This window comes from Glycine soja, chromosome 18, assembly GCF_004193775.1.
Source record: "Glycine soja cultivar W05 chromosome 18, ASM419377v2, whole genome shotgun sequence".
Classification (NCBI taxonomy): domain Eukaryota; kingdom Viridiplantae; phylum Streptophyta; class Magnoliopsida; order Fabales; family Fabaceae; genus Glycine; species Glycine soja.
In genome coordinates, this window is record NC_041019.1 from 37335231 (window position 1) to 37407319 (window position 72089).

Here is a 72089-nt window from a genome sequence, read left to right on the forward strand (position 1 = left end):
TAGCAAGTTTTCTAAATGCTTGGAATGCATCACTTTTATGTGTAATAAATAATGTCCAAGTATATCTAGAGAAATCATCAACTATAACTAGGGCATAGTAATTTCCTCCAAAACTCATGGTTCTAGATGGACCAAATAAATCCATATGCAATAACTGTAAGGGTTGAGTGGTTGAAACAACATTTTTAGGTTTGAATGAGACCCTTGTTTGTTTGCCCTTTTGACATGCATCACATAGTTTATCTTTTTCAAATTTCAATTTAGGCAAACCAACTACTAAATCTTTTGAAATTAATTTATTTAAGTGATCCATGTTTATGTGAGCAATTCTTTTATGCCATAACCATGGATCATCATCTTTGCTAAGAAAGCAATGATTGTTTTCTAGTTTTATGCTTAAGTCTATCATGTAAACATTATTGACTCTATGTCCTACATGCTTTATATTAATGTCATGCTTATGTTCTATAAGACATTTTTGAGAATCAAATGATACTAGATAGCCTTTGTCGCATAATTGACTAACGCTAAGCAGGCAGTGCTTAAGGCCTTCAATAAGTAGAACATTTTCAATGGAGTTTGAAGAATTTGTACCTATTTTACCAACTCCAAGGATTCTACCTTTGTTTTTGTCACCATATGTTACATGCCCGCTTTTCTTTGGAGAGATATGTGTAAAATTTGATGCATCTCCAGTCATATGTTTTGAGCATCCGCTATCTATGTACCACTTCTTCCTCAAAGACACCTACATAATCAAGTTTTTGACTTAGGTACCCAAACTTTATTGGGTCCTTGCATGTTAGTATAAACTGAGGATCCTTTTGGGACCCATATCATTTTAATGTTGCTGTAATTTTTCTTGAAGTAGCAAGTTGATATGCCATGTCCTCTTCTTCCACAGTAAAAACAAGTGATATAATTACATTTTTGTGTGGAAGTAGAAAATTTTTTATGAAAATTTTGTTGTTTTTCAGATTTATACCCTAGTCCATTCTTATTGGAAACATATCTTTGTTTACTTAATATGACATCTAAATTATTTTTACTATAAGAAAATTTAGCAAGTGAATTTTTCAACTCTTTAATTTCTTTTTCATATTTTTCACAACAACTACAAGGATCTGATATTTTCTTGTCAGAAATAGTGGAGATATTAACTTTTTCATTTGTTTTAGAAATTGAGACTTCATTTCTAAGATGATCTAATTCTTTGTTTAATTTTGAGATTTCATTTTCTAAATTTGAAATTGTTTTCTTTGAACATGAAACTAATTTTGCAAGTTTAATTGACTCTTTATGCAGATCAGCAAATGCTTCTTGCAATTCATCAAAAGAAATAGATAAGTTATTTGAAGATGTTACCTCTTCATCACTTTCGTAACTTTTAGCCATAAGGCAGAGATTTATCTTTTCATTTTCTGAATCTTCAGAAGATTCCATATCATTTTCATCCCATGTGATGTATGCTTTCTTCAGTTTCTTTTCACTAAGATTTTTCTTTTCAGATTTCTCCATCTTTTTCTTGAAGATGGGACAATCAACCCTCAGATGTCCAGGTTGATTACATTCAAAGCATTTTAAAGTAGAGGATGAAGTTTATGTCCTTCTCTTTGATTTAAAATTGGGTCGCCTCTGATTTCCTCTTACTTTAAGAAACTTGTTGAATCTTTTTACAAAAAGACTTAGATCATCATCATCATCTAGATCATTTTCCTGATCACTTTCTTCTTGAATTGAGGATGATGCTTTAAGAGCAATTCCTTTCTTTTTCTTGTCATTTTCTTCATGTTGGTGTAATCTCAATAATTCCATCTCGTGTTCCTGCAACTTTCCAAATAAAGTGGCAAGGGACATGTTAGACAAATCTCTTGATTCAGTAATGGCCGTTACTTTGGGTTGCCATTCTCTACTTAAACATCTTAACACCTTGTTTATGAGATCCTCATTTTGAAATTCTTTACCTAAGGCTGCTAGATGATTTACTATATGTGTAAATATCTTTTGCATGCTTTGAATATTTTCATTTGCATTCATTCTAAATAATTCATACTCATGAGTTAGTGCATTTATCCTAGATCTTTTAACATCTGTAGTTCCTTCATGTGTTAATCGAAGAGTGTCCCACATTTCCTTAGCACTCTTACAATTTGAAATCCTGAAATATTCATCCATTCCCAGGGCAGATGTTATTATGTTTTTGGCTTTTAAATTGTATTGTACTCGTTTTCTATCCTCTTCAGACCATCTATCTCTAGGTTTTTCTATAGTTATACTTTCACTTGATGAACTGCCATCTATTGTAATTCTTTCTACTGTGGTGGGTATATAAGGCCCTATTTCTATGGCTTCCCAAATATTTAGGTCTATTGCCTGAATAAAAATTTGCATTCGGGTTTTCCAGTAATGGTAACCCTCTCCATTAAAGATTGGAGGTCTATTGATAGAATTCCCTTCTGGAAATAAGGAGTTTGTTGAGGCCATCATTTTTCTTGAAGCTTCTAAACTTTATACAAGAATGAAGCTCTGATACCACTTGTTAGACAAGTGGCCACAGATATCTTAAGAAGGGGGGGTTGAATTAAGATATTCCAAACTACTTCCCCAATTAAAAATCTATTTCACTTTCTATTCAAGTTATAAATTCCCTTAACAATGAACTTCTTAAATATTAATTCAAATAAAAACAATTTGAATATGAATATAAAGCAATAATAAACAAAGGAGTTTAAGGGAAGAGAAAGTGCAAACTCAGATTTATACTGGTTCGGCCACACCCTTGTGCCTACGTCCAGTCCCCAAGCAACCCGCTTGAGAGTTCCACTATCTTGTAAATTCCTTTTACAAGTTCTAAACACACAAGGACAACCCTTCCTTTGTGTTTAGAATTCCTTTACAACAAGAGACTCTTGGTCTCTTAATCCCTTAACGAATTAGAAGGAGAAGAAGAATGAATCTCTCTAGAAAGAGATAGATTTTACAGATTTAGCACTCAAATAATTCCTTAATGAATTGCAATTGAATTGGCCAAGGAATTCTTAAGAGGAAAAAATGATTTTGCTCTTTGAGAGGATAAACATTTTTGTTCTGAAAAACTCTCTGCAAATTCGTGTTATAAGTCACATATATATAGACCATTGGTGGTCATGAAAAAGCCCTTTGAGAAGTTGTGACTCTTAGAAAGATTTTTCTGAAAATCTTGTCTGGTAATCGATTACAGGAATTGTGTAATCGATTACAGCTTTTAAAATTTGAATTAGAACGTTTATTAACTGCTGGTAATCGATTACCAAAATTGTGTAATCGATTACACAGTCTAAAATTTAAATTCAAATTTTAGTAGCTGTTGTAAAACATATTTGGCCACTGGTAATCGATTACGTCCTCTGGTAATCGATTACCAGAGAGTAAATCCTTTTAAAAACACATTTTAATTTAAATTACTTGGCCAAACCTTTTGCTAATTCAATTAGGAATTCCCTTCCTAATATACTAGTGATCATCTTGATGTTGTGACTTGTAATCTTGAAGTATTGTCTTGAATTTAATCTTGAAAAGCCCATTTGCATCAATTGCATCATATCATCATGATCATCATCAAAACACCAAAGGCAATTGCATCTACACATACAACAAAGGCGTACATGACCTTTAGGTTATATGCATGACAGTGTTTAAAAGGCACGCAGCGTGTTCGCTTCGTGCCCCTATTTTAGGGACCTATAGGATAATATCTAGGGGTCTCTAATAACTACTCCCAGCGATCCATATCTCACATGGCTGTTTTCTAGAGGTATCATCACTCGAGATAATAATATTGCGGCGGTATGGAATACCAGCGACAACACATTATAAAGAGAGAAAGCTCTAGACGAGGTTTTACTATTATCAAGCAAGTCGGAGACCTAGCATGACCATAGATTCACCTCCACTCCTTAAATTCCCATGAACCCGGGTATAGGGCCCCTTTTTTACTCAAACCCGTGGGTGCTTAGAATGCAGTGTAAAAATGTGGAAAAGACAGCATTTATTATATTTCCACAGTTCAAAAAAATGCACACACAAAGTTTCACAATTCCACACTTTCCTAAAATAGGCCTAACTCACAAAAACATTCCCCAGTGGAGTCGCCAACTGTCGCAACCTAACCTTTGCAGGCGAGCAAGGCGGGGCTCACGAGTGCGTCTTCCAAAGGAGGAAAATGCGCGGAGTCGCCACCAGCGTTTATTTGTGGAAAACGTCAGAAAAACCGAAGGAAACCGATCATGAAGAATATTCTAGATTCGGGAGTTATATTTACGTTTGAGGAAGGTATTAGCACCTCTCACGTTTGTCCCAAAGGACAACAGCCTTAAATTAGGATTGTTTGAAATTGTGTACCTAAACTTTTATTTCTTTTTTATTTTTGAGGTCGACAAAATCGGGGCTCTTGCTCCTACGTACCCTCCATCGAAGAGGAAATCAGACCTACGTAGTTCTTTCTTAAGGGTGTATCAAGCGATTCTTTTTACTTGGAAGGTGGTCATTTGAAGGCGTTGGACCTTAAAAAAGATCCTTTTTACTTGGTAAGAAAAACTGAGGTATTGAATCTAAAAAATTCCTTTTTAGTGATTTTTCGCGGACGAGCTTGACTTTGCGAGTTGATTTTAGCCTTAGTTTCACTTTAGTTATTAGTCAATTCAATTAAGAAAGAGAAATCCCAAAGAGAAACGTCCAATTTCTTTTTTGGTTTATTTTACTAAAAGATATTTTTTTATTATTATATTATTATTTTACCTCTTTTTGGTTTCCAACGTGGTTACGGCATTTCACGGATTGCGTAACGATGCTTCCTTTTGATTTCCGGCATGTATCGGAACTTCACGTATTGTGAAACAAAGGGTGCTAAGTACCTCGAAGCGATCAAACAAAGGTTACATGCCATGAAACAATGGTCCCCGGAAGAAATTAGGGTATGACAATTGGCTCATATAAATTCCTTCTTCTAATTCACCATTTAAAAAAGCAGTTTTTACATCCATTTGATGAATTTCTAAATTAAAAACATAAGCAAGTGCAATTAAAACTCTAATAGTAGTAACTTTAGAAACAGGAGAATGCGTATCAAAGAAATCTACACCTTCTACTTGGTTACAACCAATCACAACAAGTCTTGCCTCAAATATTTCTATAGATCCATTAGTTCTTAGTTTCTTTCGGAATACTTATAATTGTGAAATTTAAGTTAAATTGATAGTCAATTTTGTCTAAGAATGAGTACAATTTCTTCACTTTACTGTTGTTTTTAATGAAATAATAAAGAAATTAATATCATTGCAATTTTTTATCAGCAAAAGTCAAAAGAAGAAAATTTAAAGTGCCTTGGAGGAAAATTGATACAAAACTGGAAGAAAAAACCTTGAAGAAAAGTTGGAAATTTGGATAGCTTGCTTAGCGCACAAGACCGGCTCAACGTGCATACTCGCAGAGTGGCCAGCTCATGCTTAGTGTGAAGAAGGTCCATGAGAAAGCCCAAGGTCACGCTTAGTGCGAACTTTGCACCAAGCGCGTGATTAAACTGCCATTCTCGCTAAGCCCAGGAGTGTGGGCTCAGCATGAAGTCAGCGTGGAAAGTAAGCTACCTTGGGCCTATAAAAGGAGTAGGCCGCAGAAAGGAAAGACACACCGAGACTCAGAGCTTTCTAATGAATACATCTTAAGCCTCGGTATCTCAAATAGGGGAAACCCTCTTTCTATAGTCATTATTCCCATCCCTTCTTTTATCCATCCAGTCCCTTCTTCCATCCATATTAGCCCCTGAAGTGTAAAGCCTCTTATGGCAATAAGAGGCTAAAGCCCCATTGTTGGTAGTCTGGTAGGCCCATGAGAGGCTAAAGCCCCATTGATGGTAGTCTGGTAGGCCAACTCTTGTAATGTAACTCTTTCTTATTATATATTTAATACAATCTTGTTTCTATTACTCTTCTTTGTGCTTCTCTATTTATTTTGGTCTGATAATCCATATAGTGTTTAGGGGATAATACATTGAAAATTGGTTATTTTCTAAAGAACTGGGGAAGAGTATCTAAATGAAATCATTGCTAGAAATAAAATGATATGTGTTTATCCTATTTCATGCATCTCTAATCTTAATGTGATTTATTATTTTTATCTTTGCAAAGAAATTTGGGAGAAAAGAATAAATAAATTAGGCTTTTCATGCGGGAAACCAAAGATAGAGTATCTTAGTATATGTGGGTGGAAACAGAATCTCATTAGATAGAGAAAATCATTAACATTGCATCACAAGTAGTTTTGGCATGCTAGGCCCCAACATATTTGCATTCTGAATTCATCTTTCTGCATTTAAACTATTGTTTATTTTTCTTGCTTTCTTTTCTTTTCCTTTTACCCTCAAATTTCACACTTACAATTCGTTATCTCTTCTACTTCTTTTAATCGCTTAAAAATTGGGTTTGCATCACTTTAAGTACAACCAAAGTCCATGTGGATTCAACACTTTTACTTCCGAGTATTTTACTACTTAAGACGAATTGATACATTTGTCAACGAATTAATAAATACCAACTTACAACTAGGGGGGAGATCACTTAGAAACCAAGTCTTATTAGTTTTAAGAGAACTTATTTCATCATTAATAGCTTATTTCCAAAAAGGTGCATCAATAGACCTTATGACCTCACCATAAGTTTTAGAATCATTTTCAAGTAGAAAATAACAAAATTTAAAACCAAAATCCTTAACTTTTTTAGATCATTTACTCCTCGTAGGTTCAAAACCAACGTTCTTATTAGCATTACTACAAGATGATAAATTAGAACAAGAAGTATCACAAATAGGTTTAGACAATTTATTTTTCAAAGGAAAAACATTTTCAAAGAAAGTGGCATCTCTAGATTCCATAATAGTATCATTAGAAATTTCAGACACTTTTGAATTAATAACCAAGAATCTTTAAGTATTACTATACAAAGAATATCCAACAAAAACACAATCAACAATTTTTGGTCCAATTTTTCTTTTCTTATTAACAAAGATGCTAACCTTTGCAAGACACCCCCACATTTTAAGATATTTCATATTTGCTTCTCTATTCCTCCATAGCTGATAAGGGGTTTTTCCAAAAAATTTATAAGGTACCCTATTAAGAATATGATATGCAAAATATAAAGCTTCACCCCACATATTTTTTGGCAAACCAGAACTTACAAGCATAGCATTCACCATATCAAGCAAGGTACGATCCTTTCTTTCCATAATACCATTAGATTGAGGAGCGTACGGAGGTTTCATTTCATGAATAATATCATGCATTTCACAAAAATTACTCATGTCTAAAGATGTGTATTCTCCACCTCAGTCATAATGTAGAATCTTAATTTTTCTTTCTAATTGATTTTCTACTTTTGTTTTATACTTTGAACTTATCAAACAACTCACTTTTGTGATTAACTAAATACACTTAGCAATATTTGGAGAAATCATTACTATCACATATATCACTATGAACCAATTCAAGCAAGTCAGTTTCTCTTTCAATACATGTATTAAAACCCTTTCTAGGTTGCTTTTCTTGAATGAATGTTTCACATGTTTGTTTTAAATCAATAGAAAATTTATGAATAAGATTAAGAGAGATCATTATTTTGATAGAATTAAAATTCACATGTTCAAGTCTAGCATGCCACATATCAAAACATTCAACATTTGCAACAAAAGAAGAAATACTAATTTCATTAATAGAAAGAGGCCATCACAAATGTAGCCTTTACCAATAAAAACAACATGTTTAGTAATAACAACTCTATTGGACTCAAAAACAACTCTAACAAAGGAGTACTTATTAAATTTTTTTCTAATATAAAAAATGTGATAGACTCCATTTAAAACAAGAAAATTCCTTGAAAATAACTCTAGCTTCACTTGATCTTCTCCTAACACATGTGTCATACTCCCAAATTATATTTTAAATAATAGGATAATTTTGTAAATAGATAGGTAAAATATCTATTGTTTGAGTTGTGTTTATTTTATTGCTTTGTGTTTCGTACTTTCACGTGTTTTTTTTTAGCAAGGAGCTACATATATAGAGGCAACTAGTCACTAACATGTAGCATCAAAATACTTACAGCAATAACGTTAGAAAAACAAAAAATAAAAATCGAACAACAAACTTCTAAATGTCAAAGACTTGTAATGTTCACAAAGGAAATTGATCAACTAAAAGATAGCATCATAACATATAAGAATAGAAGTAGTGTTTTTCCCAGAAACTAATTCTAAAAGCATTTTATCTTTAAAAAACATAACTAATGAAGAAAATATATTTTAATTTTAAATTTTAAATTATAAGAAAATATTTTCCAACATATTCCACTAATTTAAAATTTAAAGAAATGAAATAATATAATAAAAACATTTTTAATGGAGCATAATACTTTGCATTTTCACCCATAAATTTTTCAGGCTTACTAGAAAGGAACTTAATCATATACATGATGGACATTTTGATAAAACATAATGCTACTGCAAAAAAGACTATGCAAGAAGAAAATGAATGTTCTCTCTAAGACACTTAGAAAATAACACAAAGAATTCAAAGTAAAACTACTAATGATAGACACGAACATGCAAAACAAAACAAAAAATCAAACATAACAAAGCAAATTAACCCATTAAAAAAATCTTAAAAAAATAAAAATTCTAATTTTATGTAACATATTTTAAAATAAATATTTTATTTTATAAAAATAAAATTAACATAAATAATATATTTTTATAAATTTTAAATTATAAAACAAATATTTATTAACTTTATTCACATAGATACCTTCAAGAATGATTGGGAAGTGGAGTATTTGAGGAGACTTTACGATGTTTCTCGCATTTCTCCCCAAGTCGTCATCGATGTCATTGTCAAAAGAAGTGTACGAATCATCATCAGAGTCATTCTTAGACTCACAATATGAAGAAAATTGATGAGTTGCCATAGCATACTCTTCAACAAAATTTCCGGAGACTTTATTTGCACCAATAGCACTTAAGCCGACTTGACCTTTTTGAAAAATTTCCTGACAGCATTATTTTTTTGCTTCTTTCCCTTCTTTCCATTGGATGATCACTAAAAGATAGGGGCTGGATGTATTCGAGAAAATCCATGGAACCATGAGCTGCCTTTAGGATTTCTTCTTTTGAAGGATACATCTTGATATCCACTAATTGGTCCTTAATAAACCGAATGAGATCCTCAGGAACCTCTCTTTCTAAGGATCTTGCGACATCATGAAGCAAATGGCCACCAAAGTATCATTTGCCTCTTTTGTCCTTCCTTCAACCTTGAACTACCCTTGGTATAAACCTTCTTGGAGCCTCAGGGTCGAACCGACAACATTGTAGAACCATCTATATTGTCAAAGATCCTCATCCCGAAGCGAAGTGTTCGTTGTGGGAGGTCGGGGAACTACCAGCGACTACTTCCCGGCAGCATCTCAGTACCACTGACATTAGCAGCGATGGAGGGCCCATGACCATTGTGCATTGACCTTTCTGTAGTCCTTTTAAAATGAACCATCGCCAATAATCTAAAAATGCAGAAAGCAAAACAAAATGAAAAGCTTTAAAAAGTATAAGGGATGAAAGGAAACGACTTTGGGTGAAGGAAATTGTTTGGAAAGGCTAGGGTTGTTAGATAGCACACAGTAGGCGCAAAAAAAATCACGAAGAAGAAGCAAAAAAGGGGAGAGGGTATTTATACCCGGTCCAAGTCAGCAGACAAGATTTGAATTTTTAAATCATGAGTAACTACCTCAAGCCTCATGTAATCATTGGTTGGTTAAGCATTGAGAAACAAAATGTCGCGGTAATGACTTGACACGTATACTAAGGGCAACCCAATTGCCTCATGAGATGTTAAACATAGTCGGGAAGACCACTTCTCGGGAAGTATCTCGGGAAAGGAACGACAACGACTAAAGTTATTTACAACAAGAAGTTAAAGTCATTTAACTAACTGAGAAACATAATGTTATTCCTTTGCAGGGTGTGACACCCTCTACCCGACATATATATAAATAAATATAATATATTGGTAAACAAAATCACATGGGTAAAAGGTTCACATTCACTTCAATTACCAAATAAAACTCATTAAAAACATATTCAGCTCAAAATAAGGCCGTCAAAATTTACAAAAATATTTTGTTAAATCAGTGAGGTGAAATAAAATATACTAACATCATAAAATTAACATAAAAACTTATATCCCAATGTCACATCTTATCATAGCGTTGTGTCCCGACGTCCTTCAACACAATATTCCATAAAGCAGTTGACCTAGTCGTATGCTCTCCCGAACACAAAGTTCAAGATCATCACAGGATCCAAACACAAACAGCAAACCGGGAGTGAGTTATCACATTCCTAACTAATAGATAAACAAGACAACTAGATATATACATCATATAACCAAATAAAACTTACTTACACGTAATTCACGTAATTCCACCACTTTGTCATTCAAAGTTCACTTTTCATCCATCAATCACATTACACAAGAATCACACGCTCTAATCAAGACATAATGACACCTCAATTTCATAATAAATAATTAGCAAGCGCATGAGACAGTTATGCTAAGACTGAAGCCTATATGCAATGTGGTACCATGTCAGTGAAAAACCACCCTGGGGCACTTAGGAGTACATAACACGACACACCACACAATGGGTTTGTCAGGTCACTTTCATTAAGTAAGATCATAGGGAGACCAGTCAGGGTCACGATGTTTTGCGAGAATGCTCCAATCATATGGGATCAGCATAGGCTTAAAGGAGCACTCAAACCCAGTGACCCCCAAGGCCTACACTCCGAAGAGTTTGTCAGGGCCTCTCCCTCCTGATTCAGGTCCAACCCCTAAAATCATTTTAGCATACAGACACTGCTTGTGAATTATACAATACCCACGACCTCACACTCGTGTTTTAAACACGTACAACATATTGTGCTACAATTTAACACTGGTTCCTAGATAGGAAACCTACACTTTCTCTTTAACACTGGTTCCTAAATAGGAAACCTACATTTTTCTCTTTAACACTGCACATTTCACTTTTCTCAAGATAACACTGGTCGAGTTATTGTACAATTCACAGCTTACAACACAAATAATGTCACATCAAGAGTTAATCACACACTTATTCACAACCAAAAACTCATTCACAATTTTACATCTCGTAATGTCACAATCCACCATCACATGTTTTCATGTATCTCACAATTCAACATTGTTCTACTTTACACTTTTACTCAATCTCAATAACAATATTATAATCTCAAGACAACATATTATTCCACAATTCATCACATATTTCATTTATTATAAGCACTGCTCATGAATTATACAATACACACGACCTCACACTCGTGTTTCGAACACGTTTAACACATTGCGCTACAATTTAACGCTGGTTCCTGAATAGGAAACCTATATTTTCTCTTAAACACTGCGCATCAAGGCTTTTCTCAAGATAACACTAGTCAGGTTATTGTATAATTCATAGCTCACAATATAATTATTGTCACATCAAGTGTCAAATACACACACTTATTCACAATCAAATATCATGCACACATTTTAACATCTCATAATATCACATCAACCATCTCATTTTTACATGTATATCACAAATTAACACATTCAACTTTGTACTACTCAATCTTCACTACAATATTATAATACCATTATAATAACTTATTACACCTTATAAATCATGTACGCATCACACAATAATAATATTTGCATGATACAAAACATATATATGTATATGTATATAGTACATTAAACTACATTATTTTTAATCAAAGGATTTCTATAACAATTAATTTAATATTACATCAAAAGATATTACCACTAGACATTAACCTTACAATTTTCTTTAATTTATTATTCTAGTATTACAATAATTATATACACATAACATGTTGATCATCGTCGTAGAAAAATTAGAACAAGATAATAATTTATATAAAATAAGTCATTGAATAATATTATTTAAATATAATTTACGTTAATAAAAAGAGCTTAATTTTTCTAAGGGATTCACACTCAACACAAAAACACATCAATTTCATAGCAATTTCTCGTTGGGATATCAACTGATTCATCAAACATATATAATTCACTGTAATAATTAAAAGGATAAAATGAAAAATTGCAAAAATACCCCAAAACTCATTCCAATTGATATCTCTAAGGATCCATACACATGTTCTCACTAATCACCAATTGTGAATAACTCATCCCTTACCTCTAAGCGGACTCACGTGTCTTCAGCCAGCGATAGCAGCATCTCTAGTGGTTCCCTGAGATTCCTCTCATTTTTTTCTCTAATTATTCCGATAGAGTTCCTAAACGTCAGAGAGACAAAGGAGGGATTGAAGCCTCCGCTTGTACTATCTTGGTGCGATTCCTTTTTCTCTCTACGTGTTTATTATCTCACACTCTAATTATTCCGATAGAGTTCCTAAACGTCAGAGAGACAAAGGAGGGATTGAAGCCTCCGCTTGTACTATCTTGGTGCGATTCCTTTTTCTCTCTACGTGTTTATTATCTCACAAATCCCAACGGTGGAGGTGTTCGTAACTGAACCAAGAACCACATATCAAAATTTCATGAAAATCCAACGGTTAACGAAATCGGGATCTTAGTTTTACTGAAACCGTTTTGGGTTTTTGCGGGAAAGAAAAAAGCTATAATGCGAAAGGTATTTCTCTCAGCTAAAACATGATATTGAAATTTCAAACGGTGAAAATTTTCGAAATCAGATTAGGAACGTGGTGCTCAAATTTCCCGACGATCCAACGGTGTGCGAGTCCAAGATCATCGTTTTTGTAAAATAGATTTGGTGGACTGCGGGGAAAAGAAAGGATTTTGAGTGGAGAAAAAAGAAAAACGAAAATCAGAGAAAGAGGAAGCACCTGATTTAACATAGTTATTTATGCTTAGGGTACTTAGTCTATTATTTGTTCTATATTTATTTATTTATTTATTTATTTACTAAAAAACTTTTTAAATTTATTTACGAAAAATTGGGATATTATATAGGTATCTGCAATTAATAAGAATACTAACAACTTTCCTCTGAGAACGTATTGGCTTGGACAACTGTTCTGGAATAATATCTTGGTGTAGTCTAGACCGGGATGTTTTACTTAGCTCGGTTCGTATAGGCCAACAATTAGAGATCTACAACACTCCGACAAGAGGACAAAAGTGTCATGTCTTTCGTGTCCCTTTCAGCAAAATTGAAAAAGACGTCTTGCTTTTACTTTGTTGGTTGCGTGTGGAATATGCATAGCAGTCACATTCATATAGGTTCAATCATATGATTTTTTCCCTCATTGGCTTCCATTTGGATCTAATTATATAATCCCACGCTCTGCTTTAATACAAAAATTTGTGTTCGAGGTAGCCATTGATATTCTGCTAATGACTATGGTGTTCAAAAACACAAACCAGTTAGAGGAAAGTATGGATTCCACTTATGACAGGAAGGCTGAAGTGAAAGCCTTTGATGATTCAAAAGCTGGTGTTAAAGGTCTTGTAGAGTCTGGATTGACAAAGATCCCTCGCATGTTCCATTCTGGCAGGTTGGATATCATTGAAACCTCAGTCAGTGACTCTAAGTTCGGTATCCCCATCATAGACCTCCAAAATATCCACTCCTATCCTGCTCTGCATTCAGAAGTAATTGGCAAGGTTCGAAGTGCATGCCATGACTGGGGATTTTTCCAGGTGATTAATCATGGAATTCCTATCAGTGTGTTGGATGAGATGATTGATGGAATTCGTAGATTTCATGAACAAGACACTAAGGTAAGGAAAGAGTTCTACTCTCGGGATATAAAGAAAAAAGTTTCGTATTATTCTAACTATAACTTGTACCATGACAATCCTGCTAATTGGAGAGATACATTTGGTTTTGTTGTTGCTCCTGATCCACCCAAACCTGAAGAAATATCATCTGTGTGTAGGTAAGAGTTTAATTTTGATAAATTATCTATTTCAAGATTTGTACAATGTTATCTAATTAAAAATCATCTTAACTTTTAATTTTTAAAGTAATTATGATAAAATTTAATTTTTTTAAAGCACCAAATAATTAGTTTTCATTTATATAATAATTTATGATTGAATGATAACGGTAGTATATTTCAATTAATTTTTTATCTTTTATTATATGTAATTTATGCTGTGAATTTAGCCAGTATTTGTCAGAGAGAGAGAGAATGACCTTGAAACTTATGTTACTTTTTTATTATATGTTACTAGCAAAATATTTGTAACAGAAATTTAGTCATTAGTCACACTTGTTACATTACATGATATTTAATCATGAAACAAGTACATCTAATCAGAGGATGACATTTTTTCAGGGATATTGTGATTGAATATTCAAAGAAAATAAGGGATTTGGGTTTTACAATCTTTGAGTTGTTGTCTGAAGCTTTGGGACTTAATCCTTCTTACCTTAAAGAATTTAACTGTGGTGAAGGACTCTTTATTTTGGGTCACTACTATCCAACATGCCCTGAACCTGGATTAACTATGGGCACTACCAAGCACACAGATAGTAACTTCATGACTTTACTTCTACAAGACCAAATTGGTGGTCTTCAAGTTCTTCATCAAAATCAATGGGTCAATGTTCCTCCGTTACATGGAGCTCTTGTTGTAAACATAGGAGATCTTCTACAGGTAAAATACTCTGGAATAATTTTTGTCAAATTTTAGAGTATGCATTTTCTCTGTTATTTGCATTAAACATTAAGAATTCAGATACAATCGAAAAACAAAATAAATTTTAACAACCGGTTTTGTCATTTAATTTAGACAAATTATATAAATTTTAAATAAGGCGTAGAAAAGAAAATTCCAGTGGGGAAAGGTTGAAAACTTGAAATTATCAAACGTGAAATATGGAATTATAAAAAGTTGGTGTGGTACCTTTTGGTGTGTTATCTATCAAAGAAAAGATTACAGAAAATTAAGGTAGTTTGAATGTGCAAAGGTAATTGGAGGCATTGGGACCTGTAAAACTAAGTAGAGGATGTCCAAGAAGAACAATAGAGAAAATTATTAAAAAAAAATCTTATGATAAATAATATCCAGGAGTATTTTATTTTTTATTGAAGCCAATAGTGTCATGTGATTTTATGTTTATTTTTTTAAGAAAAAAGACTTATATCATTCCATTCAAAAGTATTGATTCAATAATGTTATGTGATCTATGCCGTGCATCTCTCTTCATGAGATAAGACTATTGTTAGAGTTGTCATAGTTGAAAATATAGCATGATATTTTCCCAGATATGACTAGCAATGGTTCAATTCAAAGTATCTAATTAAAATCAACCACTCGGTCGTTTCTGACTTTTGCAGTTTAATTTGAACCCCTTTGATGTTTAACGTTCAACGCTAATTAATATAATGGACTTTTTTGATTTGGGAATAGCTATAGCTGAACATTTTAACCAATTTGCTTCTATTTTCTCGTAGAAAAAATGGTAACATAATTTCTATGAAATTTATTTTCTTTGATTTTTTCCCTTACAAAATCAACTTTAAGATTGTCTCCCCTTTTTATATTTTTTTTTCAATACACCATCTGAGGATGGGATACTTTTTAGATTTAGTGTATGAGTATTATGATAGGTAACCTATTTAATAAATTTAGAATAAATTTTGATAATTTGAGTTTGTGTTCAATCTTACAAAACCACTTGTAAGATGAAAATTACTCTCTACTATATAAAATATCTTAATCATATGAGAATTACTCTCTATTTATATACAATATCTTAATTATATATTTAATCAATGTTAGATCAACACTCCTTTTATTAAATGGATCTTTGATGTTTTTGGCATCTATCCATGCTAAACTTTTGTGACCATATACACGGACAGATCCAAAGAGGACAAGCAGGGCCTTAGTCTCCCACTCTTAGGATCCTTTGTGTGTATATAAAAAAATATATTAAAGAAAAATCTATATAAAAAATATATTTTTGAGATAATATTTGCTTAAAAAAATTAGTAATAGATATATCTCTAATTTTATTCATAAAATTAATAATCAATATTTTTAAAATTATTATTTATTAAAACATAAATATTATATAATTATGTAAAAATATTGCCCCCTCTCTCCTTCTATACACTCCTTGACCTGTCCGTGACCATATATATATATAGTTAAACCTTATGATTGATAAACCGTTTTCTCTAAATGTGTTTCTTTAGCTCCATAAACGCCTTTGGTTAATTAAATACCTGAATTCAGAAAAAGCAAAATCAGTTGATTAATCAATTTGTTTCATACTGGTGCAGCTTATCACAAATGACAAGTTTGTCAGTGTGTATCACCGTGTCTTATCACAGAACACAGGCCCAAGAATATCTGTAGCAAGCTTCTTTGTAAATTCGCATGATCCAGCTGAGGGTACATCAAAGGTGTATGGTCCAATTAAGGAACTGCTTTCAGAAGAAAACCCACCAATCTATCGAGACACTACCTTAAAAGAGTTTTTGTCATATTATTATGCAAAGGGCCTTGATGGGAACTCTTCCTTGGGCCCCTTCAGGTTGTGAATCGAACAAGGGAATATACTCTTCATTCTCATCGATCGTATCTGGATATAATTTATCCAAACAACAAGCCTCTACTTTTATTGAGAATGTTTAACAATTTGTTTGTTAAAAAGACATTACCGCCTATAAGAAATATGAAACACTTACATTATTATTTATATATTTGTTACTATATCCAATTAATTTTTAAATAAAAAAGATTAGATCTAGCTAGATAAAGATTATGCATGGGGCCATACATACATCTATAAGACCTTTTAATGTATAAAAGCATGTAAAATAAAGTATACATCTACGTTAAAAAATAGATGCAAAGATTTTAAACAAAGTACTTAATTATTTAGTTCTATGCTTGTTATATGAAATAATTTGATGACACATAGGATTGGTGCATTGGTGTTTTTTAAGGCCTTTAGTGGTTAATTTGTTAGTTTTTGATAGTTTTGTGTGTATTGGCGTAAGATTTTATTGGATTTACATCTAAAAGAACAATCTATTTAACATAAAATCTTTAGAAGTTCGAAAACACCATGGTATCTAACTAAGGAAAAAATATGAAATAATTCCATTATCATATAAAAAGAATCAATGAAGTGATCATTATTATTCATTCTATTTCTACCATTTTCATTCTTATTTTTTTCATTTCCCATTTAATAACTAATTTGTGATAATTTCAAAAATAACAAAATTAAGGACGAGGTTGTTTAAAGTCAAATCAAAGCCTTTCATCATCAGATTTTAGAAAACAAATTAATCCACAAAATATATCAATATTTACAAGAAACTCATCTATATGTGCATAATTTAATAAAATCATTCCAGAACATAACATTAAAAGCCAATCCCGAAACAACCAAACAAGACAAGTTAATAACCCAAGTCCGATCATTAAATTTGATATAAAAAAAGTCAAATATAACAGGAATTAACTGTCCACCTTGAAGCTTACAAAAGACCGAAGTGAATCCAAATGATGCAACGTTCAAATCACTTGAGACCATATAGATGTACATCTTATGCCCCATAATAAAACTTAAAAATAAAAATGTTCAATAAAAAGTGTACACTAAAATGAGATATGTTTCAATTATAATAAATATAGATATGTTCCACCACTATTGAGGTGTCTATCAATCAGGTCTTGAATCCAACCCTAAATTCATGGTAACAACAACTTCAATAGATTTTAAACACTTATCTAATTTTTTTAATGATAATATTAATGTTTTGGTGTCCTTACCTATTTTTTGAGTTCTTAGGGATGTTTCTTTAGCCTTGTGTTTTTTTCCTTGAAGATGATCATTCAAGTTTTTCTCACTTATGGTAGTAATATAACATAACGTGCAACTTCATCTCTGCTTGGGTTTCTTCTGCAAACTAAATGAACAATGCCCAATGCATCAATGGTAGGAGGTGTCATTGTTTTGTGCTTTGCATCATAATGATAAGCATTTGGCTTATCCTACAATGGGATAAACAAAAAAGAATTCATGCACTACTAAAAAATATACATTCAACATCGTCAATTTAACATCGGTTAAAAAAAACCGATGTTAAATTGTACATGATGGCATTTTCGTAAATAAATGATTTTTTTTACATCTGTTTTTAAAAAGATGGATGTTGTTAGTAATTACTTAACATGTTTTTTGAAAATCGTTAACTAATTAGTAACAAGATTAATTTCTCAAAAATCAATGTTAAGAAATCAGTAGATAACGTTGGCTTTTAACCAAAACGGATGTTAGTCCTTTTTTATTGTGCAAAAATGGAAGTAGAAGAAGCATTATTGAAGTTGGAGTCCATTGCGTGCATAGACTCCACCACTCTCTCACTTTGAGCTCCTCGCTCTTTCTCTCTCATCTCTACACATTCGACCTCTGCTCCACCCATGACCTCGTCACTCCAAACGGCGTCGTCGTGGATCTCCACCAAATCGCCAACTCCTAAGACCCCTAAGCTGATGAACTCAAGAGACCCATCAAGGGTTTTCACAACGAAGAGCGGAGGATTGTCGATGCATGGATCTATTGCCGCAGATACATTAGGTTCTTCTATCACTCTGTGATTTTTCTTTTCTTACTATTTTTGTTCCTTGTTGTGTATTCCATAGCCCCAGTGGACAAGCATTTTGTGTCTTGCAAATAGGTTTCTTTTTATCGCACATGGTTAAATAATAAAAGTTTATTTGGCCGAATAAAAAAAAAAGATTTATTCCATTAAGACAATTGTTTATTCATTTAGAAGAAAAAGAAGGCCAACCATGGGTTGAAAAATCTGTTTAATAGTATATATTAATGGTACATTGTGCAGAAACATTCTCCATTTAGCACAAAAACGAACAGTGTGATTCTTCTTGCCGTAGATCTATTCCATTTTGCCATTCATCCATGGCCGACGAATTCAAATTCGCCGACAAAGTCCCTCCTTCCTTCGATCACGTGGTAATTCCATTCTCATATACATGCCTTTATCTCTTTTAATTTTTATTTTCCTTTCATGAATTGAACCCATCGTAAATCGAAATAGTTGATTGCATCAGCATCGTTAAGTTCTCTGAAACTCAGATCCTTGCATTCTTTTACTAATTAGCTGCATCATTTAGTTGTTCTTTCAATTATGGCTATTCTTAAAAATTATAATTGAATGTTATTAGGTGCATCATTTAGTTGTTCTTTCAATTATGTCTAATTGTTTTGCATAACAGAGAATTTGATGAGGCAAGTGTTTTGCTATTGGGATCTTTGTTGGAAAATAGAAAAAAAATGAATAAGAAAAGTTTTTGACTTTTGAAAATTCATGGGATTGGGTTCGTTTTATATACCCTTCTTCATTTACTTTCTTTATTTTCTCTCTTGGAATGTGTTTTTTTAATCATATCTTCTAAATATTTGAACACGGAAAATAGCGGATCTGCTGTGCATTCCTCGGTTATCATTTGGCTATTGTTTTGAAAATTTGGGGATGAAATTGATCCTTACGGTATTCGATGTGATTTTGGTTATGTAGGTAGTTTTATTTTTTTAGTTTTTCTGGTTTATAGGAATACACACAATAGTTATTAGATGAGTTTCAGTCATTCTTTTGCTTTTAAAACCCAAAGACACTCTTCACTTTTTCACAGTCTCCCCCCTTATCATTATTATTTTCTTGAGCATACAATTATTGGAATCTGGAATGACTTATTTCAGTTTTTCGGTTCAAATAGTGACTTTAATGTGTTGTTGTTGTTGCTTGTTAGTTTGGGTTTCCCAAAAAAGGAGTAAGGGCACATGGGGAACCATGTTAGGGGCCAAATAGCTTGAAAAAGGTTCACTTATGAATTTTAACATTGCTCAAATGGAGTGTATACTAAATAAAGGATATCCTTTGCTTTAGGGGAAAGTTCTTTTCATTCCTAAACTAAAAGTTCCAACTTCAAATTTTGGTATCATTTTCTTAGTCTTCCTATGTGTAGGCTACATTAATTTTGGATTGCCATTTCAAGAGCATCATATTCAAACTGGTTGTGGTATTATGTCTATCATAGTCTATGACGATCCTGACAAACTAGCTCTGATCACTTATCCAGATTTGGCTCTAAATTGTAAGTGCAGCCAATTTATTTTCTTTTATCTACTTTCACTTGTTTCAAGATTATATTTATATTTTACCTTTTGTTCTAGAATTTGTCTGAGTTCCTTTTTAGGTTACATAATGATTGCATTGTACATGTATATCTGGAAATATGATTCAATATTTTACTTGTGTATTGGGGCAGATATATCATGTTTTCAAGGACTATTTTATGTCCAGAAGCAGCTTCTTTACTGCTTCACAACTTTTGCATATATCATATCAGTCCTCCTGGACATGAGGTTTGTAAGTTGGTTGATTTGAATGTATTTTTTATTGCATGTAGAACTGAATATTATTATTCATATAGTTTTCCCTCTGAAACTTCCACAAGAGTTCTTGAAGTTGGGAGCAACTGCAAATTGTGCCGAGGATCCTATTCCTTCTGCTGAAGATTTAGCAGATCAAATAATTGAGGTCCTCAACTATTTTGGGTAATTAGAATATAATTACAGTGTTGATACTTTATATTTCGGGGGGTGGTTAGATTCAATTTCTCATAAATCCTTCTTTTATATGTACAAAGCCTATTTAAGTTGAAGAAAAGTCCCTTTTTTTGGGTGAAATTCAATGTTTTTGCTATATTTATTAATGACATGAACTATTTTTCGAGGAAACATTGAAGTTGTGGAATCACAGATAGTTCAAGCTTGCAGAAAAGTCAGTGCAAAGCTAATTTAGTTTCTTCACCCTGTACCGTTCTATAGCTATTAGCTGGAATGTGAAAATTGCTATTTTCTATTCCTTTTCTTACTCTTTCCATGTTTGTTGTATTCATGTTGCTTTGCATTGGTTCTTTGTCATGTTTCTTTTCCAGCTGCTGGATGAGAGAAAAAGAACAAATGTCTTGCGGTTTCTTGAAGCAATTAATCAGTAAATCTCTCTACATATTTGCTTCCTCGTTTCTAATTTTGTGTAAATGTAGTGTTAGTATGTGAAATGGAAAATTTATGTGCTGCAACTTTGTTTTGCCAAATTGTAGGAGGCTTGACATTTCAGATGGATTAATTAGTGCTATTAGACTGCTATGAAGTGGCTTGATGTGCATGTTTATATATATATATATATATATACTCTTGGAAATAGACAAAAAATAATTAAGGAGAAGAAAGAGCAACTATTAGAAGTACTGAATACTTATTATTTTACTATGGCATTGCAGTTGAACCTGAATGGGTCTGGAGCTGGAGTTTCAACTCCCAGTTCAACCTTCTTTGGGAGCAGCTTGAAGAAGGTTATTGCCTCAAGGGTCCCCAACACCAAGATCCCCTATGAGTACATTAGCACTGGACTTCGCCAGTAAGTAATCACTAATCACATATTTACATATTTATGATCAGTTTGTATAAACTTAAAATAAGTCATTTTAAAAAATAAAGACTGCTTCTGCCACTATACCCAACTATAAGTGATGAAAGAACCAATGTTGAATGTCTAAAATAATCGATGTTAAAAGTATTTTTTCTAATAGTGATGAAAGAAGAAGCAGGAACAAAAATAAAATTGAAAGAAAGATAAAGACAAAAATGAAGAGTATATTAAACATAACACTATATAATAACCAACATGATGACTTGATCTCTACAAAATTGTGCATTAGTATATTGTGTGATGGAAGCTTGCTTGAGAAGCTTCTATGGAGGCTGGATCTTTGAGCTTCAATGAGATCCTTCAATGGTGATTTTTCACCATGGAGATGCAACGAAAGATAAAGGAGAAGAGGTGAGAGGAGGCGCCATCCACTAGGAAATAAGCCATGGAAAAAGGAGATTCACCACCAAGAGAGTGCCCTGGATAAGAAGCTTCAATGGATGAAAAAAAGAGAGAGAGAGAGAAGGGGGTGAGGGAGCACGAAATTGAAGGAGGAAAAGAAGGAGAGAAGTTGAACTTTGAAGTGTGTCTCACGAGACTCTCATTCATCAAAGTTACAACAAGTGTTATACATGTTTCTATTTATAACCTAGATAGCTTCCTTGAGAAACTTCCTTGGGAAACTTCCTTAAGAAGCTTCCTTAAGAAACTTCCTTGAGAAGCTTCCTTGAGAAGATTCCTAGAGAAGCTAGAGTTTAGCTACACACACTCCTCTAATAGCTAAGCTCGCCTCCTTGAGATAAGAAGCTAGAACTTAGCTACACACACCCCCTATAATAGCTAAGCTCACCTCTATGCCAAAATACATGAAAATACAAAAAATTCCCTACTACAAAGACTACTCAAAATGCCTTGAAATACAAGGCTAAAATCCTATACTACTAGAATGGCCAAAATACAATGTCCAAAAGAAGGAAAAACATATTCTAATATTTACAAAGAAGAGTGGATCCAACCTTGGCCCATGGGCTCAGAAATCTACCCTAAGGTTCATGAGAACCCTAGGGCCTTCTTTAATAGCTCCAGCTCAATCTTCTTAGAGTCTTCTATCAAATACCCTTGGGGGTAGGATTGCATCATTGTGTCCCACCAAATGTGTTGATGTTATTACCCTGCCAGTCCCGATTATAAGACATTGAAACTGGTTCTTGAATCAAGATCCCCTCTTGTCTTTGCATGATCACTTGATCCCTACAAGATTCTACATTAGTATATTGTGCCCCACGAAATGTGTTAATGTTATTACCTTGCCAGTCTCGATTAAAAGACATCAAAATTGGTTCTTGATTCAAGATCCCCTTTTTTCTTTGCATCAGGATACTTAATGCTTTCTTTGATGTCATTTCCTTCATAACTTCGTCTTCTAGATGTCATCATCGTGCAATTATGTCTGTCATACCCTAATTTCGTCTGAGGACTATCATTCATTGATGTTTTGATCCTCCTTAACCGAAAGGTTTTGTTCGACACTAGTTTCTACTCAAGGCATGAGATCGTTTGACGTTTTGGTCAAGGATACGGAAAATACCCAAGGGGGGGGCAAAAAGGTCATTCCATGCAATTTTCTAAACCCTGGCTCACCCAGGCTAGCCTCTGGCTTGCCTGGGCCCCCAAATTGCTTAGGGCTTAAGGAACCAGCTCACATGGGCAAGCCAATTTCTTCTGGACTAAGCAATAGCTCGCCTGGGCAAGCTCTAGCTTGCCTGGACGAGCTGCAAGTCCACCAAGTGCCCTTTTTTGCTATAAATAGGCGTGAGGGAGGCTGAGTAAGGGGTTCCAAGGTTCAGAAGGTGAGGGAAATGAGAGAAGAGAGAAAGAAGAAGAAGAAAGAAGAGGAAACGAAGTTGAGGCGCTGCCGAATCGCAACTGTGATCATCCTCTACATCGTTCCTTGTTTTGCGTTCTTCGTGCGACCGTTGGTTAGTTTGGTTTTTTTAAGATTTGAATGTGATCTATGTACCCTTAGGGGACCCCTTGTTATTATGTGCACATTCATCTTCTCCATCTATCATCGATGATCTCGTTTTTCTTTGTAAAGTTCAATCTTAACCGATCACTAGTGTTGTAAAGTTGTCTTTAAAGAGATCGAAAGTTAATAAACAAAACCAAAATAAAATCAACTCATAACTACTTTTTTTTTATCAAATATCACTGGGGATCTTTTCAAGGTCTAATGCCTTATTGATTCTCTTCGCTTTTCAAATTTAAAAGATCGTTTCAAGGTCCAACGCCTTAACGATTCTCTCCGCTTATCAAAATTTAAAACATGGTTTCAAGGTCCAACGTCTTAAATGACTTTTTGTTTGCAATTAAAATGAACTTTTCAAAAACATAAAAATCAATTTAACACATAAACATTCAAACTTAAAGAACTACATAGGTCTGAATTCCTCATCGCCCCTGAGGATATGTAGAAGCAAGGGCAACACCCTTGTCGACCCCAAAAAATAATGAAACATAAAAAGGGAAAATACATAATTTTGAGGTCATGTTACGCACACTCGATTAAAGGTTGTCATCCCTTGTGATGGGCGTGTGGGGTGCTAATACCTTCCCCATGCGTAAACAACTCCCGAACCCTTCTTTTCAATATTCACAGACCCTTTTTTGGTTTTTATAATGTTTTCCTTGAATAAACATTGGTGGCGGCTCCCACGCGTTTTCCTTTTTGGAAGACGCTCCTTTGGCTTTTCGCCCGCATGCCCGTCGAAGGGTAGGTTGCAACAGATGGCGATTCCTTTGGGGAGTTGCTAGAGAGTTAGGCCATTCGATCAGTGTGCAATGTTTTTCTTGTGACTTCCTCTTTATTTATGTTTCCTTTTCCCTTTTACCTTTTATTTTGTCTATATTTGTATATAACTTTTGCTATGTTGTTGTGTTTGGTGTTTGTCTATCTATTACATTCATAGTTAGAAATATTTTTTCCTATGCACACATGGCACCTACACCTTGCACACACATTGAGATATTAGGCCCTATACCCGGGTCTATGTGAGCCATAAGGAGTAGAGGTCAATCTGTGGTCATGCTAGGTCTCTGACTTGCTTGATAACAGTGAAGCCTCATCTAGAATTTTCCTTTTTTGATAATGCATTGTCACTAGTAGTCCCTACTGCCACAATGTTGTTACCTAAGACGATGATATCTCTAGAAGCCAGTAAAGTTACGTGCAACCACCCTTTGGAGTTGTCACTAAAAGTGGGCTTTTGGATCCTTTCCATTAGGTTCCTGAATTAAGGGCATATAGCAAGCTCACTCTGGCTTGTTCCTTGATCACATCATGCATCTCTTCATGGCATCATAATGGACATATCATTCCTACATTTGTCATTTATCATATTCATGCATTTCATTTCCATAAGTCATTGCATTATCATACATCTTCATTTAGCATGCTTTTGTTCTACCAATTGCAAACATTCTATTTTCATCGTTTGCATGTTATGTTCACCCATGCATGATCCCAACACATAGTTGCTCATGCCTAGCATTTTCCTCTGCAAAAAAAGGGAAAAAAACAATTGATTGATTGTGTTTCAAAACAAAAATAAGAAGTATAGACATTCATGTGACCTCATTTCATCATTCTTAAACGTTGTGTTTTAAGAGAAAGATAAGTCATCAAGAACAAGAGTCGTTTGACTTAATCTGTCAATTGAAAATCTTTTAAATATTTTTCATCCTTGAAAATTCATTCTCGAGAACCTGCACAATGTGTTTCATTTTTCCTTGCTACAAGGTCATGACAAAATACAACAATAGATACCTTAGAGCCCTACACTAGGGCAATGAGAGGCACCATGCATGATCCTCAAGCGAACCTAGGGGAAGATAAGAAGTTCTCACCTGGTAGGCCGAAAACCAAAAAGGGCGACCTAGGCAAAATTAGGGTTAATATACAAATAAAAAAATTTGGAAAGAACAATAAAGAGCGTGTTTATCAAAGGTTTTGTCCCAAAATCCAAATTATAAAAGTATCTAGTGAAGATTTGAAATGACACATGGTCATGTTTCAACATCCCAAACACTAATTTATCCCTCGCTACCCCTTCTGAGCCAAAACATTTGTTTTCTAAAAACAACACAAAAAAAAAACTAAATATTTATTTAGATTAGGTTTTATCCATTCCTACTCAGGGTTCCTATTTAGTTTTTGTTGTTTTTTTTGTGTGTTGTTTTTAGAAAACAAATGCTTTGGCTCAGAAAGGGTAGCAAGGGATAAATTAGTGTTTGGGATGTTGAAACACAACCATGTGTCATTTCAAATCTTCACTAGATACTTTTATAGTTTGGATTTTGGGACAAAACCTAATCATCAAAACTCTTCATAGCTTGATCTTCATGTTGCTCCCCCTATCTCTAATAATCACCCCCTTTTTGGCTTTGATGATGCCAAACTTTATTGTCATTGAGTGCATTTTGTGAGTCTTGAGAGTAGAGACTTTTCTTGAGACATCACCTTAAAATTAATGAACACTATGACCAAGAGAAGTCTCAAATCATGTCATATCATCATCATAATATAGTGATCGAATGAATAAGAATGTATGTATGTGCCAATGTAATGACAATGGTGTAATTTTTTCTCCCCCTTTTGGCATAACAAGGCCAAAAAGTCACAAACAACACAGAGTAAAAAACAAACAACATAAGGAGTAACCAAGGGTAAAAGCAATAAATAATCCATTCATTAGTTAAACATTACAACCATCATTAAAAAAATAAAACAACTTTCACAAAAAAGATGACAACTAGAACAACAAGATTAGCATCAAACAGAAGACAAAACAACAATGAAAGCCAAACAACAAAAACAGGCACCAAAACACAACTAAGCATCATCCTCATCAGGGTTTGGGAGGTTGCTAAGCTTGAGCCTAGTTTCTATGTTTTCCAGCCTAGAGTTGATATTCTCTATGGAACTGTGAACTTCGGTTGAGTGTTCTTCATGGACGTGAAGCATAAAATCCATCTTCTAAATCATGAGAGATTCAAAAGGACTCCATTTAGGTGTAGGATCATGTTGAGCTTTAGCTTCATCATCTTCTTCCATCTCTTCAATGTTTCCAGTAGTAGGCTCTCTGGCCATTATCCATTCATGAGCAGCATACTCATACCAAGCTTCTTGCGATGCCTTTCAGTAATTTCACTAATGGTTTTGGTGTAATCCACAATCTCATTAGAAACATTAACCTTAAAATAGTTAATGAATCTAGAGGTAAGAAAAACATATGAAAACTCATAATCCACAAGGCGACGACATTTCAACATGATGTCTTCAATCAGTAGAATCCAATTCATCTTAATTCCTGATTTTAGACCATAAACTATTTGCATATCATCATCTGTTACTTGAGCATGATTGCTTGACCTTGGTGTGAAAATGTAGGTGATGAGGTAAATCAACATCCTGTCTTCAACAATTAATCCACCAACTCCAAGGTGATTTCTCAATCTCTTTGTAGGACCCAGAAAATTTCCTCTATAGGTTTGCATCTTGTTGTAGACATCTGCAATTTCATCAAATTTATGGACTCCACCCATGTCCAGACCAGCAACTTCCTTCCACACAACAACATCTATGACCATATCTACTCCATTAACAGTAGTGAAGAGATTACCTTCAAGGTAAGCACGAGCACATGTGTAGAAAACCTTGACCAGTTCTGGATAAAACGTCCCTTTTATCTACACTAGCTTCGTCAGCCTTTGAACTTCTAGCAAATTAGGAAAGTTGAACCCTTGCTGAGAGAACCATTCCAAGTCTAGATACTAAGGAACCATTACGTTCTTGACAATATAAATTAGCTTGTAGTCACTCTTTTTTCCTTCTTCAGTGAACCATGTGTCCAAATGATTGATGGCTGCTTGGGAGCATTCACCTTGCTTCCTTTTTTAGGACTTCTACTTTTTTTTAGCTCTTGATGAGTTGCCAGACATTTTTGAAGAGAAGGCAGAGGATTATAGAGAATAGGAAGTTTGGGTTCAGAAGAGGTGGTAGTAGATACTGAGAAGTGGTGTTGGAGTGATTTGTTTAGAGCCCATATTTGAAAAAATAGTGATCTTGAGCAACTCAAGATGTAGCTTTGATACCAATTCAAAAAGTCAATGGGACTCACCGAACCAAGAGAAAGGGGTGATTTGCTTTTAAAATCAAATCGAAAGAAAAACATAGTTTTAAAAACTTTGGCTTCACAAGGATCATATCACAACTTTATGTTAAATCAATATTGAATCAATCACCTGAACTTAATATCCTTTTGTTACAGTGCATCAATTTGAAATATCTTTAAAACTTAGCAAATTGATAAAGAATGCAATAGAGAAAGATGAGAGTTAAAGAGAAGATAGAAACCAAGATTTACACTGGTTCATTCTCCATTTCTAGATAATCTATTCCACATAACTAATTCAACATGAAGTAGATTTTCACTATGCAATGTGAGTTTTACAAGCAATAACAACCAATTTCAAATTCTATCTAGAAAATGAAACTTAGGCACCTAACCCCAGGGTCCTTTATGAATATAAGCCTAAGAGAAACCTACTCTTAGCTTCAAACTAGAAACAACTGTTCTAGCATGCTGTAAAAACTCATGCACATGCAGTAACAATGTGTAAAAACCATATGAAATAGAGTCAAGGAGAGATACAACCTTTACATTTGAATGTAAGAACAAAAGACTTGATTGAGTGGACCTCTCTTGATCTCAAATGTGTTTACAACTCATTTTTCCTTTGAAAGCTTCAAGAAACGAAAACTAAAGTTTTGAGTTGTAAAAGATCATTCAAAGCTCATTTTCAAAGTGAGAACACAAGATGGGTATATATGGAGAAAACAATTATAACTGCTTATAATAAATTAAATTGGCATTGTAATCGATTATTTCAAGAAAGTAATCGATGAGATTTCCCATTTAATCGATTAAAGTGTTCTTCCCCAAACCTGGAAAGTTTTCGATAACAATGTAATCAGTTACAATTTTGATTTAATCGATTAAAATGTTCTTGATCACTTATGGGAACACTTTCAAGAACGATGTAATTGATTAAACTAGAGACTCCACAAAATAGACATGGTCTTAAAAGAACTATGTAATCGATTATGGATATATGGTAATCGATTAAACTAGAACTATGATCTCTCTGCAAGTTTCTCAAAGACTTGTGCAATCGATTATAGATATCGGTAATTGATTAAAACATAGAGTAATATAACACTAAAGACGTTTCTTATCTAAAATACTATCTTCCTACTTTTATATGATGATGCATGATGTACACACAGATAAAATAAGACTAGAAAGCAACAGTCAACACAAATGCCACTCAATTAGGAGTTGGGCATGTAAAAGTCAAAACTCTTCATAGCTTGATCTTCATGTTTCTCAATGGGACTTAGCTAAATTTATAGTCAATTACGATATGCTGTAATCAATTATCTTGATGGGACTTAGCTAAATTTCAATTGAAGTTAGTTTATGTACTTGTTCTAACACAATGTAATTGATTACATATACTTGTAATCAATTATGTTGTGTTGAACATGTATTGCTCTGAAAACTTAGTGAATCATTCAATCTAATTTCACACTTGATAAACATTTAAGCATGTAGAAAGAATCCTAAACTATTTTGCAACAAACATGCCTAGACTAAAACAATCAATAAAAATGCCACATCTATTAAACATGTTTGGTATTGCAAATCATCAAAAACCAAAATCAAAACTAAGTCTTCGTGATATCAACACAAGGCATTAATGATCATGATCATGCTCTTACTTTTTCTATGTGAATTCTCTTGGTTGAGAAAATGGAGCATAAACTTAGTTTTGTGTCGTTGCTTAATTGTGTAAATTGGACATGAACCCTTATTATCCCAGTTTAAATAGATCATATTTGTCACAATTTAGTGGTCAAAACCTTAGAGGAGCGACAACATTAGGCTTGAGAATAGAGGTGGAATTCTTCTCCCTCACTTTGAGATTATGGGTTTGATGTTTATGTTTCTCTTAGGTTTTCTCAATGACTATGTTTGAGTAATATTCTTTGTTTTTGGGATTAGGTACAGCCCTTGGCACATTATTTTTGTGAATTAATTGTTTTCTCCCTTTTGTTAAGTATCTAAACATTTCAATTCAATCCTTATCAATCTTATGTGAATTGGTTAGTCACATATTTGCATCTCTTAGAATATTGGAGAAGAATAGAAAGGTGAATTTAATTGTTGGGAATATAGAGATTTAAATGTAAGACTTAAATCAAGAAAGTAATTTTAGGTTTTGTTAGAAGAACCAACAAAATATTACGAATTTAAAGGGTTTATTGAATCTAACTACCACGAAAGTAAGAGATAATTCAACTAGGCATGATTTTTGTATCCAGAAAGGAAACATTAATTAAATTAAGGTAATTCACCCTTAAAGGAGTTTAATCTTAACTATTAGGTAATCAATTTTGATTCATTAATTATCATTGCTAATTCAATTAGGCATGGTTTTTTTATCTAGAAAGGAAACATTAATTAGATTAGGATAATTCTTAGATTATTAGATTAGGTTTTGTCCCAAAATCCAAACTATAAAAGTATCTAGTGAAGATTTGAAATGACACATGGTCGTGTTTCAACATCCCAAACACTAATTTATCCTTTGCTACCCCTTCTGAGCCAAAGCATTTGTTTTCTAAAAACACAAAAAAACAACAAAAACTAAATAGGAACCCTGAGTAGGAACCACCGCTAAACCGGTGGGGAGGGAAATGCAAACAACACATGCATGAAGTTGGGCAACAATGAAAAAAAAAAGGAAAATCCGCCAAAGGCGAGTAAAGAAAAAGAGAGACAAAAGATCTCCAGATTTTTCAAGGAAGGCACAAAAAGTGCAATAAGGATTAATGTATAAGACAAAAGGAGTAGAGCCTGACCCAAGAGTTGAAAGGAACAAAAGTACAAGCAAGACTCTCAAGGTTCTTACTCAATATAACCCTCAAACATTCTTTGAGCCTCTCTAATCCTTTCTTTCATATCCTTCTTACCCCTGACCACGTTACAAGCCCAATAAAGCCCATGTGGATCAAGAAATGACTAATTTTGTTTTTAAGTTGGGATTATGGAATGAAGTCCGCACACACTTGTGATTGTTGAAAAAAATATATATAAAAAGAGAGAGAGAATCCTTGAGGTTTCGCACTTGCACATTTGAGAAGAAAACTCATTCGACCAGGAGCTTGTGGAAAATGTCCAAAGACAATTAGTATGGTACATTTGATGTTAGTCACTCATGCAGGCTCCTTAGGATTCCTTTTGAATCCAAGGGTGGCCTTTGTTGAATAATTTTTTTTGGGATCAGCCCATGTCATCAAGTTTCAGTGGGATCGACAAACCCTTGGCATCACTCTACGATCTTAAATTAGGAAAGTTTCACTTGGTCACATACCAAAGTGTGACAATCCATTGCCATCCTTCAATGAAGCGCACGATCAATCCCAAAACCTTATGTTTTCTTGTTGTGCAGAATAATAGAAGGTTTTAAGCAAAAAGACAGGGGAAAACCCTAGGATCAATATTTCAGTTGATTGACTAAATGTCAAATGGCTCCATTATCGTCACTCCAAAATTGTCAAGTGACTAAATCAAACAAAACATACACTCTGAGGGAGTCCCCGAAGAGATTTACAAAATGATCGGATGAGGTCTCATGAGTTATCACGTCTTTCAGAAAGAGACAGTCAATCCGTGTTTTCCACAAAAAGAAAAAAGCAAAAAAAAATCAAATCAAAATCAAAATCACAAAAATAGGAAAGAATGTCATGAGCATTACTCAATGTTCATGAATCAAAACCTTTTGCATTACTAGTATTTCAAGATGAAGGTTGCATTCATCTGCATCCCAAAAATCATGTTCATATTAGGCAATAAGTGCGTAGATTTCTCTTCATATACCAATTTCCTAAATCTAATGTCCTATCTTTTAAATTTAGGATGAAAGGTCCACTCAAAGAGTCAATCTCTTGCTTTCTCATCAGGTTGAGCCCTTTGGTACTAGTGTCTATTGGCTTGTGTCCTAGGACTCAAAGTCCTTGCATTTATCATTCACAGGACTCAAAGTCCTTGCATTTATCTTTCATAGGACTCAAAGTCCTCACATTTATCTTTCATAGGACTGAAAGTCCTCGTCTTTCTTTCATAGGACTCAAAGTCCTCACATTTATCTTTCATAGGACTCAAAGTCCTCGTCTTTCTTTCATAGGACTCAAAGTCCCCTATCTTTATGCTTTCATAGGACTCAAAGTCCTCTGTCATTTACATTACAAAGACTTCAATTTCTTCAGTCATTTATGCTTTCAAAAGACTACAATGTCTTCAGTCATTTACGCTTTCAAAAGACTACCATGTCTTCAATTACATTTTAAAGACTTCAATGTCTTCAGTCATTTACGCTTTCAAAAGACTACAATATCTTCATCTACATTTCAAAGACTTCAATGTCTTCTGTCTTTTACATTTTTACAAGACTTCAATGTCTTCTGTCTTTTACACTTTATAAGACTTCAACGTCTTTTGTCTTTTATAGGGCCCAATCTCATTGTCTTTGGCTTCTTACGACTTGACGTCCTCTATGTCTATGCTTCGAAAAAAAAAATTCAAAAGTCTTCTGCTCTATAGGACTTCAATGTCCTCTTTTTTACTTTTTATAAGAATTCAATGTCCTCTTATTTTTCGGTGTTGGACAAGTGGTCTCAATAACTTAAGAGGGGGTGAATTAAGTTTCAAAATTTTCCACTAACAAACTTTTAACCCCCTTCTAAATGATAGGCTCAGAATGCAGAAGAAGAAGAAGCAGTCGATTTAATAATGTTCTTGAAACATGCAAGACAAAATTGATTGCAATAACATAAGTGAGATAAGGGAAGAGAGAAATGCAAACTCGATTTTTACTGGTTTGGCCATTTCCCATACCTACGTCCAGTCCTCAAGCAACCCACTTGAGATTTTCCACTATTTCTCTAAATCCTTTACAGACTTTGAACACACATTGGGATCCGTCACCCTTGTGTTCAAAGATTCTCCAAGAGACAACCTGTCTCTTGATTACAACTCTCACAATCCAAGAGACAACCAGTCTCTTGATTACAACAGACTTTCTGATGAACAGAAAGATTTCTCTCCTTTAGAGTTGATGATACAAATTGAAGTTCCTAGAGGAATTTCTCTCTTTTAGAGATGATAATACAATTTGTAGTTCCTAGATGAAATCTCAATAGATTTGCAAGTGTTTGCCCAAGAGTTGTTGAGAGAGCATTTGACAATGAAGTTCTCTTAGAATATCTCTTTCTTACTTTTCGAAGTCTGACACACATATATATAGGCCCTTTGTGCCTTTTCAAAATGGTTTGAAGAGATGTGTCTTTTCAAAAAGCTTTTTCTAAAATTCTTCACCGGTAATCGATTACAAGTTTCTGGTAATCGCTTACACAATTATATTTTGAAGGGTCATGTCTTTTCAAAGTGTTTTCTAAAGTGTCGTTGCTGGTAATCAATTACAAACATATGGTAATCGATTACATGATTCAAAATTCAAATTCAAAACCCTTTTTAAAAGTTGTTTTTCAAAATACACTGCTTGGTAATCGATTACCAGAGCCTTGGATGTCTTGTAAACACTTTGTTTAAAGGCAAAAGCTTGATCTTGAATTAATCTGTCTTCTGATAATCGATTACACTGCCTGGTAATCGATTACCAAAGCCTTGATCTCTTGGAAACACTTTGTCTTGAGGCAAAAGCTTGATCTTGAATTAATCTTGAAGCTATGCTTGTTTGTTGAAGCAACCTTGTATTGACCTTGAAGCAATGCTTAACCTTTGAATGTTTGTTGAAGTAATCTTGAAAGTAACCTTGTTTGATTATTCTTTGGCATCATCAAAATGATGTATTCATACATTCACATTCGGTTCCTTGGTTTTCGCCAGTTGCCTGTCGAATAGCAAGGTCACTCGAATGAAATTAGTGTCCTTATCTTTACTTCCCATTTATTTCCAATAAAAGGTAAGTAAAGATGGGCAACTGTCATATCCTAATTTCATTTGGGGACTATCATTCATTTATGTTTTGATCCTCACTAACCGAAAGGTTTTGTTCGACACTAGTTTCTGCATAAGGTGTGAGATCGTTCGACGTTTTGGTCGAGAATGCGGAAAATACCCAAGGGGAGGGGCAAAAGGGTCATTCCAGGCAATTTTCTGGACCCTGGCTCACCCAGGCTAGCCTCTGGTTCACCTGAGCCCCCAAATTGCTTAGGGATGAAGGAAACAGCTCACCTAGGCGAGCTGCAAGTCCAACAAGTGCCCTTTTATGCTATAAATAGGCGTGAGGGAGGCTAAGTAAGGGGTTCCAAAATAAAACCAACTTATAACTAACTTCTTTTTTTTTTTTTATCAAATATCACTGGGGATCGTTTCAAGGTCTGATGACTTAACGATTCTCTTTGCTTTTCAAATTTAAAAGATCGTTTCAAGGTCCAACGCCTTAACGATTCTCTCCGCTTTTTAAAATTTAAAGCATCGTTTCAAGGTCCAACACCTTAAACGACTTTTTGTTTGCAATTAAAATGAATCTTTCAAAAACATAAAAATCAATTTAACACACAAAAATTCAGACTTAAAGAACTACGTAGGTCTGAATTCCTCATCGCACCTGAGGATACGTAAAAATAAGGGAACACCCTTGTCGACCCCAAAAAATAGAGAAACATAAAAAGGGAAAATACATAATTTTGAGGTCATGTTACGCACACTCGATTAAAGGTTGTCGTCCCTTGTGATGTGCATGTGCGGTGCTAATACCTTCCCCATGCATAAACAACTCCCAAACCCTTCTTTTCAATATTCGCAGACCCCTTGTTGGTTTTTATAATGTTTTCCTTGAATAAACGTTGGTGGCGACTCCGACGCATTTTCCTTTTTGGAAGATGCTCCTTTGGCTTTTCGCCCGCACGCTTGTTGAAGGGTAGGTTGCGACAATGTCTCTCTTAATTTTCTCCTTCTCCAACTCTCGTTGCATTTATTCTTTCTCCAACTCTCATCAGAATGCTTCATCTACATTGACTAAAATCGACATTGGAAAACACTAGGCACCAGATCATTGCTAGGAAACTCACCCTTTAAAAATGAACTAATGTTAGAAAAGCTTTATTTTTGAAAAAAAACAACAAATGGGTCTTTTGGTGTAAAGAAATGGAAGTATTACCTTGTATGGGTGTCTAGAAATGGAGGTGACAATGGAAAGAGGGTGTGACATTGTTGATGGTGTCGTTTGGTTTTTTCCATTATAATATTTGAACTCCATGGCAAAATGTTGGAATATGAAACAAAGGGAGAGTTGAGGAGAAAGAAAAATGTGTTGATGGAATCAAAGATAGTGAATTTGAGTGTGTGCAGTGTAGAGTTTGAAAGTGTGATTAAATAGGTGAGATAAAATTAAAACTCTGATGAATCAATATCCGAAAAATAGAAATATAATCGTTAGAGATTAAATTAAACTTGACTACCTTGAGTTTAATTGTCGTGCCACCAAAACCATTGAGTGTAACTCTCACACACGATCAAAAGTATAGTCAATGGACCCTAATGATGTCCTGTGAGATGTGTCATCAGTATTTACCAATCCTACAATTATGCGAAATAATATATGCATAGAGAAATATTCCCATTGCATAGAGACAGTGAAATTGAGGCTCCAATCCCCTAGTAGATCAACCAGAGGAAAAACTTAATGGATGAGTTTATCGTAGGTAACCACTAGAGATGCCGCTATAGTTGCCGGACTACACACATGTGCCCTCATAGAGGTAAGGGATGAGTTTATCGCAATTGGGGTTAGAGTGAACATGTGTAGGGATCCTTAGAGGATCAAATTGGGGTTAATTTTGGGGTGTTCTATGCATTTTAATTATGTCTGTACAATGATAACAACGAATTTCTCATGTTTGACATTTCAATTAATGCCCTGATGTGAATTGGATGGTTTAATTGAGTGTTTGGCTTTGAATGTTAGAAACCTAGAAATTTGGGGATTTTTTATTCTTGCATGTTTTCTTGAAATTGATTGAGGAGTTTTGTTCCCCATGATGTGATCACATGTTTTGTGCTATTCGTTTAGAATTTGAGTGTTTTGAGGTCAAATTATGCCCTTTTTGCTTCATAAAATAGAGGTTTTTCGCGAAGCTTGATGAAGATTATTCCATCCATTGAGATAATGCCAATTAAGTACTTGATTCATGTTCGGGTTTCAACAAGGCTTACCAAATCACAAGTTAATTCCTGAATTCATCTATAAGATTGTCAATCAAATAAAAGAATTAAGTATAGAAACAAATAAAGAACTCAAGATGAAGTATTGAATTGATAGAATTAAAGCGAAACAAGGTTCATCCTTTCATATCCTAGGTGGAAGTAATTATACTCATAAAAATAATACAATGAAACCTAGAGTGTCTAATGGAATAATGGAGGCATCTAGTAGGTGGAAGTCTAAAATATAATTCTAAGAACTACTCAGGACTTCTACACTATTACAATGAATGTCTAACCTCTTATTTATAGAATTATAGTTGAGTTTAATTAAGGAGATAAATATCTCTAATTAATTCAAGTAATTATCTTCTTCTTCAGCTGATTTATCCTTGAAAAATATCTTGCTTCTTCAAAATTTCTCCTTCCAGAACTTTCTGTTGATTTTGGGCCTCTAAGTTCTTGCCAGAATAACCTATTTTTGCTGGAAAAAACTATCAAAAATTCATTAAAAATAACTAAAACATAAAATTCTACCCAAGACAAAGTAAAAACTGAATTTAAAGCTAATTTGATTCAGAACAAGGCCTAAAGTTAACTAAAAGGCCAAATAAATATCATAAAATACATATGAAAATATGGTAAATTTGACATTTATCAACAGGATTCCTAATGGTTGAACAGTAACCTCATTTACCTCAATGCATTCTAGGTCGTTGATTGTTCTTAGCGCTATCTTGGTCATTAATTTTTTGACACAAAAGACGAAGCTCTACAGGATTCATGATGGGTGAACATTAACCTCATTTACCTCAATGTGTTCTAGGTCATTGATTGTCATCGGTGCTATCTCGGCTACTAATTTTTTGCCACAAAAGATGAAGCTCTGTAGGATTCCTAATAGATGAACAGTAATATCGTTTATGTCAATGCGTTCCAGGATGTTGATTATTGTCGGTGTTATCTTAACCACTACTTTTCTACCACAAAAGACAAAGCTCTACAAGATTCCTGTTGTGTGAATAGTAACCTTGTTTACCTCAATGTGTTTTGGGTCATTGATTTTTGTCGATGCTATCTCAACTACTACTTTTCTAGCACAAAAGATGAAGCTCTACAAGATTCCTAACATGTGAATAGTAACCTCGTTTACCTTAATGTGTTATGGGTCATTGATTGTCAATAGTGCTATCTCGACCACTACTTTTTTGGCACAAAAGATGAAGCTCTACAAGATTCTTAATGGGTGAATAGTAACCTTGTTTATGTCAATGCATCATGGGCCATTGATTTTCATCGGTGGTATCTAAACCACTACTTTTCTAGCACACAAGACGAAGCTCAGCAAGATTTTTGACTGGTGAATAGTAACCTCATTTACATCAATGCATTATGGGCCATTGATTATCATCGGTATTATCTTGACTACTACTTTTATAGTTCAAAAGTCAAAGCTTTTCATGTTTATTTGTGAATTGTTGATGGGTTGATTGATTCATGATGTGTTGTGCAACTGATTTGTATATATTTATTAATAAAAACTAAAATAAGAAACACATACATTAATACATTTCCTACAAGCAAAATACATACATTATTATTATAGTAAACAAACATTGAAATTACAAACACAACCTTGAAATCAAAATAACATAAAAATAAACGTTTCAATAAAGATACATCGTAATCTCTACATATTGTCATTCAAGTTTCATTGTTTTGTCAAGCAACTTTTCCATAACATCCCAAAAACTGCACTGGGACTGTGGTTTTATTTCAGTGCACAACTCAACACACGTAAGGTTAAGATTTTTTGCGAATATAGAAAACATTGTATGTATGTGCTCATCATCTTCATGTTTCCACACACTATATTCAATATTTCCATCAACATTGGATATAGGCCATCGATAATAGATGCCACTGACTTCTTTTTCGTGGAAACATGGTGTAATCTTAGTTTGAATGGCTTTCATAGGGCCTCAAGTGTCATGTCTTGATGAAGGCAAACTAACCTTATGTCATTGCTGACAAACTATGTAGATCTGTACTCAGTTGTAATCGTTTGGCCACTGTAATATACAAAAGCCCAAACAACAAATGAACTCATTTAAATAAAGAAGACTTGATGCAACACTTAGTGAATTTATGTTAGGAATATGGACTATAGGCTAATGATATTGTGTGAACGATAATACCTACGCCAGCTTTATTTATAGGCCCAAATCCTTCAAAAAAGCTTTCATTCAGTGAGGCAGAAAAATTAACAAAGGGTTGTCATTGCTAACGACAAAATAAATGGCTAAGATAAAACCAAATCTTATAATCATTTGCCACTTGTACCAATAAAAGTGGTGGTCAAGATTGCACCGACAAAATAGATGATGCAAACTGCATTGATTTTGATGCATGCACTATACTAATGTCAAATGCAAAACTGTTGTTTTTTTTGAAATTTTATATTTGATATTAATTAACCACATGATACTGACAACATTTTTCAACAAACTAAATATGGAAAATTAAAATCAATCCCCATAGTGGTGTTCAATTCCACATGGTCGACATATCTTGTTACATGGAGGATTTTGGCAGGGTTGGGGTTGTTGTTGTAGTCGTGTCGCATTTTTTCCATTGTCAAGAATTTATTGATGTTGTTCATCCACATCTTGACAGATATGTAAATTAAACAACGACAGAGTAAAACTACCAAGTGTCACACCCAATGAAGAATTACTAGCATCATTATAATGATATAATGGGTATTCAGCTGAGTACATACTTTGCATGTATGCATGAGCTTACATTGGCATTCCAAGGTTTGCACCAAACAAATTGTTGACAAATTCTTCAAGAGGCGATGCAAATGAGTGTGGAAAATTGTCAATATTTGAATATAGTTGTTATTGAGATACAAAGAATGCAAATGAATAACGAGTTGAATTCCTATCTTCATTGAACACGATTCTAGAATTTAAGGTGTTGGGATGCATAGGTGTTCTTCTCCTTTGTGCACATTGTTGTGGTTTCATTTGATGTGTTTCAACACTTGTGTTACTAACCCCTATATCAACTGTAACCTGTGGGCCTTGCATATTCAGGAAAGGTATCAAATTTGCTAAATACCATTCTATATATTCATGGGTTTGCGAGGGAATACCATGAAAAGGTTGTCCCACTATTCCCATTTGGTCTCATTCATTCCAAAATTCAATCCACCTTGCATGCTTTTCTCCCTAATTTTCTCCAGTATGTCCTTGCATGTCGATCTATAATAGTTTATCAAGATTTCTAGGTTTCCTTGGAACCTCTTGGCGTAGTCCAAACTGGAGCTTTACCTTGTTTGCTTGCTACCTAACAAATCAGAGTAGTGCATGTAGTCCATATATTTGAATCCACAAATGCTTGTGGTGGAAAAATTTGCTGACAAGCATTGTATGGCATCCAAAAGAAATAAAAATTTAAGCATGATTATTACATTTACAATAAAAGAAACAAAAATAACATTTCCTGTAAATGAATGAAGTATTTTGTAACTTGCTCCTGTTTCATATTATCCAATCTGGATCTATATTCTATAAGATCACCATAAGGTGTTCCCATATGTTGTAGCCTGCCACAACTACATCTAATAAGTAGCGGATACGTGGGTTGACAACTAAGTCTTGGTGCAATGAAGGGCATGCGATACCATGTCTAACTTTGCAACAATGAAAAACACCTCACTATGATTTTTGTCTCCAAGTAAGTAGCCTTGCACATTTCTTTGTAAAGAGTTGCTAAACAAGTTGAACCCTAACTATATGTACAAACACGATCAATATCTCGCAACAACATTAAATACATAAGGTGAACTTTGTTGCCTATTTTATCTGGCATCAGTACTCCCCAATCAACCTTAGGATGTAAGCCTTACAATGAGTTTCTAACTGTTGTTGTGTTGGTTCTTCGGGCAGAGGCATCATATTTTGGTGCAACCATTTAAGTTTAAGTGTCAATCCTACTATTGTGTCCCCTTTAGGCAGAACAACACCCCAAATATGTTATGCACATTTCATTCGAGTCATAATAGGTTGGGCCAACTACTAGTTTTTCATCAACTCATAGTCCTAGTTGGAGTGTCACATCTTGCACTATTATTATGTATTCACCAATTGGAAGATGGAATGTGTGTGACTCGGGTCTCCACTTTTCTACCAATGCAGTAACCAAAAGATGGTCAATCTTGAATGGCGTAGCTTTACTACTTTAGCAAAGCTAGATTGCTCCAACAACGGTATGATTAATGGATTTGGGGCAGGCATAAAGTGTCAATATGATGTTTTTACATTTTTTTGAGTGCCATGTAAAAGCAAGACTGTAACTATGAAAATAAGACAATGCTAGAGGGATAGAAATTAACAATCGTTTATGCTAAAAATGACTAAAACTTACCATGTTATCCACGATTGTAGATCTGTGTTCATGTTGCTTCTGCAACAAGGTCGAAGTCTACATAATTGTATTCATAAGTTAGGAAATAATGATAATTGGAAGGGGTTATTGTTCTATTGATGAAATGGTTGTGTATGTAGATAGGGTCAATGAATGATATGTATTTATACTAGTTTTAGGCATTTGAATTAGTGTCATCTTAATCATTACTTTTCCCTTACGCAAATAGCAAGTCACTAAGAGAATCCATCCCACGTGAACAATATTTGCGCATAATTTCTACCATATTGTTAAATTGGGACTTCATCAGTAATCTCTCCATTTGCACATGGGTAAGCGTGGTGCTTCTTCATATGTTTAACCGTGATTGTCTTCTGTGCATTACCAAGTGCGTCTTGAAAAGAAATATTATCTTTGAGCATGCAATTATGAGTTTTAGTGTTCCCTCGTGAAGAATCAACAAGCGTTCAAAGCCAAACAACGGTTGTCATTACATCAACAAAAATATGTTTGAATTAACACCCTACACAAAGTAGCACGAGAGCCATGGGGAGGCCACCCCTTGTAGGGTGCGGGGCAGCACTCTGTACAAAAAATTTACATGGTGATATTATCAGGGGTATACTTTGTCAACCACAATGCAACTATACAAACCCCGGTCAAGCACTCAACACTAACACTGTAAGCATGGTGCATCAGAGACATAACACTTCAGCATGAGATTATTGAATGCTACTATTCCCTCGTGAGGAATCACTTAGCACTAACACTGGAAGCATGGTGCATTAGACAGATGACACTTCATCCTTCGGCATGGCATTATGGAATATGCTACTATTCCCCCATGTGGAATCACTCAACACTAACACTGCTGGCATGGTGTGCCAGAGGCATATCACTTTAGCCTTCAATGTGACATTATTGAATGCTATTATTCCTTCGTGAGGAATCACTCAACACTAACACTTCAAGCATGATGCGTCAAAGACATGACACTTCAGCTTTTAGCTTGGCATTATTCAATGCTACTATTCCCTCGTGAGGAATCACTCAACACTAACACTTCAAGCATGGTGCGCCAGAGACATGACACTTCAACCTTCAACATATAATTATTGAATGCTATTATTCCCCCATTAGGAATCACTCAACACTAACACTGCAAACATGGTGTATCAAAGACATGACACTTCAGCCTTCAGCGTGGCATTATTCAATGTTATTATTCCCCTTCAGGAATCACTCCATGCGTCTTGTTCCACCATCAGGAATCCAAAAAGCTAACTATTCTCATACATGAGTATGCATGCATGTCTTATACTTTGCAAATTTGGAAGCATGCCAAGGTAGATAATGACTGAGTGTGCCTTTGCTCAGAACATTATTATGTGTCATACCCTAATTTCGTCCGGGGACCTTTGCTTGATTACATGCGACCTTTCTTTGGTCCTTGTGAGGTGCTTGGTACCCATCATTAGGCAATTTGTGAAATTCCAGGACATGCCGGAAAACCAAAAAAATATTGATGCACAATCCGTAAGTTTCCGGGACACACCGGAAATCAAATGGAAGCATCGTTGCATAATTAAGTGAGGTTCCGTAACATTCCGTAAGTCAAAAAGGGGATGATTATGTAATCCGCAAGGTTCCGTAACATTACGGAAAGAAAACAAGTATCGTTACGAAATTTGTAAGTTTCCGTAACTTTACGAAAAAAGAATCACCAAAAAACAGCAGAGGGGGGTGTACTTAGTAAAAATGGGGGTGCAAATAGCACCCAGGCCCACTTGGGCCCTCCAGAATATTCCTCCAGAAGGCTGTTGCTTCTGGAGGAAGCAACCTGGCTCGCCTGGGCGAGCTGAGCTCGCCTGGGCGAGCTGGGCGGCAACCACCTCCCCTATTTTGCTATAAATAGGGGAGGAAGTGAAGAAGAAAAGGGTTCAGCCCCTTTGGCACTTCTCTCTCTTTCGAATTTGCTTGGGAAAATTGTTTCCGTGAAGAAAATCTAAGCCGAGGCGCTTCCGAAACGTTTCCGTAACGTTTTCCGTGAGGAATCTCGCAAAGGTTTCAACCGTTCTTCGACGTTCTTCATTCGTTCTTCATCGTTTTTCGATCTTCAACGGGTAAGTACCTCGAACCAAGCTTTTCGATTCATTCTATGTACCCGTAGTGGTCCACATTGTGTTTCGTGCTTTTTTATTCTCGTTTTGTTTACTTTTTATACCCCCTGTTGACGTGCTTAAGCCATTTTACTTAAGTCATTTCTCGCTTAACTTAAAAATAAAATCAATTTTCACCGAACGTTTGAATTGTATTATCCATTAACTTCGGTTAAAATGAATTCCGACCGTTCGGTCGTGCCGTAACCACGTTGGAAATCAAAAAGAGGTAAAAAATAATATAATAATAAAAAAAAACATCTTTTAGTAAAATAAAGCGGAAAATCAATCGGACGTTTTCTCTTTGGGATTTCTCATTCTTAATCGAATTGATTAATAACTAAAGTGAAACTAAGGCTAAAATCAACTCGCCTAGTCAAGCTCGTCCACAAAAATAGGCTTTGGAAGTTTGTCATTTCAATTTCTCACTAAGTAAAATGGATCATTTTTTAAGGTCCAACGCCTTAAAATGATCACCACTTAAGTAAAAAAGAATCACTTGACAAAAAGAAAGAACTACGTAGGTCTGAGTTCCTCATTGAGGATACGTAGGAGCAAAAGGCCCGCTTTTGTCGACCACCCCAAGAGATCGTTAATGGTCCAATGCCTTAACGTTTCTCTCCTTTCAAAAACAAGAGATCGTTAATGGTCCAACGCCTTAACGTTTCTCTCCTTTCAAAATCAAAAGACCATTTAATGGTCCAACACCTTAAATGACCTTTTGTTCAATAAAAACATATTTTGCAAAAAAGACAAAAACAACTTAACCAAACACTTTGTTCCGAAAGAACTACGTAGGTCTGATTTTCTCATCCCAAATTGAGGAATACGTAGGAGCAAAGGGAAACACCCTTGTCGACCACAAAAAAGAAAAAAATATAAAAAGGGTATAAAGGATATAAGAACATAAAAGGGAACATAAAAATCAAAGTCATGTTTGCACATTCGATTAAAGGCTGCCGTCCCTTGGGACGGACGTGTGGGGTGCTAATACCTTCCCCGTGCGTAAATACAACTCCCGAACCTTTCACTTAAAAAGTTCGTAGATTGCGTCTTTTCCGGTTTTTCCGACGTTTTCCTCAAATAAACGTTGGTGGCGACTCCGCGCGTATTCCTTTCATGGAACACGCATCCCGCGAGTCACGCGTCGCCCTCCCGCCGAAGGGTAGGTTGCGACAGTTGGCGACTCCACTGGGGACTATTTTTAGAGAGTTAGGCCATTTAATCTTGTGCAAATTTTGCCATGACTTACTCCTTTGTTGGCTTCCCCTTATTATGTTCTTGTATATATAACTCTTTGATGCTTTTAGTGCATTTTTTTTGTATGCATGAGGTAAATATTTATTCATTTGATGCACACAAACACTAACACTATTTGCACACGCGGTGAGTTGAAAAAGGGCCCTATACCCGGGTTCGTGGGAACATAAGGAGTGGAGGTGAATCCGTGATCATGCTAGGTCTCCGACTTGCTTGATTACAGTGAACCCTCATCTAGAGTTTTTCTCTTTGAAAACATATTGTTGCTAGTAGTCCCTACTGCTGCAGTATGTTCTTCGAAGGGGATGATACCTCTAGAAACCATCAAGAGAGATATGACTACCTTGGGGGTTATCGCTAAATGCCTAGTTAGTTCTCTCCCTTATAGGTCCCTTAAATAGGGGCACGGAGCAAACACGCTGCGTGCCATTTTTCACACTGCCATGCATAAGTATCATATACCCTTTTGCTTATGTTCAGTAAATATTGTCATGCTATGTACATTCCCGCATTGCGTCTTTTGCATATGCATCACATATGGGTTCTGTCTTGATCCCCTCTATAGACAAATCAACGGAGGGTCCAGGTCACCGTTTTAAATACATATGTTGGGGCACTTTGCTACCCCTAGACGTTGTGTCTAAGAAGGAAACAATGTCCCGGGCACCCGCATTCTTAAATTACATCTGTGTCATATGCATTTCTTCATGCATTCATCCATTCCACCCATGATAGATGTTGGAGTTTTGATTCGCACTAGATTTTATTTCACTTTAGTAAAACATGGGATCAAGTCAAAAGCCTTCACTTAAAAAGAGGTTTTATCCAGTCAAGGTCAAGAGCCTAGGGATCACCAGTCTAAGAGAGTTAGGGCGATTGATGGGTCAGCTCCAGCAGCAAGTCTTCCGCAAAGCCTATGGTAAGATTTGGGACCTAGCTAGGGTAGAAGTCTCCATGGAACCGATTGCATCCCTTTCCCAGTATTATGACCAGCCCCTAAAGTGCTTCACTTTTGGGGACTTCCAACTATCACCCATGGTGGAAGAATTCGAAGAAATCCTAGGATGTCCTCTAGGGGGAAGGAAACAATACCTCTTCTCAGGGTTCTATCCCTCATTAGCTAGAATTTCTAAAATATTCCAAATCTTGGCGAAGGAATTAGACCACCAAAAGCAAGTCGAAAATGGGGTGGTCGGGATACCGAGAAAATGTTTGGAGGCAAAAGCAGGAATCTTGGCAGGTAGAAACGAATGGGCCCCGTTCATAGACGTTCTCGCACTGTTGATCTTTGGAGGAGTCCTCTTTTCGAATGTGGATGGGTTGGTGGACCTGGCAGCGATTGACGCTTTTCTCGCCTATCATAACCACGAGGAAAGCCCGGTTGTCACTATGCTAGCCGACCTATATGACACGTTTGACCGGGGATGTGAAAAGAGCAGTGCAAGAATTGTTTGTTGTGCACTGACTCTCTATGTGTGGCTGGTTTCACACCTTTTTCTCTAAGAAGGTAGGCCCGTCTATCCGCTACAAGGTCACCGCTCGTGCGTCGAAAAAGGAAAGGCGAATTGGGACCAACTCTTGGCTAGCATGGAGGGGCGTCTGTTAATTGGTTCCCTCGCTAGAAGGAAGGAAGAATCAGGATTCTATCTTCATGCGAAGGATGTCCAAATGTTCCCTTGATGGGAACAAGGGGTTGTATTAATTATAATCCCGTCCTCGCCATAAGACAGCTTGGCTACCTCATGAGAGGAGTGCCATCAGACGAAAGCATCACGCCTTTCATCGCACGGGGTTTCAGTGACCACAACGCGAGGGTACTCCAAGGAGTTCGCAAGGCATGGGATGCGGCGTGAAGAAAGGACAGAGAGCTTAGGGGAAGCCGTAATGGGATCATCGGCGGCTATCATAAGTGGCTGAGAGTCCGAACACAAGGATTGGATTGGCTCCCAAATCTAAAGACTGTGAGAGACGATGAGGTTAAAGCTTCGGAAGAAAGTGATGAGGTACAAGCCCTAAAGGCAGAGCTTGAAAGAGCCCGGGTAGTCGAAGAGAAGTTCAAGTCCATAGCCATCAAAGTCTGAAGAGAGTATGATGAACTAAGGGACGTCAATATGGCCACCGATGAAGCCTTGGAATGAGAAACCAAGAAGGCCCGAAAGGAAGAACACGACCAAAACAAGTTTTGAGGGGCTTTATAGGGCAGCAATAGTGAGCTCAAACTCCGAAGAGGTAAAAGGAATCATCACGGGTCAAAGGCATGATCTGGAAGGACGAGCTAAAGGCTTGCCTTAGGTCGAAAAGAAATTTTTCCCAACAGTTAAGGTGAGACTGAAGGGAATATGTGGGCCATCATCGATGAGTGCAAAGAAAAGCTAAATCTAGCGACGACTCACGAGCAAAGGCTAGAGGATGAGTACGCCAAGATATCAGTAGAAAGGGAGGCTAGGGAAAGGGTAATTGATTCATTGCACCAAGAGGCAGCAATGAGGATGGACCGATTTGCTCTTACTTTGAACAGGAGTCAAGAACTTCCCCCATTGCTAGCCAAGGCCAAAGCAGTGGCGGACACCTACTCCGCCCTCGAGGAGATCCACGGACTTCTCAGCTATTGTCAGCATATGATAGACTTAATGGACCATATGATTAGAAACCGCTAGGAAGTTTGTATTGTCGCTCAGATCTTGACTAGTTATAACTTTTTGAAAAAAATGAGTTTATCCCACGTTTTTACTCCAAAAATCAGTGCGAATCAAGTCACTCCCACATTTTATCTCTAGCATGCATTGTATATTGGTCTCGTCCTTTGTCACGGGAAGCCGGAAGGTCCATATCACCTTCTTAATTGTACACATGGGGCACTGCGCCCCCAAATGCGCAAGTAAGAAGAGATAATTTTCCGGGCTCTCGTGTCCGTAAAATGCATTCATATCATGCACCGCATAAACATCTCTTCAGCATCATAATGAACATATCGTTCCTGCATTTGTCCGTTATCACATTCCCATTTTGCATGAGTCATTGCATCATCATATGCGTTCAACATACTTTTTGTTTGCTCATACCTGATCCTTGTATTTTCCTCTACAAAACAAAAACAAAAAAAAGGGAAGTACGAAAATTCACACAACATTCTTAGTTGCATATATTCCGTACCATGAGCCAACCATGTTGGGATCATAAACCCATTTCACTTAAAAACAAAATGATTGAACATGGTACCTAATGCATGTTTAACTAAGAAAGGATGTTTCTTCGGGCATCTCAATCTCATAATTACATTTTCCATGCATAGCATGCGTATTCTCGAGTCTTTCATCCCTATGAAATGTTGTTGAAGTATTGGCGATCAAAATTGCCATTCCCTGGGATACGGGGTTGAACCAAGCTCATGCTTTTACAAAAAGGTTCATCAAGTCAAGTTGAAATATGGAAGTAACCGTCTTGCAAAATTGGGGCAAAAGATGAATCGAGTCACATCACTGCTTCATCTACTGCCAAACATATTTAGGATTATTGATGTCCTTGTTACTTCCAGTTTCACCTTGACAAAGATGTCATGGACCATGTTGAAAATCTAAATTGATTCAACCCCATATCCTGCGTAAAAATTCGCAATACTTTAACTGTACATCATTCGCATACATCCATGCTTTTCATTGGTTGCATTGCTCATTGCATTCTTTCCTTGAAAAATAAATAAAATAAAATAAAAATGATCTTAATCATTGTTATCAAAAAGAAAAGGACACGCTTTACGGCGCCCTTACCGAACTCGTGCTAGAGCTAGAGTAATGGGTGAAGCAGAGGAGGTGCAAGAGAAGATGAAGGCCGACATGGAGGCCATGAAAGAGAAAATGGCCACAATGATGGAGGCCATGATGAGCATGAAGAAGATAATGGAAGCCAAATGCGGTTATAGTTGCCGCTACTAGCGCTGTCGCTAAGGTGAACCCGATGCTCCCATCTGGCCTTAAGCAAATGAATCATCCAACCTCAAATATGGTAGGCAAAGATTTGGGAAGTACGGACGACCCCATGATGTGTAAATTCAAAACGAGCACGCCTTCCCATCATATGGCTTGCCTCCCAACTATACACCACCCAACGTGGCGTACGCTCTCAATGAAAATCTCAAATAACTCCACTCCCATACTCATTGAAAGCCAGCAACCCCAAACTGATCATGCACATGTCTCTTAAACCGTGGAAGAGACCCATGAAATTCCCCATCGCAATCTAGCCGACTTCGAGCCTTGGCTCAAATATACCACTGAAGGGCAAGCAGTTGGTGGTATACCCCTACAAAACCCTTTGGAGGGCCCTCAGTATCACCCACAACTGCACCTCTTGCATTCCACAGTGGTTAAAAACCCTCATGACTATGGCAGGAATGGGAAAGTTGGATCATCTAGAGGAAAGGCTCAGGGCCATTGAAGGAGGTGAAGATTATGCCTTTGCTAACTTAGAAGAGTTGTTCCTAATACCCAAACATGGTCATTCCCAAGTTCAAGGTGTCGGACTTTGGCAAGTACAAGGGGACTACTTGCTCCAAGAACCATCTAAAGATGTACTGTCGGAAGATGGGGGCATACGCAAAAGATGAGAAACTGCTGATACATTTTTCCTGAGAAAGTCTTACTAGGACAACTGTCGCCTGGTATACTAACTTAGGAACCTTCTTGAGTCCATTCTTGGAAGGACCTAATGGTTGCCTTCATTAGGCAGTGTCAGTACAATTCTGATATGGCTCCGGATAGGATGCAACTACAAAAAGTGTGCAAAAAGGGGGCACGAATCTTTCAAAGAATACGCCCAAAGATGGAGAGACTTGGCAACTCAAGTAGCACCCCCAAAAACAGAGAAAGAGATTATCACAATGATAGTAGACACGTGACCGGTGTTCTACTATGAAAAAAATGGTGGGTTACACACCTTCAAGTTTTACAGATTTGGTCTTCGCCAGTGAAAGGATCAATGTGGGTCCGAAAAGGGGCAAATTTGATCATCCTACTAGGACGACTGAGAAAACTGGGGCAAATAAAGAGGGTGAGGATGAGGGAGAAACCCATGTTGTGACTGCCATTCCTATACGGCCAAGTTTCCCACCAACCCAACAATATCTTTACTCAGCCAATAACAAACTTTCTCCTTACCCACCACCCAGTTATCCACAAAGGCCATCCCTAAATCTACCACAAAGTCTGTCTACCGCACTTCCAATGACGAAGACCACTTGTAGCACAAACCAAAAAAAAAAACACCAACCAAGAAGTGAATTTTGCAGCGAGAAAGCCTGTAGAATTCACCCCAATTCCAGTGTCCTATGCTGACTTGCTCCCATATCTACTTGATAATTCAATGGTAGCCATAACCCTAGCCAAGGTTCATCAACCTCCATTTCTCCGAGAATACGACTCAAACGCAACGTGTGCTTTTCACGGAGAAGCCCCGGGGCGTTCCATTGAGCATGGTAGGGCTCTGAAGCGTAAGGTGCAAGGTCTAATTGATGCGGGCTGGCTGAAATTTGAGGAGAATTGCGTGTAAATCCTGACATTGACAAAAGATGCCACACATGGGGCAATTTTGAAAGCTGTTGTTAGGTGTCCCTAATGACTCATCAGGGTTTCCAAGTTTATGCCATTATTGTAAACCACAGCTACAATGTTAAATGAAATGGATAAAGTTGATATCTTTGTCCCTCATCCTCTCACAAACGCATGTTTGCTTATTCAACTTTCATCGGAATGTGGGTGCAAGCCATTGGTCTGTTTGCTCAAGCGACCTGCGCTCCTGAGTGTTGACTTCCAAGACTGTTCAATCAGAGATTACTCGTCTTGCACGTTGGTGGGGGTGCCGTAAAACAACAAGCAAAGTTCAAAACAAATAAGTTTCAAAATAAAAAATAAAAAGGCATTTGATTGACTGTGTTTTCAATATAGACGTTCATGTGACCTCATTTTGTCTTTTTAGAGAGAAATGAGTTATCAAGAATAGGGTGTTGGACAAATGGCCTCAGTTACCTTAAGAAAAAGGGGGGTTGAATTAAGATGCAAAGACTATTCCCCAATTGAACTATCAATCTCTCTTTTCGGATTAACAATGCATACAGGGATAACCCTTCCCTTGTGTTCAGGAATCCTCTACAACAAGAGACCCACGGTCTCTTAATCCCTTTTCAGAAATAAGAAAAAGAGAAGAAGAGGTCTCTCGTAAAAGAGGTAGATTGTAAAATGAAGACCAATCAAAATTCATTATTGAATATGCAAGTGGTTGACCAAGGAATCTTTTTGAGAGGATAAGACATTTCAGTTCAGAAAAACTCTTGATCTTTCGAGAGGATAAAACTGTTTGGGCAATGAAAACTCTCTTTAAAACATTTGAATGGCCGTTCATAAAACATTTGAATAGATATGTCTCTTGGAAATTATTTTCTGAAAATCCCCTCTGGTAATCAATTACAAGACTTATGTAATCGATTACAGGTTTTAAAAATTTGAATTAAAAAATTTTCAAACTGCTGGTAATCGATTACCAGAGAGCAAATCTCAATTTTAAAGGATAGAATTCCTTGGTCAAACCTTTTGCTTCTTCAATTTGGAAACTTCTTCCTAAGATTCTAGAGATCAACTTGATCATATATCTTGATTTTCTTGGATTCTTGTCTTGAATAAAACTTGGAAGCACTTGATCCTTTGGCATCATCAAAACATCAAAACATCTTGCTTCTACATAGGAGTCATTTGACTTAATCCATCAACTGAAAAAAATCCTTCAACTATTTCTCGTCCTTGGAAAATTCTTTTTTGCAAGAATCAACTGCTTCTTTCATTCTTCCTCACTACGAGGTCGTGAAAACAAGACAACACTTGGTACCTCTAAGCCCTACACTGGGGCAACGAAAGGCACCATGCAAAAACCTCAAGCGAACCTAGGGGCAGATTAGAAGTTCTCACCCAATAGGTTCCCAGCTACAAGGTCATGACAAAAGACAACGATTGGTACCTCAAAGCCTTACACTGGGTTAATGACGGGCACCGTGCATGAGCCTCAAGTGAACATAGGGGTTGATCAAAAGTTCTCACCCATCGATGTTTTTAACAAAAAAAGGGGGACAAACCCTAGGATTTCAATGGATTGATCAAACATCAAACGACTCCATTGCCGTCGCTCCAAAATGGTCAAGTGACTAAATCAAACAGAACACATACTCTGAGGGAGTTCCCGGAGAGATTTGCAAAAAGATAGGATGAGGTTGCATGAATTATCACCTCTTTCAAAAGGACAGTCAATCTGTGTTTTCCAAAAAAAAATTAAATCAAGATCAAAATCCCAAAATAGGGAAAGAATGTCATGAACATTGTACAACTTTCCATTACATTGCATTGTTTCAAATGAAGTCTGCATTTACCAAATTTCACGACAAAGGTTGCATGCATCTGCATCCCTAAAAATCATGTTAACTGCATAGATTTCCTACATCTAATGTCCAAATCTTGTGGATTTGGGATGACCGGCCCTCTCGATGAGTCAATCTCTTGCTTTCTCATAAGGGTGGACCCTTGGATACTTGTACTTATCACCTTGAGAGGACTTCATGTCCTCGCCATCAGAGGACTGCATGTCCTCAACTTGAGAGGACTACATGTCCTCACCATCAGAGGACCTCATGTCCTCGCCTTGAGAGGGCTGCACGCCCTCACCTCCAGAGGACTACATGTCCTCGCCTTGAGAGGGCTACACGCCCTCACCTTGGGTACTAGTTACCCTCACCGTTGAGAGGACTACACGTCCTCGCCTTGAGAGGACTACACATCCTCACCATCAGAGGGCTGCACGCCCTCACCATCAGAGGACTACACGTCCTCGCCTTGAGAGGGCTACACGCCCTCATCTTGGGTACTAGTTACCCTCACTGTTGAGAGGACTACACGTCCTCACCATCAGAGGGCTACACGCCCTCGGCTCTAGAGGACTACATGTCCTCGCCTTGAGAGGGCTACACGCCCTCACCTTGGGTACTAGTTACCCTCACCGTTGAGAGGACTACACGTCCTCGCCTTGAGAGGACTACACGTCCTCACCATCAGAGGGTTGCACGCCCTCACCTCCAGAGGACTACACGTCCTCGCCTTGAGAGGGCTACCCGCCCTCGCCTTGGGTACTAGTTACCCTCACCGTTGAGAGGACTACACGTCCTCGCCTTGAGAGGACTACACGTCCTCACCATCAGAGGGCTGCACGCCCTCACCTCCAGAGGACTACATGTCCTCGCCTTGAGAGGGCTACACGCCCTCACCTTGGGTACTAGTTACCCTCACCGTTGAGAGGACTACACGTCCTCGCCTTGAGAGGACTACACGTCCTCACCATCAGAGGGCTGCACGCCCTCACCTCCAGAGGACTACATGTCCTCGCCTTGAGAGTACTACACGCCCTCACCTTGGGTACTAGTTACCCTCACCATTGAGAGGACTACACGTCCTCGCCTTGAGAGGACTACACGTCCTCACCATCAGAGGGCTGCACGCCCTTACCTCCAGAGGACTACATGTCCTCGCCTTGAGAGGGCTACACGCCTTCACCTTGGGTACTAGTTACCCTCACCGTCAGAGGACTACACGTCCTCGCCTTGAGAGGACTACACGTCCTCACCACCAGAGGGCTGCACGCCCTCACCTCCAGAGGACTATAAGTCCTCGCCTTGAGAGGGCTACACGCCCTCACCTTGGGTACTAGTTACCTTCACCTTCAGAGGACTACACGTCCTCGCCTTCAAAGGGTCATGTACCTTCAACTTCAGAGGACTACACATCCTCGCCGTCAAAGGGTCATGTGCCTTCACCTTTGTAGGGCTACATGCCCTCACCTTCAGAGGACTACACGTCCTCACCTTTAGAGGACTACACGTCCTCGCCATCAGAGGACTACATGTTCCCCATTTTCAAAGGGGGGCATGCCCTCACCTTCAGAGGATTGCACGTCCTTGCCATCATAGGACTACACTCCCTCGCCTTCGAAAGGCGACACGTCCTGAACTTCAGAGGGCTACACGCCCTCGCCTTTAGAGGACTACGCGTCCTCACTTTCAGTGGGCTCCATATCCACACCTTAAGATAATTTAAGGTCCTCTGTCCTTAAATGCTTAACCGAGACTTGCACTCCCGGTTAAGGGACCAGTAGTTTCCTTTTAACGGTTCTTGGGCCACCCCTGATATTGGAGGAGGGCCAACTGTGCGAGCACAACCAGAGAGGGAGGCTATCACACAGCTACTATGCATACCGGGGCAAGATTTCACCCGTGCCGCTGCAAAGAGACGAGTGTGGATCATGCGCACCAACATGACCACTCTTACACAGATATAGATGACATTGCTACTTAGCAACATTCTGCCCAGCGACCGCAACGCCAATCTCCCCCTGCAAAAGTATTAGTTGGTTTGTGTCGTCCCGACATGGGTAAGTATGCATATAGTTCAACTGATTTCTGATACCATCTATTGTTTGCAGGGATCGCACCCACAAGACACCCAGTGGACCCGGAAAAGTCCAACAGGGCCCTGGGGTTTCCAGCTCTGGTTACGGGCCTCTATCAGTCCTACAGGGTGCCCGTACCCCCCCGGCAAGGTTATGTCATCATAGGTAAGTATGCACATCGCTCAACTGATTTCTGATTTCATCAATTGTTTGCAGGGATCGCACCTGCAAGACACCCAGTGGACCCGAAGAAGTCCAACAGGGTCTTGGAGTTGTCAAGCTCTAATTACGGGTCTCTGTCAGTTCTACAGAGTACCTGTAACCTCAAGCAAGGGCATCAGGCCCCCTACTGATCGAGCTTTCATCAAGAAGTACTGCGTCCCTAGGCAGGCGCAGGGCGAAACACCACAGCAGCATTGGGATGGCCGGTAGCGGGCAATAGACACACCGCCACCACCTCTAGAGTTCACCTCAGCTCATCCGCAAAAAGGTTAGAGCGTTGCCTACGACACATGGCCGACCAGCAGGCTACCAAGTCCAAAGCCAAAGGTAAGCAAAGTACTAGGTCAGTGACTGACAAGTCATAACGCGTCCAGCTAAAGACGTTAAAGAAGCGCTACTAGGAGGCAACCTAGTACCTTTTGAATCTATGTTTGTTATTTGATCACTTTTTATAGTAGGATGCACCTAGTTGCTCATGATCCTGGGGATTTAAATAAAACAAGCGCAAGCTCGGAAGGTAGTCATACCTCACAAAATATATGTATGTATGTTTAGGTAGTGAAAATACCTTAGATATGCATGTATGTAAACAAAAAAAAAAACACTTCACAAAATATATATGTATGTTTAGGTAGAAAGATACCTTAGATATGCATGTATGTAAACAAAAAAATACTTCACAAAATATATATATGTATGTTTAGGTAGAGAGATACCTTAGATGTGCGTGTATGTAGCAAAAAAATACCTCACAAAACATATATATGTATGTTTAGGTGGCAAGATACCTTGGATATGCATGTATATAGCAAAAATACCTCACAAAAATATGCACATGTTTAGGTAGCAAAATACCTCATGAAAAAAAAAAAGAGAAAAAAAAAACAAACAAGAAAAAGAAATAAACAAATGATAATGATAAAAAAAGAAGGAGAAAAAAGAAAAAATAAGTTGTCAAGCTGAAAAACCAACATGCTTTTGAAAAGAGATGACTTCCAACTTTTCTTTGGAAAAATTCACTGATCATAACTAGTTTTTGAAAAAATGTGTATACACCTAAAGGGTGAATGCTGTGAAGATTTTCCCAGACGCCCAAAATGGACTCGGATGAATGCACAAATTGATAAAAGAACATATTTTGGAAACGTTGGGTTGACTAAAATAGAGGAAATGAATCCTGAGCCCTAGCATCACATGACCATAAAAATTTGACACTTGAGTGTCCGCATAGGTGCATGCATAACCAGTTTTGCATAAAATTTCCAAATCGTCATTTTTGCATTTGTGTCATGGAAATAATGTGGGGCATCCCTTTTTATCCTTGAACCAAACCAAACCCTGACATGTATCATGTCTAGCCATTCTACAAGCCTTGAGCCAAAATCCTGACTCACCATAAACCTTACCCTCGGAAGCAAAAAAAAAAAAGAAGGAAAGGAAATTCCCAATCAAAGAGAAAGCAAAAAAGGAAGGAAAGGAAATTCCCAATCAAAGAGTGGGAGAAAGAGAAAAAAGAAAAAGAAAGAAAATTCCCAATCAAAGAGTGGGAGAAAGAAAAAAGAAAAGAAAGAAAATTCCCAACCAAAGAATGGGAGAAAGTAAAAAAGAAGGAAACTCCTGGTCAAAGAAACCAGAAGAAATGTGCAGAGAGGTCTTTGGACCAGACAATATCTGAACAGTACAGAATTGTCATCAAATGAACAAAAGAAAGAAAAGGAAACCATGACCTAAAGTGGTATTCTCCCTTTGATTACCAACCAAAATCCTGTGCGTCGGTGACTTGTTCGCCTCGCGCAAAACCAAAACAGAAAAGGAAAAGGTAAAAAAATAATCAAAAGCCGAAAAACTCCCCAAAAGAACCCATTCCCAAGGGAAGTCCTATTTGATCCATGATCACGCATGTAATTTTTGATTTGATAGGAAATAATTTGCAAAGTCAAGTCATGACATATCTATGGTTCGGAATTAGGATGAAACACTTACCTGTGCGAGATTGATACACTTTGAGTGGATTTCTTCTATTTTGTCGAACCCAGTGTTTCCTCTAAATGGTCATTTAGAAACGAAATGCTAACATCCAAAATCTCATTTATGGTTATGGGGGATTTCATCAGCAGACTCTCCTTCCCCGGTAAACGCATTGTTTTTCACTCAAAAAAGTATATGTTGCTCTAATCAGTTGGAATATTTATCTCTTTACTAAAGCATGTTTGCATTTTAGCGAAGAAAACACCGAGACTTTTTCAAGTCTCACGAGTTATCCAGAACTACGTAGGTCTGAGTTCCTCATTGGGGGATACGTAGGAGCAAGAGCCTCGCTTTTGTCGACCACACCGCCTTTTGTTGCCATGACCCAAGAGCTGGTAGCCCGCGGAGACACCTTACGGTTATCCGCACCTCGTCATTCAGTGACCCCAAGTGTGATTGACGAGCAGAGGCCAATGTGGTCATCTGCGCCCTTTCCGGAGATGTCAGCATTTTCCGATGGAGACTTTTCAAGTCTCACAAGTTATCCAAAACTACGTAGGTCTGAGTTCCTCATTGGAGGATACGTAGGAGCAAGAGCCTTACTTTTGTCGGCCGCCCCATAATCTTTGTCATACTGACCCTGAGGTCATGTGACATGCACCCTTGTATCATCCAGAGGCGGCGGACCCGATGATACGCGGAGATACCTTACGGTTATCCGCACCCTTTTGTCATCCAGAGGCGGCGGGCCCGATGACAAGCAGAGACCAAGTTTGGTCATTCTGCACCCTTGTATCATCCAGAGGCGGCGGGCCCGATGATACGCGGAGATACCTTACAGTTATCCGCACCCTTTTGTCATCCAGAGGCGGCGGGCCCGATGACAAGCAGAGACCAAATTTGGTCATTCTGCACCCTTGTATCATCCACAGGCGGCGGGCCCGATGATACGCGGAGATACCTTACGGTTATCCGCACCCTTTTGTCATCCAGAGGTGGCGGGCCCAATGACAAGCAGAGACCAAATTTGGTCATTCTGCACCCTTGTATCATCCAGAGGCGGCGGGCCCGATGATACGCGGAGATACCTTACGGTTATCCGCACCCTTTTGTCATCCAGAGGCGGCGGGCCCGATGACAAGCAGAGACCAAATTTGGTCATTCTGCACCCTTGTATCATCCAGAGGCGGCGGGCCCGATGATACGCGGAAATACCCGAGTGGGTATCCGTATAAACATTCTTTTGCTATCTGTAAGACAGAACGCTTGATAGCATGCAGAGGCTGACATAGTCTTCTGCACCTTTTGTTCCTCCGGGAACAACAAGTCATTTACATGCGGAAATTTCATGGTCACCCGCGACTCTCGTTAACCGAGAGGAGTGAAATTAGTGTCGTACACTAATTTTCGTCCGGGTACCTTTGCTTGATGACATGCGACCTTTCTTTGGTCCTTGTGAGGTACTTGGCACCCATCATTAGGCAGTTTGTGAAAATCTGGGAACGACAAGTCATGGTCACCCGCGACTCTCGTCAACCGAGAGGAGCGAAATTAGTGTCGTACACTAATTTTCGTCCGGGTACCTTTGCTTGATGACAGGCGACCTTTCTTTGGTCCTTGTGAGGTGCTTGGCACCCATCATTAGGCAATTTGTGAAATTCTGAGAACAACAAGTCATTTGCATGTGGAGATTTTATGGTCACCCGCGACTCTCGTCAAATCGAGAGGAACGAAATTAGTGTCTTATCTTTACTTTCCTTTTATCTCCAATAAAAGACAAGTAAAGAGGGGCAACTGTCATACCCTAATTTCGTCCGGGGACCTTTGCTTGATGACATGCGACCTTTCTTTGGTCCTTGTGAGGTGCTTGGTACCCATCATTAGGCAATTTGTGAAATTCCAGGACATGCCGGAAAACGAAAAAAATATTGATGCACAATCCGTAAGTTTTCGGGACACACCGGAAATCAAATGGAAGCATCGTTGCATAATTAAGTGAGGTTCCGTAACATTCCGTAAGTCAAAAAGGGGATGATTATGTAATCCGCAAGGTTCCGTAATATTACGGAAAGAAAACAAGTATCGTTACGAAATTCGTAAGTTTCCGTAACTTTACGAAAAAAGAATCACCAAAAGACAGCATAGGGGGGTGTACTTAGTAAAAATGGGGGTGCAAATAGCACCCAGGCCCACTTGGGCCCTCCAGAATATTCCTCCAGAAGGTTGTTGCTTCTGGAGGAAGTAACCTGGCTCGCCTGGGCGAGCTGGGCGGCAACCACCTCCCCTATTTTGCTATAAATAGGGGAGGAAGTGAAGAAGAAAAGGGTTCAGCCCCTTTGGCACTTCTCTCTCTTTCGAATTTTCTTGGGAAAATTGTTTCCGTGAAGAAAATCTAAGCCGAAGCGCTTCCGAAACGTTTCCGTAACGTTTTCCGTGAGGAATCTCGCAAAGGTTTCAACCGTTCTTCGACGTTCTTCATTCGTTCTTCATCGTTTTTCGATCTTCAACGGGTAAGTACCTCGAACCAAGCTTTTCGATTCATTCTATGTACCCGTAGTGGTCCACATTGTGTTTCGTGCATTTTTATTCTCGTTTTGTTTACTTTTTATACCCCCTGTTGACGTGCTTAAGCCATTTTACTTAAGTCATTTCTCGCTTAACTTAAAAATAAAATCAATTTCCACCGAACGTTTGAATTGTATTATCCATTAACTTCGGTTAAAATGAATTCCGACCGTTCGGTCGTGCCGTAACCACGTTGGAAATCAAAAAGAGGTAAAAAATAATATAATAATAAAAAAAACATCTTTTAGTAAAATAAAGCGGAAAATCAATCGGACGTTTTCTCTTTGGGATTTCTCATTCTTAATCGAATTGATTAATAACTAAAGTGAAACTAAGGCTAAAATCAACTCGCCTAGTCAAGCTCGTCCACAAAAATAGGCTTTGGAAGTTTGTCATTTCAATTTCTCACTAAGTAAAATGGATCATTTTTTAAGGTCCAACGCCTTAAAATGATCACCACTTAAGTAAAAAAGAATCACTTGACAAAAAGAAAGAACTACGTAGGTCTGAGTTCCTCATTGAGGATACGTAGGAGCAAAAGGCCCGCTTTTGTCGACCACCCCAAGAGATCGTTAATGGTCCAATGCCTTAACGTTTCTCTCCTTTCAAAAACAAGAGATCGTTAATGGTCCAACGCCTTAACGTTTCTCTCCTTTCAAAATCAAAAGACCATTTAATGGTCCAACACCTTAAATGACCTTTTGTTCAATAAAAACATATTTTGCAAAAAAGACAAAAACAACTTAACCAAACACTTTGTTCCAAAAGAACTACGTAGGTCTGATTTTCTCATCCCAAATTGAGGAATACGTAGGAGCAAAGGGAAACACCCTTGTCGACCACAAAAAAGAAAAAAATATAAAAAGGGTATAAAGGATATAAGAACATAAAAGGGAACATAAAAATCAAAGTCATGTTTGCACATTCGATTAAAGGCTGCCGTCCCTTGGGACGGACGTGTGGGGTGCTAATACCTTCCCCGTGCGTAAATACAACTCCCGAACCTTTCACTTAAAAAGTTCGTAGATTGCATCTTTTCCGGTTTTTCCGACGTTTTCCTCAAATAAACGTTGGTGGCGACTCCGCGCGTATTCCTTTCATGGAACACGCATCCCGCGAGTCACGCGTCGCCCTCCCGCCGAAGGGTAGGTTGCGACATTATGCATGCATTTTTTGTGCATCTGCAAGCGTGCCTTGATAGAGCATGTATAAGTGTGTTACATCAAAGCATGATTTATAAGGGTTTACAAGTTTTCCATAAAAACTTGTAATAATCATGAATAACAAATATTGAAGAAACTCCTCTACACAATATACCTACTTCTTTTACAAATATATCTCTACAAAAAATATACCAATCATCATGCTCCATCATTGCACTTTAATTGCCACCACATTAAACACTACCATAAAAAAATCAATCGTCTTCTCAACGTTGAAGTTTGCGACAAAAATAAAGGGGTAACATTTCTTATTTGTACAAGAATATGTGATAAAATGTCAGAAAAGAGAGGCATTTCAATAAGTTATTTTTTTAAATAAAAATCACAATCTGGAGTGGTTAGAAACAATGTTGGCAACCAAAGAGAAGGTGAAGCAGAAGCAAAGCTAGGAGGGCTCCAGGAAAGGGAATGGAGGTAGTAAACAATTATATTAGCTATTTATTATTAGTGAGCTTTTATTTTATGTGGCCAACTTAAGTGAGCCCATTAGATTACTAAATATGATTATACGGGCTTAAATGAACATATGTTAGTGTTTGTCCATTAGAGATAATGGAAACCCCATTAGATTAACATACTATAAGAAAACTATAGTCCCCAATATATTGAGTCGTCGTGCATAATTTCTCTTATCTCCATTTGAAAAGTTACGAATGTCAAATTATGGAATAAAAAGGCTTCAATTGAGGAAAAATCATAAGGTCGTCGGCTACATTATTCATCAATTGTTCGTGATTCAAACATTTTCGAAGAACCCTTAGATTAGGAATCAACTTTGCATCCTGGTATTTATCTAATCTTTAATAATCAAACATGTTGAGATCTTAGCACCTTTGGTAAATTGTTCTAGGTCTGTAAATATGTTTTTGTCTTCTGCATCAAGAATAAAGAATATTAAAATAAGGACAAAAGTTTAAAATTCCAATAGTGTCTTCTAATAGAAAACTTGTGTGCAAGAAAAGGAAAAGATGCCTTTTGTGCTGACATTTGGTTTTTTAGCATTTTTTTATCGGCAAATGATAGTTTTTAGTAATGTTAGTTTTTGTTAGTGGAAGGATTCGAATGTGTGATTTCTCTCCTCTTTCATTTTCTCTTCACCACTAGACCAACCTTATATCTCCTTGACTTCCTAGCTTGTGTTGTAACAAATAAATTTTGTGCCATTCAACAAAAAATCTGTATGTAAAAGATTCTATCAGAATAACAAAAGGATGATAGGACAAATTTTAAATTTATCTCCTTGTCTCCCGCGGGTTTACCCAAATAAAATAATAGGCACTACATACACATTGGGCCTCAATACTTCGAATATAAGCACACAAGGCCAAAATTTATACTCCCAAAAGCCCCCCACACCGAGAACAGAACGGAAAGGGCAAAACGAACTGTAACTGTACACTTCTAATGGAATAGTAAAAACTAAAAAGTGACTTCATTGAAACGAGGACTTGTAAGGTTATAGATAGATGCGATGAAAACAGTCACGTTTTATTCCGTGTTTTAAAAATGGAAATTTCTAAATAGTGTGAAAATATCACTACTAGAATTAGCATTTTCTAAGTCGGTCGATTAGGACCTTCTAAGACGGTTTTTAAACGTCTTAAAAAAATGTGTCGTAAAATGGCATCACTTATACTACGACGGTTGTTAAACCGTCTTAGAAAGGTGACTATTCTAAGATAGTTATAAAATAACCGATTTAGAATGGTAGTTCTATGAAGGCGGTTTTTGCACATAACCCATCTTAGTATACTCTACTTTCTAAGACGGTTTTCCCTTTAACCAATTTAGAATGTTAGAGATACTAAGACAGTTAAGCTTCATAGTTGTGAATCTAAGACGGTTATTAGAATGACCGTCTTAGAATGGTTGACAAACTAAGATTGTTGTTCATTAACTGAATTAGTTTGTCCACCATTCTAAGTCAGACATACAATAATCGTCTTAGATTTGATTTTTTTTTATTGGTGTTGTTTTATTGTATTTTTTTGGTTTTTTTTGTGGTCTTTTTCTTTTCCTGCTATCTGGTAGCTTTAAGCAACAAATTAGTATACATTGATGGAAACCAAAAATCTAATCATCATTTTCAACAACTATAAAATCATTTAATTACATATTACAACAATTTACATAATAAATGAGACAAATGTCAAGTATGAAAAAATGAATATATATATATATATATATATATATATATATATATATATATTCATAAGCCACAAGTAGGAATGTCATAGCAAACTAAAATTGTCTTTTTGGGAGGGGAAGAAACTTAGTTTACAAGATAGTTCTTCTATATACACAATAAAAGGAAATGAAGTTAAAACACCTTCATACACATGAAGCCCATTGGCACATTGAGTTCTCCATCCCTTTGGAAAATTTCCTTCCCAACTTTATTTGTCATCTGCAAGAATAAAATAGAAAGGAATAGACCTTGTAACAAATTTTGTTGAAATCCAGTGTTATTCAAATTTAGTAGTGTTTCTTGCCAAACATATTTATAGTCTTTATTATGGACATCCTATTTTAATCATTCATAGACTTGTCAATAATATAATTATGATTTACTTCAAAAGGTCAGCTGAAAACATAAGGATCTTCCCTTGCTTGATATCCTTCCATCTACCCTTAACCACAAGAAATTAAAATAACAACTTCCAATCTCTCAACCAAACAATTAAGCCAGTCCTATAAACTTTCCTCCTAGTAAGTACCAACCGTAGTTTCTGTCTAACTAGTTTCAGTCTAACTACCAACTATAGTTAGACTCACGACATGACTAAAAAAAGACTTACACTGAGTAAGTATACTCCTATAATCATATAAATAAAATTTTGTTCCCAGAAATCTCCTTACATTTTCATATGATGTGGAGATGGGGCTGTTAACCTCCAAAGTTTGTTGTCTTATTCACTATCTTCTTGAGTACAAGTTATTATCAAGGCTAAGTTTATTTGTAAATATTTCAGATGTGATTTTTAAGATCATGTAATGTGTATTATTATGGATGTGTTGACTGTTAGTCATCTTATACGACTAACTTTTGTATAGAAAACATTTTCCAAAACTTGTATAATTCCCCAATTTATGGTTATTTAGTAGTGATTTTGTAAATAAATCTTATTTTATTGTTAAAGTTGTCTTTAGAATATTTCCATTGGATTTAATGATGAAATCTGCGCAATTTCAGGTGAAAAAGAGGCTAAGTCATGAAATGTCAAAAGTGATAGTTGAGCTTAGCTCATCAGTGAGCTAAGTGCACATCCACCGCTAAGCGCAGCTTCAGCGCGCTTAGCACAACAAAAGAATCTGACAAAGCATCAATATCAAGGTCGCGCACTAAGCGCGAGATCAATGCGCTAAGCGTAGCAGTTGTCTTAAGCCAGGCTCAACGCACGACTGTTGCTAAGCTCAAATCCACTTACTCGCGCTAAGCGCAACGTCACGAATTCAGAGCCTATTTAAAGTATGTCTTATGCAGAATTAGGGTACACAACTTATATAATACCTAGGGCATAGAATTCCACAGCACACCACAGTGCCTGTTACAGGAAAAGAGCTCTGGAGGCAGCAAGAGGAGTAGCTTTTGCAGAGATACCTAGGTTTTGTAATCTAATTATTGTTAGGGTTTCTTCTGTAATGGTTGGCTAAACACCCTTGTAGGGGATTTCTACTAAACAGCTTATGTAATTATTTTAATATCTAATTGGTTGTGTTTCTTGTGTTCAATGCTTCTTTCAGTGCTTAAATTCCGCATGCTCTTGGTCTGATCACCCATTTGTGTGCTTAGTTAGGTGATTTTAGCATTGGGAAATGTATTGTTGCCTTAGAACTTGAATGAAGTAGAATTGAAACTTAGTCTTACAGGAGGGATCTGCGGATTAAGTTTTGGTTTTAAGTATGCTGTTACAATAATGCTATTTGGTCTAAGTCTAGTCCAACAGGAGGGATCTGAGGACAAAACTTAGGCTAAATTAGTCTAAACTTTCGTAAGCTATTTAAGCTGAGTCTAGTCCAACAAGAGGGATCTGAGGATGAAGCTTAGTTTAAGTTAGTCTAAACCTAAGAGGGATGTCTAAATTGAGCCTAGTCCAACAAGAGGGATCTGAGGAAGAAGTTTGGATTGATTCAGTCTAACTAAGGATCGAGGTTTAGTAATTTAGGCTACAGAATAGAACACAAAAGCATGATTGATTAGAGAAACATCTTTATATACATCAGTTGGTTTGTTAGAAAGACCTAACTTCTCTACCTACTGTTGTCAATTTTACTTACTTGCATTTTTACTATTTTTAGCCTAGACTTAGTTTAATCCTGTTCTAAATCATCAATTATCAATGTTTCTTTCAACAATGCCTTATTTCTGAATTTAACCTTGTCTTAGACTAGTTCCTTGAGTTCGATACTCGGATTCAACCGTTTTAATTTTAAATACTTGACAATCCAATACGCTTTCCGACAAACTAGATTTCCCTTGAACATATTTGCATAAAGAAAAAGTGGACCAAAAAGTAACTGCAGGGGAAATCCAACATTGACATGTAGAGTTTCCTTGTCCTTGAGTCATTGTTACACTATTTAAGTTTTTGACTAGATGAGAAAGATCTATATGGTTGGTCACTTGGGCAGTTTATGTAAAGTCTCATTTTTGGCCTTTAATGTTCAGCTCTGGATAAGGGTTTTGACTCGATGGATTTAACCTAATCATTATCTTTTAACAATATTTCATAATTCAGCCCAATCATGTCCTCACTAATGATTCAGCTAGTACTAGGTTAAGTGGATATATTGACAAAATTTAAAAATTACGATATTTTATGGTATGGTATACATTTTTAAAGGAAGAGAACTGATGGATGTTTTATAATACTTATTCTAATTTCAAGACAATTGATAGATACCAATGCAGAATGCCTTGTAAACCCATACCAAGTTACATACTTGTAACATGGGACTCAAGTCCTATACCTTGCAATTGGATTATGTTGCCTTACCAGCACCAGGGGTGGCAATTAGGAAGATGCTTCTAAATGAAATTAAATAGATATTATGGGTGCTGTCACTGTTGTGAATGCTTTGACTAGGAAATCTTAGTATGATAAATGAGGAAGAAGCAAGAATAAATATGAGTTGTTTGTAATTTTTCACCTGGATAAAGGGCTTTATGACTGTAGTTCAAGCGGATGTAATGACAAAGAATGCTACTAATGAGTGGTTTACTTAAGGCTCAGAAACTCCACGATCACCTGAGGCTGCAACAAAAGTTTTATTTCAAACAATTACTAGTTCTCTGGCTTCATTACATTGTAGCACATGTTGCTATATCACAATCTAACATGACCAAGTAAAATGCTAGAAGGGAATATGTATTGGCACTAATTCACTCGATATCATGCTAAACTAAATTTAGAAGGTCCTTGCAATAAATTGGATATGGGACAATCATCCAAAAAAATTGAAATTCATTTTGATATAAAATAATAAGGAATGAGGCAGAAAGCATTAGATGGTGTCTCAACTTCATTTTTATATTTCATAATGAATGTATTTAATTTTAGGCATTTTTAGAAACAAACAAACTCAGCATATATATAATGTGTCTCAACTTTTGAATTGTGACCATCCCACTATACGATTTTTGGGCTTAGCCAATCAGTGGTATTTGGGATTGATTACTATGGATAGTACAAGAGGAAAGGAAAAATACACTAGTTTAAAGAAATCACCTTTTTATCTGTATTTTAATTAAACCCAGCAAAAAATAGAATCTATCATCAGCTAAGGCCATTAGTAATGATATGATAGGTTTATAAAATTCTTATAATGGCTTCCAAAAACCTTATGAAGGACTAGCACGTGCTTAGAGATCTAATAGGAATCAGTGAAAATTGGAAAGCCTATTATCTCCCAAGGGTATGGTAAAAATGTCAAATTTGGCACTATAACATCCATGTTTGATAGTTATATGATGAGTTGTGCAGTGCACATCTTAAAAATAATGAAGAAAATGAAACCCCACCAAATCACTAAAGATGAAACCTTAAAACTAAGAGTTTTATCCCTCGAGCTTAAATGTAATGCCAAATTCAAATACTAACAGTATCCTAGTCTTACAAACAAATTGATGATATCTTTAAATTTAGAATATGTTCTAAATAACAAATTCGTATAAAAAAACTAAATTATTCAATTTCAAACTGTAGATATTTAGGCATGTTTTCAAAAAGTACCATGCCTGCAGGCGAATGAAAGGGTAATATTCTGGGCCTCAGCAGTATGTAATATATACTGGTCCTGCATTTCATAAACCATAGTCACATTCACATATAAATTTTCAAAATAATAATAATAATAATAATATTGAATAATAATAATAATAATAATAATAATAATAATAATAATAATAATAACAAAAGGATCAGTATGTAATATATACTGGTCCTGCATTTCATAAACCATAGTCACATTCACATATAAATTCACATAGCCGGATAAGTGTACAATATTATGGAACAATCTCCACTATAAAATATACCGATGTCCTCCTTAGGTAATGAAGTCTTAGCACTTTCATTGATTTGCCATACCTGTAAGTGCCAAATAACATTAATGTTAGATGGCATAACTTAATTGAGCCAAGAAACTAATTAAAAAAATTATAAAATCAGCACCAGTGATGGCCAAGAATCAAAGTTGGACTTAAACGAATGTGTATCATAACCTTGAATAATTCTGGTAATCCTTGTAGAGAAACCAGTAGTAGCAGATCCTGATGGCCAAGAATCAGAGATAAGATAATTTATTAATTTTAGGAATTAGTACTTGATTTGAGAGAAATAAAAAAATAAAGAAGAGAGAAATAAAATAATATAAAAAAATCATTTGGTAATTGATTTTTCGTTCAAAAAATAGATTGTTATTTCTGCAGACACTCACATGTAACTATCCACAAATTTTATAAGTATCCATGGGTATCCATAAATATTTGTTAAAAATAAATTTTTAAAAAATGTAAAATAAAAATATTTTGAAACAAATAATTATACTAAAAATAAAAATAATTTTAAAACATATATTTATGCTACAAATAAATTAGAGAAATTTACTTTTGTATATAATATGAACATTTAAGTAATTTCAAATTGTGGGTATCCGTAGGTATAAGTACCTTACTATTTTTAAGATTATGCTAGCCCTCATCAATTTGTTTATCCTCCTTCTTGTATTGTTGAGATAGTGAAATAATAAGAGCACTCTTTCAAAAAAAAAAAAAAAACATACCTTACTATATTTTCTCGCCCCACTAATAAGTAGGTATTCATTAATGTATCCATTTTTAACTTGTAGTAGGTTTTACTCACAAATATATACGGGTGCATATATGTTTCTAATTTTTACCATCTCTACCTTCTCTATTGCATTCTATATACTATAAGTGCAAAATTTAATCATGTGTTTTCTCACATTATTTTGGAATGAATTTGATAATATATAAATGATCATATCTATTAAATAATCACTACTACAATTTTTAGATATAACATCGGACGGTTAACATGGTTAATCACAAAACCGATGTTAACAAAAGCGTGGTGGCATTTTTGTAAATAAGTAGACTTAGTTAACATCGGTTTTTCCGAAACCGATGTTAACTAGTCGATACTAACATCGGTTATTTTAATAACCGATGTTACTATGGAGTAGTTAACATCGGTTTTGGAAAAACCAATGTTAGTATGCCGTTGTTAACATTGGTTTTGTAAAAACCGATGTTAACATCGGTTTTAAGAAAACCGATGTTACGTAGTTGATGCTAACATCGGTTATTTTTAAAAAACCGATGTTGTTATCATTATATATTAAAAATCTAAAATTGCACAACCCGCGTGCTTGAACCCTATCGTTCTTCTTCTTTCTCCTTCTGCCTGAGTTCGTCTTTGTCTCAAACTGGCCTATGCTTCCGTGACTGCAACCACATTGTGGAGATCGTCTCTGCCACTTATTGATTGAGGTACGTCCTTTCGTTTTAACATTAGGTGTTCGTTGTTTTAACATGATGCAATCCTACTCCGCAAGGGCATTGGATAGAAAAACTCCAAGTAGATTGGGCCAGAGATGCAAGAGAAGGCCCTAGGGTTCTTATGAGCCTTAGGGTAGATTTCGGGCCCATGGGCTAAGTACGAGCCCGCTTATCTTTGTAAATATTAGATTAAGGTTTCATTATTTTTGGGCCTTGTATTTAGGGCTCCATAATGTAGGTAGGGTACCCTAGAAATATAGGATTTTTCAGCCCTTGTATTTTAGGGCACCTAGACTAGTTTTTGTATTAGGGGTAGTTTTGTAATTTCACATGCACTAAGTGGATATTTGATGTGTGTGGTTGGAAATAAATTTAATTGAATTGGTAGAAGCCCAATCCAATTAAATTTTAGAGGGGGAGGTGAGCATTTGCTTACTACACCCCATTGCCACATCATATAGTCACACTTTGTGCATGTCCTTCATGCTTTTCATGCCTCATGACACCTAAGCACACTTAGTGGAGAATCTTGGAATTGATCTTGGATTAGTGGGCTGAACCATAACTAAAATTCACTAATCATAATTAGTGAAATTTTGGCTCCAAAGTTTGGCTCCACAAATTCAATTTCAAATTCAAGTGAAATTTGAATTTCCCTCCAATTTTGTGTGACACTTAGGCTATAAATAGAGGTCATGTGTGTGCATTTTTTTCAACTTTGATGATTTGAATATTAAACTTCAGATTTCAAAGCTCATTTAGAGCACAAAATTTCGTGCTCTTCTCTCCCTCTCCCTTCATTCATCTCATTCTTCCTCCAAGCTCTTATCCATGGCCTCCTATGGTGGTGAGCTTCTTCTAGACTCATCTTCTCCTTGAAGTGGCGTCTCCTCTCTCTCTCCCTTTCTCCATTCCGCTGCCATTCATCTTCCAAGAAGCAAAGGAATCCATTGATGAAGAAGATCCTAGGCCTACAAGCTCCAATGGAGCTTGCATCATGTGGTATCAGAGCATCTTCATCTAGGTGATGTTCTTTTGCTTCCTCTATCTTTTTGTTCGGTGAATTCTCTTTAATTCCTTGTTCTTCATCTTATTCTCCATGTATATCCTCCATTGTCTTGTGGTTTGGTGCTGTTTAGAGTAGATTAAAAAAAAATAAACCGATTAAATCTTAGATCTACACTTGTTCTTTCATTTCTATGGTTCAAATTTTGTAGATCTACTCTTGAATCTTGTTTTTGTGTTGATTTTAGGTTCTATCAATTTTCATTCATAATATTCTTGTTCTGAACCTTTAGATCTAAATTTTGTTCCAAAATATTGATTAGAAAAAAAAAACACAAAAATCTAAGTGTAAATCACTTAATCCATGTTGTCTTAGAGTCATGTTTAGTCATAGTAATTGTCACATTATGTTCTAAGTTTGTGTTGAATTTTATTTTGTTGATTGAATTATAGATACATTTGTTCATGTATTCTTGTCATTCTTAGCCTATCTTTTGAATTTTGAGTCTAATTCATGCATGTTATTTAGTTCATAACATGTTCTAAATCAATTCCTAGAAGTAGTCTTGTTCTTGAACTTTTTTTTTTGCTTTCTAAGTTTCCTACATGATGCCTATGATGAAGTTGAGTTGTGGTGCTGAGTTGTGGCTGGATTTGTGAATCAAAATAAGTCTTAAGCTCTCTTTAATTTTGTTATTCAAGATAATTGAGCATAAGCAAACACAAATTGTAACTATCCAAGCCTTAAGCAACATAAACACTACTCTTGATTTCTAGGCTGAAATCGCTGGTGCTGGCAGCTTGAACATACGAACTTGTATAAATTACTGGGAATTGGTAACTACGTTTTTTGAGCTGAAAATTTTACTGAATTTTCTAGACATCTGGACCAAAATTATAAAAAAAGAATCAAGCGATTTGGATTAAAGAAAAAAATAATAAAAATCTCACAAGTTGGCAGAAAATTCAGTGTCCAGGAAAAAAAAGAAAAGTGAAAGGAAAGTGTGCTTGTTGTTTTGGCTCAAAATTTGTTCTATAATTGGTGCATATTTTATACCAATCCTAGTTCTGAAATTTCAATTGAACATTATTGTGAAAACAAGTGCCAAAACTAGAGGTTTCTTGAGTCTTTTTTTTTTAGAGTTTTTCTACTCTACTCTAGAGCCATTCTAGGTTTCTCTTTGAGTCCTAGCTTGCTTTTTGTGCTTTTCATTGCTTTAATTGTTGAATAATCCTTGGAAATTTGTCTTTTTAAAACTCTATTGGTTTAGCTTTCATTTCATTTTTTTTTTGTCTTTGGTTATTGCTTGTCTCTTTGTTTCCTTGCTTGTGAGTTGCCATATAGGGAATTGGAAAGGAGGATTGGTGCCATATCTTGAAGAATTTGAGTCAAGAAGCAAGGGGCCAACCACCTTAAGAGCTATTGGACTAAGAAGCACTCCAAATTGAGTGAAACACTAAAGAGAGAATAGCCACCACAATTGAGGACTTTTTTCTTTGTAATTTTGTAATTGGCAATTTGCTTTGCTTTCAAATTTTGTAACAAAAAGGCCTTTCATTGGAAGTAAGTTGGGAGCCTCCGCTAGGTCACCCTACTTCCATTTGTGTGTAATAATTTTAGGCAATTTCCCCTTAGGATAGTGAGTGTTTTGTTGGGAACCTTAAATGAGGTCATCCAAACACTCTTAGGATCCGCCTAGTTTGCATTTCTTGCACTTTAATTTCTTGCTTATTTTCATAGCTTATTTCCTTTACCCTCCATTGTCAAACTGCCTAGATAGCTTGCCTTTTACTAATTAGTTTTTACCTTATCTTTCACACCTCTTTTAGTGTTTATTTTGGCTAGTTTCAACCATAGTTTATTTTACCTTTTGTTTTCAAACCCCCAACAAGAAAGAACCATAACTTAGGAACCAACATAAGTCTTCATTCTTCATCTAGTGTTAATGGTGAGGGTTCTACTCCTAAGGACCCCTTGTATAAGATATTAGATGAGTTGAGATCCCTTAAGCTGTGGAAAGAAAAACAAGAGAGAAAAGAAAAAGGTAAAAAAAGAGTGGAAGAAATAAGTCAAGATGAAAGAAAGAAAATAAGAGAGGAAGAAAGAAGAAAAATAATGAAAGAAATGAAAAGAGAAAAACATGTCTCCTATAGTAGTCATAACTCTTGCAAGAGCCTAAGTGAAGAACTTCGTGACTATTATGAAGGAAGGCATAGGTCACATCTTAGACCTCACTCCCATAGGAGAGAAAATGAAAGAAAGCCTCAAGAGGTTAACATTAAACTCCCATACTTCCATGGGAAGGACAATGTAGAGGCCAATTTAGATTGGGAAATAAGGGTAGAGCAACAACTTAAAAGGAAGTCTACTTCAAAATCTTATGGCTCTCACTCTTATCCAAAGAAAGACCAAGGTCAAGGAATCTTAGGGGTGAGACCTTCTAAGCCCAGAGATGATAAGGGGAAGACAATAGAAAAGCAACCCCTTAAGGCTAGTATGCAAGAGAAGACTAGCTCCATGAAGTGCTTTAAATGTCTTGGAAGAGGACACATTACTTCTCAATGCCCCACCAAGAAAACCATGATTATGAGGGGCCAAGACATTTATAGTAGCCAAGATGAGGCTACTACTTCACCTTCCTCTAGTAAAAGTGAAGAAGCAAAAGGGGAAGAATCTAGTGAAGAGATCTACCCCCAAGAAGAAGGACAACCTTTAATGGTTAAGAAGGAGTGTAAGGAGGTAAGTGTCTCCTCCAAGAGGTTAGCTAAGAAGGAAAGACATTTTGAAATAAAGACAAATATTAAAGAAATTTCCCTTCTTAGACAACCTCCACATTTTCTCCTTTGTAAAAAGACACTTGTTAGCATTGCCACATCTCTTAGGCTTGAGTTTATTCCTCAAGTAAAGGAGTTGTTGGATGAGGGTTTGGTTCGCAAGAGATTAAATCCTTGTGCTTTGTTGGTGCCCAAAATAGGTATTATTAGGCACCAAATCCCTAAAATAGGTGGTGTGATGAATGCTTTGGGTGGTGCAACACTCTTTTGTAAAATTACTCATGCACCCAACATCTTCATGATTTGTGTACATAGGGACTCATTAGGTAGGTTTGTTCTTATTTTTAGTTTCAATACAAACTTAGGCACACATATGGGACACCTTAGGTTTGTCATACTTTTTGGTAGGAATAATCAACATGAAAATACAGAAAAAGGTATGTTCTATTGCTTTACTTTTCTTAATTTTTTAAATTGTGATCAAAGGGTTCCCATGAACCCTAAGAGAATAAAGGTCATTCCTGAGTGGCCCGCTCCACCAAGTGTAAGAAAAATTTGGGGCTTCCAAGACTTAACAAACTTTTACAAAAGGTTTGCCCCATATTTTTCTATACTTGTAGCACCACTCATTGAGTTGGTGAGGAACCATGTTCCTTCATGGGAAGATGCCCCGGAAATGAGTTTTCAGACCTTACCTTACTTCAACATACTAAACACCACTAATACATATGTTTTTGTTCTTTTTACAGGTGTTAAGGGAAGGAGCCCAGAGTATCAAGAACCTCAGGATTTGAGGTCAAATCCTTTTCAAGGGGGAAGGAATGATGCAATCCTACTCCGCAAGGGCATTGGATAGAAAAACTCCAAGTAGATTGGGCCAGAGATGCAAGAGAAGGCCCTAGGGTTCTTATGAGCCTTAGGGTAGATTTCGGGCCCATGGGCTAAGTACGAGCCCGCTTATCTTTGTAAATATTAGATTAAGGTTTCATTATTTTTGGGCCTTGTATTTAGGGCTCCATAATGTAGGTAGGGTACCCTAGAAATATAGGAT

General features: G+C 36.4%; 2 protein-coding genes across 6 annotated transcripts; both read left to right on the plus strand.

Moving 5' to 3' along the window:
• Positions 1–13414: 13414 nt before the first annotated feature.
• On the plus strand, positions 13415–16824 carry LOC114397608 (1-aminocyclopropane-1-carboxylate oxidase homolog 12-like). Its single transcript, XM_028359726.1, has 3 exons — positions 13415–14031; positions 14434–14755; positions 16390–16824. The coding sequence occupies exons 1-3, from the start codon at positions 13487–13489 to the stop codon at positions 16648–16650; spliced, it is 1128 nt and encodes a 375-aa protein (XP_028215527.1). The 5' UTR covers positions 13415–13486; the 3' UTR covers positions 16651–16824.
• Positions 16825–18397: 1573 nt separating this feature from the next.
• Positions 18398–40147, plus strand: LOC114395259. Of its 5 annotated transcripts, XR_003662975.1 has the most exons (9): positions 18398–18701; positions 18967–19097; positions 20111–20239; positions 20414–20510; positions 20579–20702; positions 20894–20928; positions 21086–21141; positions 21431–21567; positions 36757–40147. XR_003662975.1 is itself a non-coding variant. In XM_028356989.1 (3 exons), the coding sequence occupies exons 1-3, from the start codon at positions 20533–20535 to the stop codon at positions 21541–21543; spliced, it is 339 nt and encodes a 112-aa protein (XP_028212790.1). In that variant the 5' UTR covers positions 20517–20532; the 3' UTR covers positions 21544–21569. The 5 variants fall into 5 exon arrangements, 1 of the variants encoding a protein (XP_028212790.1); XR_003662973.1 differs by lacking the exon at positions 20894–20928 and having other exon boundaries at positions 18399–18701; positions 36643–40147; XR_003662972.1 differs by lacking the exon at positions 20894–20928 and having other exon boundaries at positions 18399–18701.
• The last annotated feature ends 31942 nt before the right edge of the window (positions 40148–72089 follow it).

Bases quoted from the DNA above. Each gene is read 5' to 3' on its own strand.
- LOC114397608 (XM_028359726.1), top strand. From the start codon at position 13,487: ATGACTATGGTGTTCAAAAACACAAACCAGTTAGAGGAAAGTATGGAT. The intron at 14,032-14,433 runs GTAAGAGTTTAA...ACATTTTTTCAG, and splicing joins GAAATATCATCTGTGTGTAG to GGATATTGTGATTGAATATT. The intron at 14,756-16,389 runs GTAAAATACTCT...ATACTGGTGCAG, and splicing joins ACATAGGAGATCTTCTACAG to CTTATCACAAATGACAAGTT.
- LOC114395259 (XM_028356989.1), top strand. From the start codon at position 20,533: ATGTATTTTTTATTGCATGTAGAACTGAATATTATTATTCATATAGTT. The intron at 20,703-21,085 runs GTAATTAGAATA...TTTCTTTTCCAG, and splicing joins GAGGTCCTCAACTATTTTGG to CTGCTGGATGAGAGAAAAAG. The intron at 21,142-21,430 runs GTAAATCTCTCT...ATGGCATTGCAG, and splicing joins TTTCTTGAAGCAATTAATCA to TTGAACCTGAATGGGTCTGG.